Source organism: Hypanus sabinus, unplaced genomic scaffold, assembly GCF_030144855.1.
Source record: "Hypanus sabinus isolate sHypSab1 unplaced genomic scaffold, sHypSab1.hap1 scaffold_302, whole genome shotgun sequence".
NCBI lineage: Eukaryota > Metazoa > Chordata > Chondrichthyes > Myliobatiformes > Dasyatidae > Hypanus > Hypanus sabinus.
Window position 1 is genome coordinate 431,703 of NW_026781175.1, and position 72,089 is coordinate 503,791.

Genomic DNA, 72,089 nt, shown 5'->3' on the forward strand with positions numbered 1-72,089 from the left:
ACGCCACCCTGTGACCCACCGTCTCCCGAGGGAGCGAGGCTGCTTCCCACTCTGATGTCCATCACCAGGTCATCCAGGAAGGATTTCAGCTGCCGTCTGTCATTTCCAACACAGCATTCCTCTTCCTCTTCCCCTTCCCTTTCTGTCCGAGAATGACTCGCAGGGACTTCACCAGCCTCGGTACACCAGGACAGCGAAGTGAGGCTAGTTTAGGCCGATGCTTTGCACCCACAGAGGAGTGAATAAACTCTCGGATCTTCTCCACAGGTATCAAAGGGGATTTCTCAGGAGAGGTGAGGATGTCCATTGTCTCACTATCAAAAGAATCTCCCTCCAACCCCTCACTGCAAACAGATCCCCCATTTTCCTCCTCATGTGGTGTATAAGGTGGCTGCCCCTGTAACCCACACTGCGCAGCGGGTACCTCCCTCATTCCTTTCCGCTCCACCGTCACATCAGTCTTATTCACAGTTACGACAATGGAGGGATGATCCCCAGTGACTCCCTCCAGGCCATTAGTTGATGGGGTTGGCATGCAGAGTATATCACTCTCCCCAGGAGACAGGCATGAAGGGGACCCCAGCAGCTCTGGTCCTAGTGATCCACTGGCAGCCTGATGCTGAGAGTGAGAGAGCTTGGTCTCCTCTCCGCTTACATTATTCAATACACTTGCCTCCAGGGAGGTGGTTACTACTAATTGCTAAGTCCTGGGTGGAGGGCTCCAGGGCTGCCTCGATTGGGCAAACAGGCCTAGCAGTAGCTTTCTGCACAACCACACCACCCACCACAGGACTGGTGGTTACATTTGGGATTCAGGGATAGACCCAACCTCCACCCGGATTCCCACTTCTTCCTAGGAATACCCCGCATCTACATTCTCTGCCCTCTTGAGGAGAACATCGGCTTCTCTTCTTCAAGCCGGAGGAGCACATAGTTGCAGGATTCACCGATGTGTGGGCACACTCTGCTTCCATCACCCTGTCCACCTGTGCACCTCCTCCGCTCCACTTCAGTGCAAATGGGTGTGAGCTCTGCGATGTCGGGGGCCGACATCTTCGGGTGCTTGGATTTCTTCTTCACTCTCTTACAGTGCACAGGCTCCACCCAGTCCTTCGCCTGAACCTCCCTGCACGTAGCCTCAAGATCTCCCATATGAACCACAAGGGCAGAATCAAAGAGTGAAACAGATGTACTGAGAGCCCAGTGCACGAACTCATCATTCTCCAGATAACACACTGCCTTCCCGAACTCTTTTCGGTGGCCAAAATTTCACCTTTCCCAACCAGGTCCTCCATGCCCTCCGCACACTTTTCCAGAGTAATTCCAGGACGTAAAATACATTGCTCTTTCACCGATAAAAACAGGGCGTTGTCCGAGGCTGGAGAGGCAACTGCTTTTGCATAACTCTCCGAAGGCCTGCAACTACCTGGAGACCGTTCCGGCATGCTGGCGCTATGTCCGAATCGAGAAATATACGGCGGTGCTGATTATAAAGTCCTGGAGCGAGTTATTTAACTAGCTTGAAAAGTCTGTACTTGACAGTACCTTGCTGGCTCGATGCCAGAAATCCCAATGCCAGGAAAGGCTCCGTTAGTCCTGAAGAAATCCCAGGCCGTGAGAGGTCAAGACTTCTCAACAGATGGTCTGGCTCCCACACTGAACGAGAATCGCAATGATAGAGGAGGAGGGACGTTGTCCCGATGTCAGTGGAAAACGGCGTTTGCCTCCGGTTTTTGGAGCGAACTGGTTTCTCGGCGAGTTGCCAGCGGTCGCAGCTGGGAACTACGCAGTTAGCAGCCGCCAACAAACACAGTTTAAACTGACAGAAAAACTCCAGACGAAGTGTGATGAGACTGTATGGGAGGAGCTTTCCTCTGTGTCTGACCCCGGAAGTGATTGATGGAATAGTGTGGAGAGAGATTCACTCTGTAACTGATCCCTAGAGTATGTGATAGGACGATGTTGACAGAGATTCACTCTGTGCCTGAGCCGAATTATGTGTGATGGGACAGTGCGGAGGGAGCTTCAGTCTGTGTCTGAACCGGGGAGTTTGAGTTAAGGGGTTGTGGAGGGAGATTCACTCTGTGTCTGACCCCCGGAGTGTGTGATGGGACGGTGTGGAGGGAGATTCACTCTGTGTCTGACTCTGGGAGTGTGTGATGGGACGGTGTGGAGGGAGATTCACTCTGTGTCTGACCCCCGGAGTGTGTGATGGGAAGGTGTGGAGGGAGATTCACTCTGTGTCTGACTCTGGGAGTGTGTGATGGGACGGTGTGGAGGGAGCTTCACTCTGTGTCTGATTCAGGAATATTGTAATTCTACGTCCCGGAGAGAGATTGATGGGACGATGATTACAGAGTTTCAGTCGGTGTCTGACACCCCGTGTTGATTTCTTCTGTTCCATTCTCTTCTTCGCGACTTTTGCCTGACACAGGTCAGATATTATACAGTACAGGAGCTTCCAATCTCTTTTGTCATTTTTGTCTGTGAGAGCAAGAGAGCGGTGTGTCAGCCTGGATGAGGGATGGGGAGTGATGAGTTTCTGATGATCAGTCACCACCAGACTGACATCCCTCAGCCTGGAGCTGAGACGCTGCTGTACCAGTGTGAGGAGCTCAGACCCTTTACTGCAGTTCACCAGGTGCAGGGGACAGCAGTAACCCCAGGTCACTGTTTCCCCACTAATGAGACTCGAGTTCGAGTTCCTGTAACAGTAAGTTACAGCGGTTTATTGATTTTATCATGACAAATTTAAATTAAACAACTTGTGAGCTGCTAACACGGGTATAAATAAGCTGTTCTCGACTCACTTACAGTCACACACAATTAATTGACCGGCAACAACAAGTGACAGATTGAATAATCTCACCATCGCTCTACATCAGGGAACCGATAATCATTAAAATCACATTTCAGGGCCGTGTCTGGGATCGCTGCAGATCCAGGGTCACGTCCAAGGTATTTATCAATTTAACTACATTATATCAGCCAGACCGCCGAATACACCGTCCTCAGCAAAGGGAGCAAAAGGATTCTCTCCTGGACTCTCTCCCGGGCTCTTCCTGTCTGCGGGAATTAAACCTGGCGCATGGTCGCTAAAGGTAAGGGCGGGATTTAAAAGGGAGAGCCGGGAATCGGGCAGAATGTCCCCATCCCGCTGAAGGGGATGTTCACACATACAGATGTTCATAGATTCACTCTCAGTCCGGGTCTGCGTTCCAGCAGAGATTCCAGTTCTTTCTTCCCAGTACAACTGAAATCATTTTTCCACAGTCTGAAACAGATGGAGGAATAATGATGAAATAAACAGATTACACAACAGTGTCAGTAACAGGGGACTGGGGTTGATGTTTCAACAACACTCACAGACAAATATCACCAGAAAACCCATGGATCCGCTGATATTTTATCACATTGAACATCCACACAAACACTCACCCGATCCACTCCAGACTCGGGAGGGTCTGTATGAGGCGGCGGAGAGCGGGGACAGATCGGTCTGTCAGCCAGTTTAATCCCAGGTTCAGCTTTGTTAGTGAGGAGTTTGTACTGAGAGCGGAGGCGAGATCCTCGACACCAGAATCTGAGAGACCGACATCCCTCAGCCTGGAGATGAGAGAGAGTGAGGGTGAAAGACACAGAGAGACAGGACATGGTACAAATCCCCAGTGTTTATCAGTAACACAATTACTGATCACATTAATGTTCAGTGTCAGACACCCAGTAACAGTAACCACAACCTTCCACAGTCTGATACTTACCCCAGTTTCTGTATTTTACATTCCGGGTTCCTCAGAGCTGCAGACACCAGTTTCACTCCTGGATCTCCGAGTTCATTCCGCCCAAGCCTAAACACAAACAGACAAATTGATGAACAAATTGTTTCAAAACGTGGGTCAGTAAATCACTGATCGAAGTTCCCATGACTGTCAATTTCCCTCACAGAGTATTCATGAATGGAGGTAATTTAGTCTGTCGGTGTGACCATATATTCTGTCCCACTCCCCACTGGTTAGGAGAGTTCCTGACGTGAGAGGATGGGAGAAAGTCCCACAGTGAGGAAAATTTGTAAATGAGAAAGTGTCAAAGGGACCCCAAACGAGCAAAAGCACCTGCAGCAGGAAGGTCAATGGGGGATCAGCGGTACACCAAGAGGAAGGGGAATAGTGAAGAGTGAAACCAAAGAAAGGAATGGGGATGGGGATGGGGATGAGAGATTCCTCGGGGGGGTGGGGTGTTCACCGAACCTCCATCCGGATTCCCACCTCTTGCTAGGAATACCCCGCATCTACATTCTCTGCCCTCTTGGGGGGAACATCGGCTTCTCCTCTTCAAGCCGGAGGAGCACATAGTTGCAGGATTCACCGATGTGTGGGCATACTCTGCTTCCATCACTACAGGTCCAGGGGATGCAGAAATAGATTGTACGGGAGGGGTGGGAGATGCGCCCATGGTGTCTAGGTATTTGGTAGTGAGCAAAGTCATATTCTGTCTCATGTCCCGATTGTTAGAAAAATGTTTCTGATGTGACAGGGTCGGATGTGGCACGGGGAAGAAAGAATCCTCAGGAGAAAGGTGGATGGGGAAGAGAGATCCCACAGGAGGAAAGGGGATAAGGATGAGAGATCCCTCAGGAGAAAGGGGGATGGGGAAGAGAGATCCTGCAGATAGATGGGGGATGGGGAAGAGAGATCACACAGGAGAATAGGTAATGTGGAAGAGAGTTCCCACAACATGGAAGATGCAGAAACAGATTTTACAGAGAAGTGTGTCTGAACTGAAGCCCACAATCAGGAGAGGAGATGCGCCCATGGGTGTCTGGTAGTGAGCAGTCAGATCATTGGACCGATGGTGATAGTCACACACGGGGAAGGGCAGGGGAGGACAATCTTACAATGATATTTCTTTCCCTCTCACCGGGACAATGCACCAATGGTCTCGTTTCCCTCACCAGGAAGGGTGTGTGAATCTCTGACCCACCTGCTGCAGTCAGTGTCGGTCTGGGTGTCAGTAACAGTGAGAAGGAACATTGTCAATGGACGTGTCACAGGCAACGAGAAACACGGCCATTCCTGTGATTTACTACCATTAAACTAATGGCCGTTGTTCACTCAGCTGAGGACGTCTCCATCAACCCTTCACAAGGAACCTCAGAGCCACCACCCCCCCCCCCCCCCCCCGCCCACCCGTACTTGCGGAATTACTGACCAATCCCCTGGCCATTTTTCAGAATACCTCACAATTGATTTAGTAGTTTTACTCAAATCCCTTTACATTGAAACATCACAATGGAACAGTTTCACAGTTCAGATTGAGAGATAAATCAAGTTACTTCAACTCCTGGCACTTGTGCAGCCCAGGTCCCAGCCGCTGGATTCCTTCACACTGAATGTAGCATTTCTCCAGGTCGAGGTGTTTTATTGTATCACAGGGTCCGATGACATGAGACAGGACCGCGCAGTCAATCGGGGTCAATGTCATTCCACTGAATGAAAGTGTATCCACAGATTCCAGTGCAGCCTGAGCCAGGCCACTATTCTGAGACTCAAACAGGTAGTGTAATGTGTTCAGGAGGCTCCTTTTACCAGCTTCACTCTCTGTGTTTCCACTCTGGCGTTTAACCTCCTCCTTCACCCAGTCAATCACCCGGCAGGTTGTTTGATGAGGAAATGGGCCCAGAAACTCCTCCAGACCCCGAGCTGTCATTGGGGAGGAGAGACCAGCAACAAAACGGAGAAATATTTCAAATCGCCCATCTGACGTGTTGTGTGCTTCAGTGAGGAATTTCAGGATATCCCCGGGATGTGGATTCAGGAATTGTGCGACTGCAGCTACAAACTCTTGGATGGTGAGGTGTGGGAATGTGTACACCACACTCCTGGCAAAATCCTCTCTCTCCAAAAGCTCCATCAGGAACCCGGACAGGAACTGGGAAGGCTGCAGACTGCAGTTGATCAAATCTCCATCTGTAAACACAATCTTCCTCTCCGACACCCCTCTGAAGGCCATCTGACCAACCCTGAGAAACACATCACGGGGGTTCTCAATCTCACGGCTGTGGTTTTTCAGGATGTTGTAAATGTAGTAGGAGTACAGTTGGGTGATGGTCTTGGGAACTCGCTGTGGGTCCCTGACTCTTTGTGTGAAGAAGGGGCCCAGTGCCAGAGCGAGGATCCAGCAGTAGGAGGGGTTGTAGCTCATGGTGTACAGGATCTCATTCTCCTTCACGTGTTTGAAAACAGCTTCCGCCACCGTCTGATCTTCAAAATGCCTGATGAAATATTCCTTCCGTTCCTCACCAACAAATCCCAGGATTTCAGCCCAGACTCTGATCTCTGCCTTTTCCAATAGATGTAACACAGTGGGGCGGGTGGTCACCAGCACTGAACTCCCTGGGAGCAGCTTGCCCTGGATTAAACTGTACACAATGTCAGACACTTCACACCACCACTCCGGATCTGGACACTGGTGCTTGGGTTCTGTATCTCTCCGACTGTCAGCAAAATCAATTTTGTCTTTGGATTCATCTAAACCGTCGAATATAAACAGCAATCCCTCTGGATTCTTCCAGACCTCTCTGAGGATATTTTCAAAGTAAGGATACTGATCAAGAATTAGTTCCCTCAGGTTTATCCTGCAGTTAATAGAGTTTAAATCCCGGAATTTGAAACTGAAGACAAACTGGAACTGTTGGTATATTTTCCCTGTTGCCCAGTCATAAACAATCTTTTGTACCATCGTTGTTTTCCCGATCCCCGGGACTCCAGCCACTGCTGCTGAACTACTAGATTTGGTTTTACTCCGGGAAAAGCTGCTCTGGAACAATTGATCAGTCCGGATTTTTTCCAGCTCTCCACAGAGATGTTTCTTTCTCCATTTTTCATGGTCTTTGCCTCTTGCCAGCAGCTCATGTTCCACCAGTCTCCGATCTCGAACAGTAGAAATAATCGTGAGCTCAGCATATTGATCAACCAGCTGGAAAATCTTCACCTTCTCCCTCATCAGGATCGTGTTCACTCTCAGTGTTTCCGTTTGTGCCCGCAGGGTCTCCTTGTGTTTCTGCTGAACATCTTAAATGGCAAAAGAAATAAAATGATCACCAGATTACACTTGTCAAAGACAGAACTTGAAAACTGCAACCGGATCACTGTTCTGATTTTGCAAGAATTCAACGTTCCTACAGCTGACGGTGTGGACAATAAAACCTGGTTCATGGACCAAGAAAATGTAAGACATAAAATTCAGCGATCAGTAAAGATGAAAGTTCCCACTGCTGATCGCTATCTCCGGGTATCTCTAACCTACCTCAACACCAAAGCTCACATGTAACCTCTGCTCCTTCAGTTCAGCCATTCTGCCTCTTCACACTTTCCAAACCTGCACTGATAGCTCGAGATCTGAAATATAATATCCACTCCCTTTTATTTTTGTATTTGTTATCCTTGGTATTGTACGCATCAATTGGGACAGAATATGAAAAATATGGCATAGATTCCCTGAGAAAATCAATATTGAATAAGCCAGGCAACTGCGTTCACCGGTTCTCTGGCAAAGGTTCCTGTTGCACTGCAGCTATGGACGGATGTATTGCAAAGTTATAAATAGAAAATGTTAAACAGGAAAAGTAACCATCTTACAGATTGGAAAAATATTTTGCAGGCAGTTGAAACCATGTACAAAGAGGAGATCATAAGCATGTATGTCCCCCTACTATTAGGTCAACGGGACTGTGGCCAACCATGATACAGTTGATAAAGGGATGTAAAAAATGGAGTTGCTGGGAAGTGAATGCACTTTCATGGATACTGGACTCTGAGACTGGCGAATATTGAATCGGATTTCTTCACTTGGAAACTGATTTCATTGGACCATGGCATGTTTTTATTCCCCTTTTGATTTCTGTCTCTGAAACTACGCCTGGATCCATAATATCCGTTTTAACTTATTAACCAATGACAAGTTAGAAACATTGAAAGCCTACAGCACAATACAGGCCTTTCAGCTCACAAAGCTGTGCCGAACATGTCCTTACCTTTGAATTTTCCTAAGCTCCATGTACCTATCCAGCAGTCTCTTAAACATCCTTATCGTATTCAACTCCTACACCGTTGCAGGCAGCCCATTCCATGCACTCGCCACTCTCTGCATAAAAATAATACTACTGACATCTCCACTGTACCTTCTTCCAAGCATCTTAAAACTGTGCCATCACATGTTAGCAATTTCAGCCCTAGGAAAAGCCTCTGACTATCCACACGATCAATGCCTCTCATCATCGTATACACAATCACGTTACCTCTCATCCTCATTTGCTCCAAGGAGAAAAGGCAAAGTTCCCTCAACCTATTCTCATACGGCATGCTCCACAATCCAGACAACATCCTTGTAAATCTCCTCAGCACCCTTTCTATGGTTTCCACGTCCTTCCTGTAGTGAGGCAACCAGGATTGAGCACAGTTCTCCAAGTGGGGTCTGACCAGGTTCCTATATAGCTGCAACATTACCTCTCGGCTCCTAAACACAATACCACTATTGATGAAGGTCAATGCATCATATGCCTTCTTAACCACAGAATCAACCTGCGTAGCAGCTTTGAGTGTCCTATGGACTTGGACCCCAAGATCCCTCTGATCTTCCGCACTGCCAAGAGTCTTACCAATAATACTATATTCTGCCAACATATTTGACCTATGAAAATGAACCACCTCACACTTATCTGGGTTGAACTCCATCTAGCACTTCTCAGCCCAGTTTTGCATTCCATCATTGTCCCGCAGTAGCACTTGACAACCCTCCACACTATCCACAACACCCCCAACCTTTGTGTCATCGGCCAATTTACTGACCCATCCTTCCACTTTCTCATCCAGGTCATTTATAAAAATCTTGAAGAGTACGGGTCACAGAACTGATCTCTGAGGCACACCACTACCGCCGACCTCCATGCAGAATATGACCCATCTACAACCACTCTTTGCCTTCTGCGGGCAAGCCAATTCTGGATCCACAAAGCAATGTCCCCTTGGATCCCATAACTCCTTACTTTCTCAATAAGCCTTGTATGGTGTACGTTATCAAATGCCTTGCTGAAATCCATGTACTCTACATCTACTGCTCTACCTTCATCAATGCGTTTAGTCACATCCTCAAAAGAATCAATCCGGCTCGTATAGCACGATCTGCCTTTCACAAAGCCATGCTGACTATTCCTAATCATATTATGCTTCTCCATATGTTCATAAATGTTGCCTCTCAGAATCTTTTCCACCAACTTATGAACCACTGAAGTACGACTCACTCATCTATAATTTCCTGGGTTATTTCTGCTCTGTTTAATGAATAAGGGAACAACATCCACAACTCTCTAATCCTCCAGAACCTCTGCTGTTCCCCTTTAATGATGCAAAGATCATTGCCAGAGGTTCAGCAATCTCCTCCCTCGTCCAGTCCCGGTGACTTATCCAACTTTTCAAAAGCTCCAGCACATCCTCTTTCTTAATATATAAATGCTCAAGATTTTCAGTCTGCTGTAAATTATCCCTACAGTTGCCAAGATCCTTCTCCGTAATGAATACTGAAGCAGAGGATACCTCTGCTATCCTCTGGTTCAATACACACTTTTCCACTGTTGCTCTTGATTGGTCCTATTATTTGATGTCTTATCCTTTTGCTCTTCACAGACTTGAGAATGCTTTGGGATTTTCCTTAATCCTGTTCACTATGGCCTTCTCATGGCCCCTTCTGACTCTCCTAATTTCCTTAAGGTCCTTCCTGTTAGCCTTATAACCTTCTAGATCTCTATCACTACCTACTTTTTTGAACCTTTGGTAAGCTTTTCTTTTCTTCTTGACTAGACTTATAGCAGCCTTTGTACACCATGGTGTGTACGCTATCTCATTGGAATGTACCTATGCAGAGCTCCAGGCAAATATCCCCTGAACATTTGCCATTTTTCTGCCATACGTTTCCCCGAGAACATCTGTTCCCATTTTATGCTTTCAAGTGCCTGCCTGATTGACTCATATTTCCCCTTACCCCAATTAAACACTTTCCTAATTTGTCTGTTCCTATCCCTCTCTAATGCTATGGTAAAAGAGATAGAGTTGTGATCACTATCTCCAAAATGCTCTCCCAATGAGAGATCAGACACCGGGCCAGGTTCATTTCCCAGTAACAGATCAATTCAGCCTCTCCTGTTGTAGACTTATCTATATATTGTGTCAAGAAAGCTTCCTGAACACACCTAACAAACTCTACCCCATCTGAACTCCTTGCTCTAGGGAGATGCTAATCGATATTTGGGAAATTAAAGTCTCCCATCACGACAACTCTGTTATTAATACACCTTTCAAGTATCTGTCTCCCTAGCTGCTCCTTGATATCCCTGTTACAATTGGATGGTCTATAACAAAACACCCAGTAAAGCTATTGACCCCTTCCTATTCCTAACTTTCACCCACAGAGACTCCGTAGACAATCACTCCACAACTTACTTCTTTCCTGCAGCCGTGACACTATCTCTGATTAACAGTGCCACACCTTCACCTCCTTTGCCTCCCTCCCTGTCCTTTCTGAAACATCTGAGGCCTGGCAGTCAAAGTAACCATTTCTGCCCCTGAGCCGTCCAAGTCTGTGTAATGGCCATAACATCATAGCTCCGAGTAATGATCCATGCTCTAAGCACATCCGCTTTGTTTATAATACTCGTTGAATTAAAATAAACAAATCGCAAGCCATCGGTTGGAGCACATCCCTTCTCTATCACCTGTCTCCTACAGCCTGCTCCAATCCCCCAGCCACGCATTTATCCTCTACCTCATTCTATTCCTCTACTCACTCTCTCGTGGAACAGGCAGTAATCCCGAGATTAATACCTTTGAAGTCCTGCTTCTCAAATTCTTTCCTTGTAGCCTTTTTTTCAGGACCTCCTCCATTTTCCTGCCTATGCTACCAATATGTACCACAACCTCTGGCTGTTCTCCTTCCCACTTCAGAATATCGAGGACACAATTAGAATCATCCCAGACCCAGACACCTGGAAGGCAGACTAAAATCCGCGTTTCTTTCCTGCATCCACAGAATCCTCTGTCTAACCTCGTAACTATAGTGTCCCCTATCACTGCTGCCATCCTCTTCCTTTCCCTTCCCTTCTGAGCCACAGGGGCAGACTCTGCACCAGAGGTGCGACCACTGTTGCCACCCCCAGGTAGGTCCCACCTCCCAGCAGTACTCAAGCAGGAATACTTATTGTTAACAGGGACAGCCACAGGGATGCTCTCTTGCCCTTCCCTCTCCTGACTATTACCAACGTATCTGTCTCCCAAGGCCCCGGTGTGAATACCTGCCTATAGCTCCTATCTATCACCTCCTCAATCTCCCTGACCAGACGAAAGTCATCGAGCTGCATCGAAGTCGGGATTCCCAACCCCTGTCCATTAACGTAATGAACAATAAATCTGTTGAAGTAACAAATCTGAGATAAAATCTCAATCAAAGCACCTATATTTTGAAGAGAATGTTCATCTCTTTAACCGTGAAGTGAAAGCCAATTTATAAACAAACTCAGTCCCTTGCAGAAAAAGTGCAACCACTTCGATTCAGACATACCGCACACCGCTGAACAGTTCTCAGGAGATACAGGAGTAGATAAATCATACAGAGCTGTTATGAATGAAAGTGCCAACGTAGAAGTGGATTCCGACTTCCCTAAAAATGAATCTAGATTGCCTTTATTAAGGGCTTGAAGAGGATGTAAGTTTTAAAGTGTGTTGAGGAGAGATCCTGTTCTTTCGTGTAGTTAAATATGGAAAATGAAACTAAGCTTCATAGCAGTCATGGAAAGGAGAACAGATGGATTGGACATAGATATCCTGAAGTAGGTGAGAAATTGTATACCACAGCACTGATTGAAGGTAATTCTTCATCCAGTTAGCCGGAGTCATTCAAAAGTGAATAGCGGGAGTATGGTGCCAATGTGGGCATGAAGAGCAAATTGTAAGGAACATTGAAAATCAAGGTATATCAATGGTTTTACTGATAGAAGTTGCTGTACTCAGATTAAAGCATATACAAAAAAACAAAGAAAATGTTCGGCGAAGAGTAGAGTAGAAGTTCTTAAAATGTATTATGAGACCAGTCTGGGACATGACATGATGATGTTTAAGAAAAATGCAAAAGTGCTTTGTAAATATATTACAGGCAAGAGAGGTTCAGTGTATTAGGACACTGCCAAATGTACATTGGAGTTCAGTGTATGAGGAAATGTCTGAGGGGGAGCATTTGCTACTGCTGTTCAGGAGCATTTAAACTAATGTGGCAGGGGGATGCGAACAAGTGCAAAGAGACAGCGGTGTACAATGAGGGTAGAAGCAAGAAGTAGTAAGTGAAAAGTAAAAGTGGCAGGCAGGCAAATCCAGTGCATAAATCAAAAAGGGCCACTTTTCAACATAATTGTATAAGGGCTAAGAGTGTTGTAAAAACAAGCCTGAAGGTTTTGTGTGTCAATGCAAGGAGCATTCGTAACAAGGTGGATGAATTGAATGTGCAGATAGTTATTAATGAATATGATATATTTGGGTTCACAGAAACATGGCTCCAGGGTGACCAAGGATGGGAGCTCAACATCCAGCGATATTCAATATTCAGGAGGGATAGACAGGAAAGAAAAGGAGGTGGGGTAGCGTGGCTGGTTAGAGAGGAGATTAACGCAATAGAAAGGAAGGACATTAGCCTGGAGGATGTGGAATCGATATGGGTCGAGCTGTATAACACTAAGGGGCAGAAAATGCTGGTGGGAGTTGTGTACAGGCCACCTAACAGTAGTAGTGAGTTTGGGGATGGCATTAAACATGAAATTAGAAATGCTTGCGATAAAGGAACAGCAGATATAATGGGTGACTTCAATCTACATATAGATTGGTGGAACCAAATTTAAGGGTTCTTGGAATGTCTGCAGGATGGAAAGCGGCCAGTGAGTGAGTGGGCCAGTGAAGGAGTGGAGATTTGAGGCTTCGACGAGAAGAGGCGTAAGCCCAGCTTGTTCCCAGTTAGTCTTTACAATGCCTCCTGAGATCGTGATGTGCCTCTCCTGTGAGATATGACAGTCTTGGGGGAGCTCCCCTCTCCCGCACAGTCACATCTGCCAGAAGTGCTTGCGGCTGGGCGATCTGGAAGACCGTGTGAGGAATCTGGAGCAGCAGCTAGATGAACTTCGACTAATAAGGAAGAATGAGGCAGTTATAGATGACAGCTACAGGGAGGTAGTCACACCTATGCTGCCGGAAGCAGGACGTTAGGTGACAGTCCGAGGGGGGAAAGCGAAGGAGAGTAGACAGGTCATGCAGAGCACCCCTGTAGCCATTCCCCTGAATAATGAGTCTACCGTCCTGGATTCTGTTGGTGAGGACGACTGACCAGGTGTGAGCCACGGTGGCAGGGCCTCTGGCAGTGAGTCTGACCCTGTAGTGCTGAAGGACGGGATGGAGAAGAGGAGAGATGTCGTCATTGGAGACTCTATAGTCAGGGGAGCAGACAGGAGATTTTGTGAATGACAGAAGGAAACCCGTATGGTTTGTTGCCTCCCGGGTGCCAGGGTCCGGGATGTCTCTGACTGGGTGCATGACATCCTGGTACGAGAGGGAAAGCAACCAGAAGTCATGATACATGTTGGGACAAATGACATAGACAGGAAGAGGGATAGGAAGAGTTTCGGGAACTCGGCAGAGGGCTGAAGAACAGGATCTCAAGGGTGGCGTTCTCAGGATTGCTGCCAGTACTACGTGACAGTGATGGTAAGAATTGGAGGAGATGGCAGTTGAATGCGTGGCTAAGGAGTTGGTGCAGGGGGTAGGGTTTTAGATTTTTAGACCATTAGGATAACTTCTGGGGAAGGTGGGACCCGTACAGATTGGATGGGTTGCACCTGAACTGGAGGGGGAACAATATCCTTGCTGGTAGGTTTGCTAGCATGGTTCAGGAGGGTTTAAACTCATTTGCAAGGGGGATGGAACCTGGAACGATAGAGCGGTGAAAGAAATGCATGGAGTAAAGCCAGATCCAATAAATAGAGAGGCTTTCAGGAAAGAGAAGCAAAATAAAGGGTGTAAAGGTAGTAACAGGGGGAAAGTGCGTGTACTTCAATGCAAGAAGCTTCAGGAACAAAGGTGATGAACTGAGAGCTTGGATACATACATGGAATTATGATGTAGTGGCCATTAGGGTGACTTGGCTGGCACCAGGGCAGGAATGGAATCTCAATATTCCTGGATTTCAGTGCTTTAAAAGGGATAGAGAGGGGAGAAAAAGGGGAGGAGGGGTGACATTACTGGTCAAGGATACTATTACAGCTGCAGAAAGGGTGGGTAATGTAGCAGGATCCTCTTTTGAGTAAGTATGGGAGGAAGTCAGGAACAGGAAGGGAACAGTTACTCTACTGGGGGTATTCTATAGGCCCCCTGCTGGCAGCAGAGATACCGAGGAGCAGATTGGGAGGCATATTTTGGAAAGGTGCAAAAATAAAAAGGTTATTATCATGGGTGACTATAACTTCCCTAATATTGATTGGCTCTTGATTAGTTCCAAGGGTTTAGATGGGACAGAGTTTGTTAAGTGAGTCCAGGACGGATTTCTGTCACAGTATGTTGACAGGCCGACTGGGGGGAATGCCATACTAGATCTAGTATTAGGTAACGAACCGGGTCGGGTCACAGACCTGTCAGTGGGTGGCCATCCGGGGGACAGTGATCACTGCTCCCTAACCCTTAGCATTATCATGGAAAAGGACAGAATCAGAGAGGACAAGAAAATTTTTAATTGAGGAAGGGAAAATTATGAGGCTATAAGGCTAGATCTTGCGGGTGTGAATTGGGATGATGTTTTTGCAGGGAAATGTACTATGGACTTGTGGTCGATGTTTAGGGATATCTTGCAGGATGTTAGGGATAAATTTGTCCTGGTAAGGAAGATACAGAATGGTAGTGTGAAGGAATCATGGGTGACTAGTGAAGTGGAAAATCTAGTCAGGTGGAAGAAGGCAGCATACACGAGGTTTCGGAAGCAAGGATCAGATGGGTCTATTGAGGAGAATAGGGTAGCAAGAAAGGAGCTTAATAAAGGGCTGAGAAGAGCAGGAAGGGGGCATGAGAAGGCCTTGGCAAGTAGGGTAAAGGAAAACCCCAAGGCATTTTTCAATTAAGTGAAGAACAAAACGATGAGAGGAGTGAAGGTAGGAACGATTAGAGACAAAAGTGGGACGATGTTCCTGGAGGCTGTGGAAGAGAGCGAGGTCCTCAATGAATACATCTCTTCGTTGTTCACCACTGAGACGGAACTTGATGACGGTGAGGACAATATGAGTGATGTTGATTTTCTGGAGCATGATAATATTAAGGGAGAGGAGGTGTAGGAGTTGTTAAAATACATTAGGATGGATAAGTCCCCGGGGCCTGACGTAATATTCCCCAGGCTGCTCCATGAGGCAAGGGAAGAGATTGCTGAACCTCTGGCAAGGATCTCTATGTCCTCGTTGTCCACGGGAACGGTACCAGAGGATTGGAGGGAGGCAAGTGTTGTCCCCTTGTTCAAGAAGGTAGTAGGGATAGTCTAGCCAATTATAGACCAGTGAGCCTTACGTCTGTGGTGGGAAAGCTGTTGGAAAAGATTCTTAGAGATAGGATCTATGGGCATTTAGAGAATCATAGTCTGATCAGGGATAGTCAGCATGGCTTTGTGAAAGGCAAATCATGCCTAATAAGACTGATAGAGTTCTTTGAGGAGATGACGAGGCATATAGATGAGGGTAGAGCAGTGGATGTGATCTGCATGGATTTTAGTAAGGCATTTGACAAGGTTCCCCATGGTAGGCTTATTCAGAAAATCAGAAGGCATGGGGTCCAGGGAAGTTTGGCCAGGTGGATTCAGAATTGGCTTGCCTGCAGAAGGCAGAGGATCGTGGTGGAGGGAGTACATTCCGATTGGAAGGTTGTGACTAGTGGTGTCCCACAAGGATCTGTTCTGGGACCTCTACGTTTTGTGATTTTTATTAATGACCTGGATGTGGGGTTAGAAGGGTGGGTTGGCAAATTTACAGACGACACAAAGGTTGGTGGTGTTGTAGATAGTGTAGAGGATTGTCGAAGATTGCAGAGAGACATTGATAGGATGCAGAAGTGGGCTGAGAAGTGGCAGATAGAGTATAACCCGGAGAAGTGTGAGGTGGTACACTTTGGTAGGACAAAATCCAAGGCAGAATACAAAGTAAATGGCAGGATACTTGGTAGTGTGGAGGAGCCGAGGGATCTGGGGGTACATGTCCACAGATCCCTGAAAGTTGCGTCACAGGTAGATAGGATAGTTAAGAAAGTTTATGGGGCGTTAGCTTTCATAAGTCGAGGAATAGAGTTTAAGAGTCGCGATGCAATGATGCAGCTGTATAAAACTCTAGTTAGGCCACACTTGGAGTATTGTGTCCAGTTCTGGTCGCTTCACTATAGGAAGGATGTGGAACCATTGGAAAGGGTACCGAGATTTACCAGGATGCTGCCTGGTTTAGATGGTATGGATTATGATCAGAGATTAAGGGAGCCAGGGCTTTACTCTTTGGAGAGAAGGTAGATGAGAGGAGACATGATAGAGGTATACAAAATATTAAGAGGAATAGACAGAGTGGACAGAGAGCGCCTCTTCCCCAGGGCACCACTGCTCAGTACAAGAGGACATGGCTTTAAGATAATGGGAGGGAAGTTCATGGGGGATATTAGAGGAAGGTTTTCCACTCAGAGAGTGGTTGATGCGTGGAATGAGTCAGTCGTGGAGGCAGATACACTAGTGAAGTTTAAGAGACTACTAGACAGGTATATGGAGGAATTTATGGTTGGCGGTTATGTGGGAGGCAGGGTTTGAAGGTCAGCACAACATTGTGGGCCGAAGGGCCTGTAATGTGCTGTCCTATTCTATAGTCTATAATCTATGGTTTTCTGAACCAACATGTCAAGGACCCAAATAGGGAGCAGGCCATTCTAGACTGGGTATTGAGCAATGAGGAAGGATTAGTTACTATTCTTGTCGTGCGAGGCCCCTTGGGTAAGAGTGACCATAATATGGTGGAATTCTTCATTAAGATGGAGAGCGACATAGTTAATTCAGAAACAAAGGTACTGACCTTAAAGAAGGGTAACTTTGAAGGTACGAGACGTGAATTAGCTAAAATAGACTGGCAAATAATACTTAAATTGTTGACAGTGGATATGCAATGGCAAGCATTTAAAGATCGCATGGATGAACTACAACAATTGTTCATCCCAGTTTGGCAAAAGAATAAACCAGGGAAGGTAGCGCACCCATAGGTGACAAGGGAAATTAAGGACAGTATCAAGTCCAAAGAGGAAACATACAAATTAGCCAGAAAACGCGGCACACCTGAGGACTGGGAGAAATTCAAAGTCCAGCAAAGGAGGACAAAAGGCTTAATTCGGAAAGGGATAAAAAAAGATTATGAGAGAAATCTGGCAGGGAACATAAAAAATGACTGTAAAAGTTTTTTATAAATATGTGAAAAGAAAAAAAAAAGATTGGTTAAGACAAATGTAGCTCCCTTACAGTCAGAAACTGGTGAATTGAACATGGGGAACAAGGACATGGCAGACCAATTGAATAACTACTTTGGTTCTTTCTTCACTAAGGAAGACATAAATAATCTTCCGGAAATAGTAGTGGACCGAGGGTCCAGTGAGATGGAGGAACTGAGGCAAATACATGTTAGTAGGGAAGTGGAGTTAGGTAAATTGAAGGGTTTAAAGGCAGACAAATCCCCAGGGCAAGATGGTCTGCATCCCAGAGTGCTTACGGAAGTAGCCCAAGAAATAGTGGATGCAACAGTGATAAATTTTCAAAACACTTTAGATTCTGGATTAGTTCCCGAGGATTGGAGGGTGGCTAATGTAACCCCACTTTTTAAAAATGAAGGGAGAGAGAATCCGGGGAATTATAGACCAGTTAGTCTGACATCGGTGGCGGGGAAAATGCTAGAGTCGGTTATCAAAGATGTGATGACAGCACATTTGGAAAGTGGTGAAATCATCGGAGAAAGTCAGCATGGATTTGTGAAAGGAAAATCATATCTGACGAATCTTATAGAATTTTTTGAGGATTTAACTAGTAGAGTGGGTAGGGGAGAACAAGTGGATGTGGTATATTTGGATTTTCAAAAGGCTTTTGACAAGGTCCCAGACAGCAGATTAGCATGCAAACTTAAAGCACACGGTATTGGGAGCATGGTATTGATGTGGATGGAGAATTGGTTGGCAGACAGGAAGCAAAGAATGGGAATAAACGAGACCTTTTCAGAATGGCAGGCAGTGACTAGTGGGGTAACTCAAGGCTCAGTGCTGGGACCTCAGTTGTTTACAATATATATTAATGATTTAGACGAGGGAATTTAGACGAGCATCTCCAAGGTTGCGGATGACACGAAACTGGGTGGCAGTGTTAGCTGTGAGGAGAATGCTAAGAGGATGCAGGGTGACTTGGATAGGTCAGGTGAGTGGGCAAATTCATGGCAGAAGCAATTTAATGTGGATAAATGCAAGGTTATCCACTTTGGTGGTAAGAACAGGAAAACAGATTATCATCTGAATGGTGGCCGATTTGGAAAAGTTGGTGGGGGGGTGGGGGAGTGCAATGAGACCTGGGTGTCATTGTACACCAGTCATTGAAATTGGGCATGCAGGTACAGCAGGCAGTGAAAAAAGCGAATCATATGTTGGCATTCATAGCAAGAGGATTTGAGTACAGGAGCAGGGAGGTTCTACCGCAGTTGTACAAGGCCTTTGTGAGACCACACCTAGAGTATTGTGAGCAGTTTTGGTCCCCTATTCTGAGGAAAGCGATTCTTACCATAGAGGGGGTACAAAGAATGTTCACTAGATTGATTCCTGGGATGGCAGGACTTTCATAAGAAGAAAGACTGGATCAACTAGGCTTATACTCGCTGGAATTTAGAAGATTGAGGGGGGATCTTACTGAAAGGTATAAAATTCTAAAGGGATTTGACAGGCACGATGCAGAAAGATTGTTCCTGATGTTGAGGGAAGTCCAGAATGAGGGGTCACAGTTTAAGGATAAAGGGGAAGCCTTTTAGGACCGAGATGAGGAAAAAACCTCTTCACACAGAGAGTGGTGAATCTGTGGAATTCTCTGCCTCAGAAAACAGTTGAGAGGCCAGTTCATTTGCTATATTTAAGAGGGAGTTTCATATGGCCCTTGTGGCTAAAGGGATCAAGGGGTATGAAGAGAAAGCAGGTACAGGGTTCTGAGTTGGATGATCCTCCATGATCGTACTGAATGGCAGTGCAGGCTTGAAGGGCTGACTGGCCTACTCCTGCACCTATTTTCTATTTTTCTATGTTTCTATGAAACCTCCAGGGGTGCATTCAGGAATCGACCATGTACCGGGACAGTCTAGGAACAGCATGGTGCTTCACAGTGTGTTAAGTCTAGCCAGGGTTGTCTGCAGTTTTACAGTGCTTCAACACCCTGCCAGACGTCTGTTCAGTCCATGGTCATAATGTGGATTAAATGAAGTATAGCTTAACATTCGTGCAAATTGTGCTGAGTGGGACTTGAGCTGAAGGAACTGCTTCATTAGTTTTAGGGATACAGCACAGTGACAGACCCTTCCAGCTCATGCGCCCAATTACACCGATGTGACCAATTAACAGAGTGACCTCTACATCTGGATATGGACTGATTAAGGATAGTCAGCATGGCTTCGTGTGTGATAGGTCATCTCGAACCAAACTTATAGAGTTCTTCGAGGAATTTACCAGGAAAATTGATGATGAAGGCCAGGCAGTAGATGCTGTCCAGATGGACTTTAATACGGCAAGGACCCGCATGGGTGCTTGGTGAAGAGGTTTCAGTTGCTCGGCATTCAAGATGAGGTATTAAATTGGACTTGACACTGGCTTTGAGGGATAAGCCAGAGAGTTGCCTGTCTGAGTTGAGGCAGGTGACAGGTACTGCAGGAATTGGTGTTGGATCTGTTGTTGTTTGTCATCTATATCAAAGATCTGGATTATAATGTAGCTGACTGGATCAGCACATTTCCAATGACATCAATATTTGGGGTGTAGTGGAGAACAACGAAGTCTAACATGACTCGCAGCGGGATCTGAAACGTTAGGAAAAATGACTGAACATAGCAGATACAAATTAAAGCAGACAACTGTGTGATGTTGTACTTTGATAGGGCCAACCACGGTCTACACAGTGAATGTTGGGGCACTAAGGAATGTGATAGAGCAAAAAGATCTGGGAATACTAGTACATAATTAATTGAAAGTGGCGTCCTGGGTAGACAGGGTCATTAAGAAAACTTCTGGCGTATTGGCCTTCATAAACCAAAGTATTGAGTACAGGAGGTGGGATGTTATGTTGAAGTTGTGCAAGACATTGGTGAGGCCTAGTTTGGAGTATTGTGTGAAGTTTTGGTGACCTGCAGAAAAGATGGAAATACCTGTCAAAGAGTTCAGTGAACATATTGCACAGACGGTGCCAGGTCTGGAAGACCTGAGTTATAACACAAATTTGAATAGATTAGGTCTGTAAACCTTGGAACGCAGAAAATCAAGAGGAGAATTGATAGAGGTATACAAAATTATGGGGGATATAAATAAGGAAAATGTAAGCAAGCTTTTTCCACTGACAATATCTGGGTCTACAACTAGAATCCACGGTGAATGTTTAAGGGGAATACATGGGGAAACACCTTCACTCAGATTTTTCACTCAGAGTGTGAAACACATTGCCAGCCCAAAGTAGTGCAAAAAATGTCAATTTCAACATTTAAGAAGTTTGGATAGGTACATGGATGGAGGTCAGTGGGAGTAGGCAGTTTAAGTGGTTCGGCAAGGAATAGATCAGCCGATGGGCCTGTTTCTGTGTTGTACTTCTCTGTGACTCCATCTTCAGAATGTGGGAAAAAACCTGAAAATCCAGAAGAAACCCGCACGGTCACGGAGAGACAGTACAAGCTCCTTAGTCTGCCTCGGGAATTGAACCGAGATCACTGATGCTGAAAGCAGTAGTCTAACAGCAACTCCACAATGTCACCCTAACCGTGGAAGAACTTCCTGATTCTCCCACTCTCAGACAATCTGGGATATGCTGCTGTGTTACCAGCCAGCATTGTTGGGATTCACAACACCTCAGCCGACTGCCAGCAACGTCTAGGGCTTTCTTGGGCAGGAGGACCTTGCTGGGTGTAGATGCCTGAGTGACTTATGGCCAAACAGTCAAAATACTGAACTGAGTTATTTTACAAAATATCAGAAAAGGTCTGAAGTGTTCCAACTCAGATACCAATTCACTGATAGAGATTTCCAGTCAAGACCATCCCTTTCCACAAACACTGACAGTTGGATTCCTAGTTTCAGTAATCTATGAACAATCGCTGTTCAACATCATTTCTGTCAAGTAATCAGTTTGAATCATTTATTTCATCACTCACCCTTGAGTTGCGAAGATAACTCACAAAAGCCTCGGCTGACATTCATATGTTCATATGGATCAGGACCTGTTGACATCGAAAAACTTTCATGAAATTGAATCCAACATGCATTGTTAAATCTGGAAAGTTTCAAACTGATTTAGGTCAGAGTGCGTTATTTCATGGTACCAAATTCCTGGATTTCCTTCAGTATCCTTTCCAACTTTGGTAACTCCTTCCTCACTTCCACAAAGGATTCCCACATCATTCTCTGGGCCTTGGCGCCTTTCTCCGTCACCAGACTGAGGAAGAGTTTGGAACTCTCTGTCCGGTTTCCCCACTCCGCAAGCTCCTTGACTTCCTGTGAAGAACAACAGTGAAGATCGGACGGACAGACACAGAACGATGAGGAAAATATGCTCATTGATGGGACATTCAACTAGTCGTCTCATTGCCCAAGAGCACCGGGACAATCACTGGTCTGTCTCCTGGTCCATTCTGAAAATCTATGGGTTCAGGCAATGGAACCGAAACACGAACTGAACACAATTACAAGTCGGTATTATTATTGCAGAGTGAAGTAATCACTTTTGCCACATTTCTTCATAATGCTTGTAGAGCTGTTACATGTTTTTGTTGGTGACGGCAATGTGAGGTAGGCATTGGCCATTAACTAGTGGATTATGGCTCGTTACAACTCTAAAACTGGTGAAAAACAGTGAAGCTTTATTGGCAGCAAAGAAAACTCTAAATACTCATTCAATAACACTTTTCTGTTCTACCAATTATTGAAACATTTTTCATTTGCAAGTTGTTATTTTTGAACCGACCTGGTGTATGTGTGGTGCTGTGGGGAAATTCGGCAAGCTGGCGTCTTGAGTGTACACTTCCACCACTGTCATTGGTAATGAGAACTTGTGGCCAGATCAAAGTGGCAGGGAACGGGCCCGAAAGCGAGTAATCAGCCAATGTTTGGTCGATATCAGTGCTAGACCAAATCAAAAAGGTTCCAATGCCACGGCTGTGAGTGAGGGTGTTTAGTTCACTGATTCGTGAAGTTTACTCACATCTGCGGCTCTGGTCTGGACTCAAGGACCGGCTGCTGCAGTGAATGTGGCTCGGTGGCCGTGGACTCACTTTCCACGTTGGTGGTCTCTGCGGTTAATATTCTCGGTGTTAATTACTTACTTTTAGTGTTCGGACGATCTGTTCCGTTTTTCAAACATTGGGTGTTTGGCGGCCTTTGTTATGTGAGTTTTTTAAATGGGTTCTATTATGTTTCTTCGATTTCTGTAAGAAAGTGAATCTCAGGATTGTATACTGTATACATATTTTGGTAGTAAGTGTTGTTTGAAACTATGAAATGCCGAAGATAATTCGAGAAACAGCTGATAGGAAAGATTTAGGGTGATATGGCCCATTTTCCTGTTGTGTGATTCTAATTCTAGAGTCACGACACATTGGCAAAATTCCAGGCACCTGGCTGTGTATGGGAGTAATGTGACCACATCGATGTGGTAGCCAGGTGTCCTTTCACACACGGCAGCAGAGAACTGGACATTTGCATTGTCCATGAGGAGAAATGAGATTAATCCCAATGTGACCAAAGGCCTTGATGGGTATTCTTATCAGGTTTTCATTTCTAATGCTGATTCATTGAATCATATTTCTCTCACCACTGTGCTGAGCTCAGCCTATTTGGACTGATGAATTAAGTTTGAATCTGCAGTTCGGATTTTTCTATTTCGCTGATTTTAACCCTGGTGCGAAGGTTTTGGTCACAAATTGTTCAGTGATCAATATCATCACTGCAGTGTACAGAAGCAAGAGGATGAGCCAGCCTGACCGTAGTCTCTCATCCCTCCTTTCACTAAAATGAATGGTATCCCAACTGTTACTCCCAATCACCTCGTGTTCCTGTTCACTGAATTGTCCCTCCTGTCTCATCGTCCAGCTGAGTCCTTCTACCCGTGCTTCAATTGCAGGTTTCAGTCTCTCTCGGTAGAAAATAGTCAGGTGGAGCAGCTGATAATCTTCGCACTGTGTCAGGAGATCTGAGATCGTACATTTGGAATCTGGGAATAGAAATATAAAAATACAGTACTGTGCAAGGTTGAGTGGAGAGCAAGTTGGTAAACCTGATGGGGAGAAAATTATGTTGGAAAAGGTGATTAAGGCGCATGCGCCACATGAAGAGCATGAGGCCCGTGGCAAAGATGGTGTGAGGAGTGTGGGACAGATTGCACAGGAGGTGGGAGGGGAGTGGGACAGGTAGCAGGAAAGGAGTGCCTGGGGTGGGGTGTAGTGAGAGCATGGACACATCCAGCCCTGAGACAAGGTCATCTGATTCCAAATAACTGGCTTATTGATCATTAAGGAATATCTCTCTGGTGTTCTTTCCCTACTGGTTTCCAAACAATGATTCCCCTCGCTCTGCCCCCTTCCAACTTTCAGTACAATAAAGACCCTTATCAGAGTCAGATTTATTATCACTCACACATGTCACTTTTCTTTGTTTTGCAACTGCAGTTACATAAAATTACTACTGTGTTGCGCAAAAGTGTTGGGGACATATATGCTGCTAGGGTGCCAAAGAGGCAGCCAGTTAGAATGCCTTGCATTGTACGTCTAGAAATTTGCACAATACTTATTTTGGTGACATACAAAATCTCCTCAAACTCCTGATTAAATATAGCCTTCTTAATAGCTGCATCGATATTTTGGGTCCAGTTTAGGCCCACAGACATAGTGACACCAGGAACTTGAAATTGCTCACTCTCCCCACTTCTGATCTCTCTTTGAGGACGTGTGTGTTCCCTCATCATACCCTTTCTGAAGTTCTTTGGTTTTATTTGAAGGTTGCAGCTCCATCACTAGGTGATGTATCTTGCACCCGTTCACCCCTCGTCACCATCTGAAATTCTGGCAACAATGGTTTTATTGTTGGCAAATTTATAGATGGCATTTCAGCTGTGCTGGCTACAACGTCTAATTATCCATAAATCTGAACCCTCCCCCCGCATCAGTTCCTTAGCTATGCATTCATCTGCCAAGTCATCCTATATTTACCCCCATGCTGGGCGGCATGACAGTAATCCTGAAATTACTACCTTGGTTGTCCCGTTTTCTACCTAGCTCCCTCAGATCTCTTACCAGTACCACCTCACCCTTTACTATCTGTACTGCTCACTCCCCCCCCCTCCTTTTTAAACACCGTGGACCCGAATCGAGTCATCCTTGGCACCTGGGAGGCAATGTAACATATGGGACCCTCTATCGTGCCCACAGAATCGCGTCTCAGTTCCTCCGACGAAGGAATCTTCCATCATCACTACATCTCTGTTCTCTTCTGAGCCACAGCAGCAGAAACTGTTCAAGATATTCCTGTATTCTCCAGCTAACCGATTTTTTTATTGCATATGTAGAAGTGCCAGCAATGCTTTTTTAGGAATTCATTGATTCTGGCAAGGCTTGCGAGGAACGGCTAATTGCAAATTTCGCTACACTCTTCAATAACGGACTGAGTCAGAAGAAATTAAATTATAGGCTTGTTAGTCTGAACTCACTGGTTGCAAAGTTATATATGGCGATTGTTAAGGGTACTTAATACCTTTAAGGGTACCAAGCGTAGTTGATTTCGGGTGTTTGGAGGCACATGATAAAAATACGCCTTGGTCAGCATGGATTCCTCAAGGAAAAATTGTGACTGACAAATCTGTTGGAATTCTTTGTAGAAATAACAAACAGGATAGACAAAGGAGTATTCGTGGATATTGTGTGCTTAGATTTTCAGAAGGCCTTTGACAAGTTGCCACTCAAGAGGCTGCTGAACATGTTAAGTGCCCACGGCATTACAGGAAAAGTTCTCGCATGGATTAAGGATTGGCTGATTGGCGGTAGGCAAAGAGTGGGAAAAAGGGTTTCCTTTTTTTGGTTGGCTACTGGTGACTAGTCGTGTTTCATAGACATCTGTGTTGGGAACGTTATACGTCAATGCTTTGGATAACAGAATTGAAGGCTTAGTGGCCAGATTTCCGGATGATATGAGGAGGAGAAGGTAGTTTTGAGAAAGTAGAGAGGCTATCCTCGGAATGCGGAAGTACTTGGACTGATTGGGAGAATGGGCGAAGATATGGCATGTTTAATACAGCGTCGGGAAACGTCTGATCATTCACTTTGTTAGAAGGAATAAAAGGGTTGTCATTTTACTGAATGGAATGAAAATTCAATAACCTGAGTTGCAAAGGGACTTGGGAGTGCTTGTGCAGGATGTCTTCAACGTTCATTTGCAGTTTGAGTTGGTGGTGAGAAAGGCAAATGCAATACTGGCATTTATTTCGAGTGGACTAAAATATAAATATAATGCCCTCCAGTACCAGAGGGCATGGATTGAGACTAAGAGGTCAGTTATTTAAAACAGAGTTGAGGAAGAGCTTCTTCTCCCAGAGAGTTGTGGAGGTGTGGAATGCACTGCCTCGGAAGACGGTGGAGGCCAATTCTCTGGATGCTTTCAAGAAGGAGCTGGATAAATACCTGATGGATAGTGGAATCAAGGGATATGGGGACAAGGCAGGGACTGGGTATTGATAGTGAATGATCAGCCATGATCTCAGAATGGCGGTGCAGACTTGAGGGGCCGAATGGTCTACTTCTGCACCTATTGTCTATAAAAGCAAGTATGTAATGTTGAGGCTTTATAAAGCACTGGTGAGGCCCTACCTTGAGTGATGTGAGGTTTTGGATTCCTTATCGAAAATAATGGTGTGCTGACATTGGAGAGGTTTCAAAGGAAGATCATGAGAAAGTCTATGGGAATGAGTTTCCATATGAGGGGCATATGAGGAGCGTCTGATGGCTCTGGCCCTCTACACAGGAATTCAGGAGAATGAGGGTGGCCTCATAGAAACCAGTCGAATTTTGAAAGGCCTCGATATAATGGATGTGGAGAGGATAATTTGTATGGTGGAGGAGTCTAAGAACAGAGAACCCTCTGTTAAAGGGTTATTGAAAAGCACAAGCCAGGATATTGATACAGGATAATTTCCAAGTTACTGAATATCCCTTGAAGTACAGTTAAGTCAATGATCAATGAATGGAAATAATATTGCACAGCTGTAAATCTGCCTAGACGAGCTGTTCTCAAAAACTGAGAGACAATGCAAGAAGAGGACTGAATTGAATTGAATGATCTTTATTGTCCTTATACATAGGTACAATGAAACTCTGTTAGGCTTCCTCTCAGGCAATCAAAAAAAGCAGTAGGTAAAAATAAGACAGTAATAGAATAAAAAACAGTATATAATAGATAAGTCGCTGAAAATAAGTTGCAGCCGCACCAGAATATCACAGTAATGCATAAAGTGCCGTTAGTGCAAGTATTTGATTCCTTGTGCGTGCTCACAGTTTCAGTCAATGCTCTGTGGGAATGGTGGGATGGAGGCCACAGCTCTGGGGTAGAAGCTGTTCCTCAGTCTATTTGTCTTGGCTTTTATTATCCTGAACCTTTTACTGGACGGCAACGTGTCAAACAGGGAGTGGCCGGGGTAATAAGGCGGTTACTGTCTGCCAATGCTTCAGATGTTGTATATCAGGTGTATATATTAGGAAGTTCTATTAGCCATGAGTGAGGGACAGAATCAAATGGTTTTTGATAGACAATATAACATTGGAAGATTTCTGTTTTCCCCCGGCCTTAAAAGAATTGCGTAATCTATCATCAGTTGTTCCTTAAATCCGTTCATACCCAACGGCATTCTTTCTGCTATTCTGTAAGTATATTGAGGTTGCCTAAGTGAGTGGTTATTAATTATCACATGTACAACGTTGTAACTTTAAACATAAAATTTTCATTATTATGAAGAGCGAATAATAACAGAGATGGTGGCCAATCAATAGTCTTATAAATGCAGTATTAAATCTGTCCTTTTGGCTGGCGGTACTTACATTCAGCCTTTTATATCTTCTACCCCATGGGAGTATCAGAAGAGAGAATGTTTGAGAGACCCTGTTAACTTGATTATGTTCTTCCAGGTGTTGACAAATGTGATGGATGAAGTTACACATGGATATTTTCTACTTGAGTTTTAGCCGAGTGTTTGCCAAGGTCCCACATGGGAGGCTCATACAGAAACTTAACATGCTTGGAAAGTGTGGTGAATTGCCTTTTGGATTCATAGACAGTTGAATTCCCATAGCAGACAGATGGTAATGTGATTTAACCTGTAGCTGGGTTCTTTGACCAGTGATGTACAATAGGGAAACACACTGGCATCAGCCATGTATACACTTATGTTCCTTTCCGCAGGAGTGGCCTCAAAAACTACCCAACAATGCTCTTGAAATTACTTTACCAGTAAGCAACCACGCCCACCCCACTGACACACCTTTTCCAATATAGGATGGGAATAAATATTGGGACTGTCAATAAGAGGCACTTCCGAGAGATGCTCTCTCCATCCTGAGGAATACATTTCCCTTATTTCTTATCCTAGAACTTCTTATCTGGACAGCTGCATTTCCTCCAATACACATCCTGGAAATAATTAGAGCAGGTAGTACATTTCCTGTAGTTGGGTAACGGGTGCCCCAATACACCATGTACCAAACCCACATATTTTCCCTCTCTGTGCAACCCTCCAACAAGGAATCACCTTTACCCTCCTCCCTGCCGCATTCTGTGAACACATCACCCTCATATTTCACTTACCAACTCCTTGTTGGGGACTTGGCAGTTCAGTTTTAAATGAGCTTCCGAGCTGACATGCAGTCGCCTCACTTGTGCTGGTTCCAGGGTCCTGATCAGTGTCTGTGACGTCACTGTCTCTGGGCTGACTTTGCTCCTCCTCCTCTGCAGCCGGACTGCATTCAACTAGGATATTGCCCTCAATCTGACCCTGCTTTGGTGCGTTGTTTCCGGGGTGCCGATTATCTTCCCTCGGTGAGTTACCTGCTGAAAACCTCTTGAGTAATTCCCGGACCCGATTTAATTTTCCACCTGAAATAATTAACGAATTACAAGTTGTACTAGAGTGATTTAATGCTCATCAAAATAAGGATTCACAATGGGTGGCTACAATAAGATCATAAGGCATAGGTACAGAAGCAAGCCATTTGGCTCATTGAATATGCTCCGCCATTCATTCATGGCTGATCCTTTCTTTCCCCTCCTCAACCCTAATTCTCGGCCTTCTTCCCGTAACATTTGATACCTTCTCCAATCAATAACCTACGGATCTTTGCCTTAAATACTCTCAATGACCCGGTCTCTACAGCTTCCTGTGGTAACAAATTCCACAAATTCGCCACCTTCTGCCTAAAGAACTTTCTGTTTAAATGGATGATCCTCTATCTTGAGGCTGAGCCCTCTTACACTAGACTACCCCACTATTGGAAACATCTTTCAAAATCTACTCTGTCTAGGCAACTCAACATTCGAAAGGGTTCAATGATATCTCCCCTCCCTCATCTTTCGAAATTCTAGCGAGAACAGACACAGAGTCATCTAGCAATGGAGCCTGGACTCTCGCTGACCCGATTTGGAGTGGGACAGTGCTGGTGAATGTGATCTACACTTCCTGCCAGGGGACCATCGCAATAAGCCGGTGACCAAACACATCCACTCCCAGATACAGAACAGGATGGACACAATAATACTGATCACTGGCTATGCAGTAGTTGAACACACTGATAACCCGGGGTCTTAATGCAATGGTGTCAGTTGATACCGGGAAATATCACTGGAATTATTTTCCACAAGCAAATTCTCCCTAGATCACAAACTGTTCAGTCACCAGCGTCACTCACAGATCAGCCTCCGGATTACACACTGCCAGATCCCCTAAATCACATACTCTCCGACTGCTGTGTCAAAGTGTCCTGTCCCCTGGTTCACAGACTAATCATTGCCTCGAGGCGAACGCTGTCCTGTCGCCTGGGTCACAGACTGACCATTGCCTCGAGGCGAACGCTGTCCTGTCGCCTGGGTCACAGACTGACCATTACCTCGAGGCGAACGCTGTCCTGTCGCCTGGGTCACAGACTGACCATTACCTCGAGGCGAACGCTGTCCTGTCGCCTGGGTCACAGACTGACCATTACCTCGAGGCGCACGGTGTCCTGTCCCCTTGGTCACGGACTGACCATTACCAAGCTACGCACACTGTCCCTTCCACAGGGTCACACACAGATCAGCCACAGGATTGCAGGCGACAATGTGCCAAGTGGACATCTGGCAAGCTTGCCATCATTAGCTGCGGAGCAGAATGCAGGCACAGAGATCTCTTGTGACAAGGTAATAAACTGTTGGTTGGACCAGTTCTGGTACCAATACTACAGAAAGGATGTATTAGTACTTGACAGATTGCAGATTGAATATTCCATTTACAAAAGATTGAAACGGATGAGAACATTTTCTGCCTCAGAGAAAATCATTTCAGCATATCAGCATTGAAGCTCCTTAAACGTCTTTTGAGAAAATGACGTTCACCATTTGTCCACAGCCTAGACATTCACTGGGGTGTTAAAACTCTGAAACACACCACAAATTTACCTACAATGAGCTGTTTGCTGATCGTCAGAAATTCTGACCGTTGGCAATGTTCTCGGTTGGGCTACAGAAAACAGATATCGGAAACTCCTTTCATCTCCTTGGCGCAGCCGTCAACAAAACCAAGGGGAAGTTGACAGCTATCCTATCAAAACCTGAAATGCTGTGTTATCACACAATTCCTGAAATCCCGGAAATGCTCCAATCATCTGGCTCTGAATTTTATGAATGAAAGTTGGAGATGTCTTTCACCTCTGAACAGGCCCTGATGTGCAACAATCCGTGAACCTGGACTTTAACGTAACAAACAACATATTTTTGTGGGTGTTTTACACTCAGCCACCTGATTCAGGATACCCTGCTGCTTCCACTCAGGTGAAGATTTGCACGGTGACCTGAGAAATTCCACCATTACCGGTGACAGGCCCCTGCACTGGAACTGTTAAATCGATCGATTATTCAAGACCACTTTTCCATGGGGTTCGATGACCCTGTTCGATGAAACTTTTCTGTGCCCGTTAGCATCTGTGTCAGTTACTTCATCTGAACTATTGTGCACAAACACGACGGAAGTTTAATTATAAAGATCCCTGTTATCATACCTGTAGCCATTTTGATTCCGACTGACGAATCCTGGTTGTTGTTTCCTTGTTTACTCTTTGTTCCCGGTGTAGAAAAGCTCCACCTGCGGGTGATGGTCTAAATGACACACAAACAGATAGTGAGTCAGAGACACGATTACTTTATAAATATGACAGAGCCTACATCCCCTGTATCAGAACAGGAGTTGGCTTAAGGACCAACCATTCCCCTTTTCCATCAACTTCCACACCATGTCTGTATGTCTGTCCAGTGATATCTGGTGCATCCTTCTGACAGAGTCACACAGCAACAGAGCACAGATACAGACCCTTCAGCCCAATGAGAAAGTGCTAACCATATTGCCCACAGACATGGTCCTAATTTCCTGTTTTGAGCCCATTTCCCTACTGGCCTCCTCACTCCATCTTCATATCCCAACTGCTTCTGGAATTATACAATTGTGTTGCCTCTTCCACTTCCTTTGACAGGTCCCTCCACATCATCACAAAACTCTGCGTGAAACCCATGCTGCTCATGTTGAAATTTGCAATCTGTTTACCACTGCTTTACCCATTCAGATCCCGTATAAGCTACAATAATCTTCATCATGAACACCATCTATTAATTTTGTGTCATCAGTGAACTTACTGGTCAAGGCTTGTGCATTTGTATTCAAATCATTGCTTTCAAATAACGAATATCAAATATCCCAACTTGTAGCCTTGCGGTCCCTCTTCAAGGAAAATCCTTCAAACACCCCTCTTTGCTTACTACCTTCAAGGCAATCCTGAATCCATCTAACTTTATCTCCCTGGCCCAGATGTGAACTTATCTTCCAGACCGAGCTTTCATGTGGCACCTTGTCAAAGGCTTTACTGTAGTTCAATGTACAACATCCATTCCCGCACCCCCATTGACACTTATCTTCAAAAAACTTAAGAAGTCTTGTTAAACACAATTTTACATGCACAATGCCATGGCGTCTCCTGATCAGAATCTGTCGATCCAAATGTCATTGCATGACTGTCACATATTGTGGAAAGCTATTTCTGGCACCTCCCCTACCTTTTTCGCCACTCACCATCAAAACGCCGAAGTGGCAACCCGTAGTAAGATAATATTTCTCCAAATGCTCAAAATTCCTCTTCCCAAGTAACCATTCCAAGAGTTTGCCCAGCACTGATGTGATGCTCACTGGTCTATAATCCCCAGGATTATATATATATAACGTTTATTGAATTACAGAACAAGATATGCCATCCTCTAATGATTACTACGCCTGTGGCCAGAGAGGACACAAATATCATTGCCAATGTCCTTGTAAACTCCTCCCTCACTTCCTGTCGTAAAGTGGTATATACTGGATGCTTCAACAACTCCTCTTTCTGAACACTGCCATGCTACTATGCTACGTCACAATCACTGTCCATCTCATTGGTAACTCTGAAACAAAGCATTCATTAAGCACCTCGCCTATCACCGCATCCTCCTGGTACATTTCCTCCTTTGCTACCCTCGATCTATTCACCCTCCTCTTCTTCACCCACATGTATAACGCCTTGCACTTTCCTTCATCCTACTTCCCAAGGACTTCCCAAGTTCACTTTGACCACAAATCAGTTCTTAAGCTACTTCAAGGCTGCCTTATAATTCTCTAGAGCCTTGCTTGAATGTTGCTTCTTTTTTCCATTTGCCTAAATGTTCTAATCTCTTGTGAACCACGTTTTTTTTCTCTGAACATTCTTCCCCTTTCTGAAGCGACCTTCGCAGTTCCATTGTACATTAGTCTGTGAAAATGTTTTCCCAATTTGGAGTGATTGCAACTGGGTCTGACAGAAGTATAACTGGTACTTCTGGGCACATTCAGTCACACCCAAACTAATTCCGACCTTCCTTAGTACAGACATGTAATGTCTAAAGGACGAGTATTTGAGTGAATGAGACTCACCAAACTTTCTCCTGACTGACTGAAGGGTAACTCTGAGCCAGTGGGGTTTCTCCAGTTGGTGCTCTCAGTCTTCGGCTTGTTCAATTATTGCTGTTCCCTCGTCTTCAGTTCTTCTTTGTTTCCAGTTGTGGGCTTTTCATCCAATAAATCCCTTAGCACAGGTCTAACTTTAATCAGAGAGATAACGAAGCACGTTAACAATACAAAGAAGAACAAAACATTTCAGTCTAATGTTCTTGAAAACAAAACTCTTTGGAATTTAAATCTTGAACACAAATATAATAATCCGTTTGACGAAATCTGTAACTGTCCTGCACATTTTACAAAACCTGACACGGCATATAAAAGAACACACACAAAAAGCTGGAGGAACTCAGCAGGCCAGGCAGCATCTATGGAAAAGAGTACAGTCGAATTTTCATTTCTAATCCAGCCAGTATCTTCAGCAATTTGTCCTGCTCTCTCTCCAGCTGGAATGTATGCATGACAAGTTTTTTCACTGTCCCTCTGCACATGAGAATAATAAACGAGTCTCCACTTTAATTGTGTGGCAATATTAGACAGACTGAGCTTCTGCTCTGGAACTTCTAGGGGAAGAATTCGCTGAAGTGTACAAATGTTTGAGAAGCCGGTAAAAATGGAAAGGCTTCCTTCTTGCATTATTAGGGTTATATACCCGGAGACATTTGCTCTCTTCGGCAATCCGTAGCAATGGAATGGAGTCAAGGAAAAAAGAAAGCCCACCCACAATGCGAGGACGTGACATCTACGGTTCTCACTCCCTGATCTGAACGGAAGAAAGATTAAACTGCACAACCACGAGAAACAAACCCTCAGATGCAAGGAACTGCGCACGCGATGTCAGATGGGGCAAATGGCCAAATTCTACTCTAATATTTTATGGCTTTGTCTGGGGGCACCAGAGTGACGTCACGTGTGGGTGAGAGCTTCTATTCAAAAGTTGTTTAGTGGAGGTTTTAATGATTTCAGGGGAAGAACGAAAGAAACGTAACGGGTTCCATCACTGAATCCGATGTTGTGTGATGTAAGGTCCCTTGCCAGGTGCCCTGCTCTGCCATGTTGTCCGTTGAGTGGGCGGTGTGGCGCCTGTCTCGAGTTGGGTCACAAAGCCCAGAATGTTTCTGGGGAAGAGTTTCCAGGGTGATCTGATTTGAGGTGGTTCGGTCAGTGCAGTGTTTCGTTGTTTAGTATTTTCATAAACAACAGTTTTACGACTGTAAACAGGAATTGCCAGCAGGGGAAACACAGATTAATATCAGTTAACAGAAGACCTCTCGTCCCTGCTGTCCTTGTCTCCCGGTAATCTAAACCACCACGACAGTGAGCGAATCATTCAGACAGCTGATCGCTGACAGGGATTTACTTCTTGCTCGTTGAAGTTCGCCCAGAGTCGGCTGGATGGAGTTAATGTGAAGTTTGGAGGATGTCACAGTAAAAGAACCGACACCCGAACGCTCTGTGTTGTCCGTCCGACATCCTGTCACAGGTGGCGCGGTGGGGACCTCCTGCAGATCAGAGCACAGTGCCGAACCCAGCGGATGACGTCGGTTCTCCTGATCGGGCGGCGGTGAGGAAGGGGCTTATCTCGGGTTTGTGTAAATCGAAGGTCGGTTGCAGTGGTTAAGGGCCGGAACTGAACCAGTCATCTGGGGTGTCCGGGGTCGCCAGTGCTGCAGGCCTGGTTTCAGTTTTGCGCCCGAGCCGGGAATGTATGATCAGTTAGTTATGATACCCAAGTTGAGAGTGTGGATGTGGGTGAAGGGAATCTGTCCACGGGTTTGATTGTGGGGTGAACGATGGGAAGGATGTGGGGCTATTGGCGGGGTGGGGGGAGGTTGGGGGATTACGGATTATCGGACGCAGCGTACCGGGAAGGATGGATCCCGAGGCAAATCAAGTTGTAAATGACGGAGGATTTTCTCTTTGGATCGGACATGATACGCGTCCTCACAGGAAGCAGCAAGTTCCTCTTTGTATTAGTTACTGTCTAATCTTGCTGTTAACATTGAGTTTGTTACAGGGCCCCAGAGTCTGCAAACAGATGATTGTTAGGAAGCAGAAGTTGACGGTGAGAAGCTGTTACTTGGACTTGAGTTCCGCGCTTAGTGAAGTTCCCGGGGTTACACCTATTCCTACTTGTCGTGTATATCGATAATTTGGTTGCGAAGGTACAGGGTATGGTTAGTAAGTCGGCACAAATTAAATTCCAGCAATTACATTTCTGAAAGACAGTAAGTATAAACAAACCGCAGACATTCCCTCTCCCCACTCAGAACTGACCAAAAACTACTTCAAAACACGCAAAAGCTTGAAATGAGCAAACACTGAGGGAATGTGAGTGGCTTTAAAGAGCTGGGCTGCTGACAACACTTTACCAGACTTGGAGTGATTGCAGCTGGGTCTGACAGAGGAATACCTGGCACACTCAGTCTCATTCCAACTATTTCCTACCTTCCATTGTATAGATATGTAATGTCTAAATGATCAGTGTTTAACTAAATGAGACTCACCAGATTTTATGCTGACCGAATCAATGGAAACTCTGAGTCAGGAGGGTTCTGTCCAGTTGATGCTCTCAGTCTTCGGACTGGTTCACTTCTTGCTGTTCCCTCGTTTTCAGTCGTGGTTCCCTTCCAGTTGCGGTTTTTCTTCCAATAAGTCTCTCACCACATGTCTAACTTTAACTAGACAGATAATAAAGCACATTAACAATACAAAGGAGAAAAAAGCTATTTCCGTTTATCGAAGTTAAATGTTGAAGATCACAAAGAAGAAATCTGAAATTTCCCCTCGCACTTCCCAATGCCTGATATGGGATACGAAGGGGTCATCATTCAGTTATGGTCCGACACAAGATGTAGGAGGAGAATTAGGTGATTCTGTCCACCGAGTCTGCTCCACCATTCAAACATGATTTTTATTCCAACACCATATTCCTGCCTTCATCCTGCTACTGAGGAATCACGAACATATTTAAATCTGCCATAAATATGCGCAAAGGGCAGTCTCCACCACCCTCTGTGGCAACAGTTTCCACACAGCAGCCATCCTTTGGCTGAAGAGATTTTCCTCAAGCAAGGCTGCAGGCCCGGATGGTGTCAGCCCCAGGGTGCTCAAAGCCTGTGCCCCCCCCCCAGCTATGTGGGGTACTTCAACATGTCTTCAACCTGAGCCTGAGTCTCCAGAGGGATCCTGGGCTGTGGGAGACGTCTTGTCTCGTCCCTGTACCGAAGACGCCGCGCTCCAGTGGCTGCAATGACTGCGGACCGGTGGCATTGACCTCCCGCATCACGAAGACGCTGGACTGCCTTGTTCTGGAGCAGCTCCGGCCTGTGGTTAGGCCACACCTAGACCCCCTCCAGTTCGCCTACCAGCCCCGACTAGGAGTTGAGGATGCCATTGTCTACCTGCTGAATCGTGTCTATGCCCACCTGGACAAGCCGGAAAGCATTGTGAGGGTCATGTTTTTTGACTTCTCCAGTGCGTTCAACTCCATCCGCCCTGCTCTGCTGGGTGAGAAGCTGACAGTGATGCAGTCTGATGCTTCCCTGGTGTCATGGATTATTGATTACCTGACTGGCAGACCACAGTACGTGCATTTGCAACACTGTGTGTCAGACAGAGTGGTCAGCAGCACTGGGGCTCCACAGGTGACTGTCCTGCCCCCCTTTCCCTTCACCATCTACACATCAGACTTCAACTACTGCACAGAGTCTTGCAATCTTCAGAAGTTTTCTGATCACTCTGCCATAGTTGGATGCATCAGCAAGAGAGATGAGGCTGAGTACAAGGCTACGGTGGGAAACTTTGACACATGGTGCGAGCAGAATCATCTGCAGCTTAATGTGAAAAAAAAACTAAGGAGCTGGTGGTGGACCTGAGGAGCGTCAAGGCACCAATGAACCCTGTTACCATCCAAAGGGTCAGTGTGGAGATGGTGGAAGATTACAAGTACCCGGGGATACGAATTGATAATAAACTGGACTGGTGAAAGAACACTGAGGCTGTCTACAAGAACGGTCAGAGCCGTCTCTATTTCCTGAGGAGACTGAGGTCCTTTAAAATCTGCCGGACGCTGCTGAGGTTGTTCTACGAGTCTGTGGTGGCCAGTGCTATCGTGTTTGCTGTTGTTTGCTGGGGCAGAAGGTTGAGGGTAGCAGACACCAACAGAATCAACAAACACATTCGTAAGGCCAGTGATGTTGTGGGGGTGGAACAGGACTCTCTGACGGTGGTGTCTGAAAAGAGGATGCTGTCCAAGTTGCATGCCATCTTGGACAATGACTCCCATCCACTCCATAATGTACCAGTTAGGCACAGGAGTACATTCAGCCAGAGACTCATTCCACCGAGATGTAACACTGAGCGTCATAGGAAGTCATTCCTACTTGTGGCCATCAAACATTACAACGCCTCCCACGGAGTGTCAGACTCCCTGAGCCAATAGGCTGGTCCTGGATTTATTTCCACTGGCATAATTTACTTCTTATTATTTAATTATTTCTGGTTTTATTTTGCTATATTTCTACTCTGTTCTTGGTTAGTGCGGCTGTAACGAAATCCAGTTTCCCTCAGGATCAATAAAGTCTGTCAGTCTGAATGTAAGTCTGTCTGTCATCACAATTTTAAAGGTAGGCGTCTTTATTCTGAGACGGTGCTGTCAGATCACAGACTCTCTGTCCAATGGAAACATCCTCTCCATAGCCACTGTAACCAAGCTTTTCAGCATTCGGTAGGTTTACTTTAACATACATCCCCCCACCACCACCACCGCCCCTCTGAACTCCATTGAGCAAGGATCCAGAAACATCAAATGCTCCTCATACATAAAGCCGATCATTCCTGAGATTATTCATGTGAACCTTGTTAGCAACATCTACACTGAACAGATTCCCAGGAACAACAGACAAATTGATACCAGAACAATTTAGTGCGAGAAGCTATGGTTTGTTTACTGTACGATTATCACAGCACGAGCTATTTACATTGCCAGTTTAAACCAGGTCCAATTCAGGAAATATAAACCAGTCCAGGGTGAATGTAATAAAAGGAAACTGGAATTACCAGGAACACTCAGCGGGTCAGGAACAGCTGTGGGGAGAGGAACAAATTTGACGATTCAGGTTTACACGTTTCGTCACAATTACTTCAAACTTTTTCAGTTTTTACTGCAGATCTCCAGCATCTTGAGTTTCTGTTAGATTTCCACTGTCTGGCAGGCGTGTGACAGTGAGGGGGAATTTACAAACACGGTTTGAACAATGATCACCCAGATCAGAAATACTCGCTCAACACCTCATTAACCTGGGCAAATTGACCCTCCGGTCCATTTTACTTGAATCTAAAACTATGATATCCCATGACCCAACCTCACAGGGTCACACAGCTGAACCTGTCACTTACAGACGCCAGAAACCTCGCAAATCGTCCACACATCTCACAGCAAGTGGTGTATTCAGGGATATACCCACAACCAATGTCCAGATGCCCGAGACTTCTGATTCATTTGGAAGGAGGAACATCGTGTCCCATCTGTATAAGTACTAAGGATTAGAGCCCAGACCTCAACACTAGGACTCCTTGTTACCGGTATAATGATGCAGTGGTTCTGCCAATCAGAGTTCAGAAACTAACACTCCATCAACCTATGGCCGACGGGAACCTGATGGTCATCTGAATGGACCAATGATTGGGCTGGATAACCTGGGCGAGAGTCACAAGACACTAGGGATACGTTTCACATTGTGTCCTGCAGCTGAACTGAACTCAATTTATTATTTTCTTATTTGTTAACTGAGGTCTTGTCCAGCACAATTGGCCATCACATTTCCTGTAGGCTAACAGGAATAAAATATTTTTAGTATAAAATTGAAATAGTAGGGCAGGAAACACTTTTCACCAGATTAGCTTTGTGGAAAGAGAAACTGTGGAAGACCCAGTATCTGAACTGGGACTGTCTAAAATGCTGCCCGAACTGCTGAATGTGTCCAATAATCTCTCTTTTTACTTTAAATTATGCACAGCTATTGACTGATTACAAGACGTTTCTGACGGCCTGAACAAAGTTGTAGAAATGTAATGCCCATATTCATTAGTTTTCTCTTCATTCCAACACAGGGATAGATCCGTCGATAGGGTCAATGCTCATAACATCCTCCCCACCCCAGTATCAGTCTGTTACATCTGTCTCTCACTGAGTGACCGTGACCAGAGAGCGATAAAAATGAGCACCACTCCCTGCAATTCACATGGGCTGTTACCCTGGTAACGGAGAAAGTGGCTCTCCAAAAATGACAAAAAAATAAAGTACCTGACTCAAATTTAAATGCTGTCAAGATTAACATTTCGAATTTGCAATGTTGCAAATAAGATTGTAATTACTGATTACAGACTGGTCAGAAATTGACAAGAATTTTGAGATATATCATTGAGGTGCTGAAATACAGAATGGACAGGGGTTGAACAAGGTGGTTGATACATATTATTGAGCTGGTGGGATACAGGCTGGACAGGGTTTAAACAAGTTGCATGGGGAATGAGCAGATGGAACCAGATGGGACAAGGGATCATCATTAGTTTTCCCTGCATTCCAACACAGGAATTATTCAGTACACACAGTCAATGCTCACAGATCCTCCCCACCACTTAATCAGTCCGTTACATGTGGTCATGGTCCACTAACTCTCACTGAGCAACGGTGAACAGAGAACGATATAAATGTTTACCACTCCCTACTGGTCACATGCGCTGTTATTCTGACATGCAGAATGAGGCCCTCCAAAAATGACCGAAAAAGTAAGAAACGGGTTCAATTTTAAACGCTCTGAGTCTCGTTATGACAAGATTAACATGATTCAATTTTACATGTACTTGTTCAAAATAAGTCTGTGAACCTTGGTTTTCAATAATTGGTGCGACCACACCCACCCCCACACCCTGTACAGCAATAACTTCAACCAAGTGCTTCTGGTAAATGTTGATCTTAAAGCACATCGACTTGGAGGAATTTTAGGCCATTTCGCGTTACAAAACTGCTTCAACTCTGGGATATTGGTGGGATTCCTTGCCTGAACTGTTGCTTCAGCTATACAACAACATCCCTATGGGATTAACGATAGGATTTTGACGCGGACATTCCAAAAACGAAATTTTCTTTTGAAATCACTCTCCTATCGATTTACTCTTGTCTTTCGGATCATTGTCCTGTTGCATTATCCAACTTGAATTAAAACAGTTGACAGACTGCTACCCTGACAGCCTCTTGTAAAGTGTCTTAATATAACATTAAAACAATGGCTATTTTATAACGTTGAAACTAAAATTGTAATGTTTGTCTTTACCTTACCTTATCCTGCATTAAACAAATCCTCTGCTATTTCTATGTAACAAACACCGTTCGTGCGGCAAAATACTTGAGAATGAGAACACGGTAGTAGTTTCCAAAGATTACAGCCTGAACAGCAACTCTCCCAGGACCCCTTGCTCCGGTAATATGATGCAGTGTTTCGGCCAATCAGAGTTCAAAAACTAACACGCCATCAACCCATGGAAGAACAGGAGCCTCATGATAATCTGACTGGACCAATGATCGGGCTGTAAAACCAGGGCGTGAGTCAACAGACACCGGGGATACGTTTTATATTGTCTCCAGCAGCTAAACTGAACTCAATTTATCATTATCTTATTGTTAATTGAGGTCTTGCCCAGCACAATTGGCTATCACATTTCCTGTAGGCCAACAGGAATAAAACGCTTTTAATATAAAATTGAAATAATAGTGCTGGACTCTTGTTTCATCAGATTAGATTTGTGGAAAGAGACCCTGTATCAGAATAAGACTGTCCAAGTTGCTCTCCGATCTGATGAACACAACATCCTTCCTGCCCCACTATCAGTCAGTTACATCTGCTCCCAAGGCCACTAACTCTCAGTGAGGGGCAGGGACCAGAGAGAGAAAAATGTGCACCACTCCCTGCAGATCCTGTGGCTGTTCCTGGGAACAGGGGAATTGCCTCTCCAAACATCACCAAAACAGGAAATATCAGACTCAACTGTAAATACTGGGAGTTCCGTCTGGCAAAGATCAACTCAGCGGCCATTTGGTAACATTGAAACTAAAATTGTAGTGGCTGTCTTTACCCTAGCTCATGCTGTATTCAATAAATCCTCTGGTACTTCCAGGTAACAAACACCGATTTCAGAAATAAATAAATGAGATAAAATACGTCACAATGAAGACTGGACAGAGGTTGAACAAGATGGTTGATACATATCGTTGAGGTGGTGGGATACAGACTGGGCAGAGGATGAACAAGATGGTTGATATATATCATTGAGGTGATGGGATACAGTTTGGACAGAGGTTGAACAAGCTGGTTGATATATATCATTGAGATCGTGGGATACAGACTGGACAGTGGTTGAACAAGATGGTTGATATATATCATTGAGGTGGGGGATACAGGCTGGACAGAGGTTGAACAAGATGTTTCATATATATCATTGAAGTGGTGGGATACAGACTGGACAGACGTTGAGCAAGACGGTTGATATATATCATTGAGGTAGTGAGATACAGTCTGGACAGAGGTTGAACAACACGGTTCATATATATCATTGAAGTGGTGGGATACAGACTGGACAGACGTTGAACAAGACGGTTGATATATATCATTGAAGTGGTGGGATACAGACTGGACAGAGGTTGAACAAGATGGTTGATATATATCATTGAGTTGGAGGATACAGGCTGGACAGAGGTTGAACAAGGTTGATATATATATCATTGAGGAGGAGGATACAGGCGGGACAGTGGTTGAACAAAAATGGTTCATATATATCATTGAAGTGACGGGATACAGGCTGGGCAGAGGTTGAAAAAGATCGTTGATCAAGGGCAATCTCTGATGGTCCTCCAGCAATACACAGATCCTGAAATAATAGTATTCACTAGTAGATAACAGAATCCAATTTAACAAAGCCAGAACAAACAATAGGAACTTTGGTGTATGTCCTTTTCTACTCTACACACTTTATCAATGCACCACACAACGTATCCCACCCCGGCATTTCACATCTTCATACGGCTACCGCTCTTCCTTTAACTGAATGAAATAGCGGAGAACTGTGGACACAGCTGAGCACATCATAGAAACCAACCTCTCCTCCATTGACTCTCTCTACCCTTCCCACTGCCTCAGTAAAGCAGCCAACATAAGGAAAGCTCCCTACAACCCTGAACACTTCTCACTTCTAATGCTTCACAGGGTCGAAGATAAAATAAAACAGAAACATGCCACCGGGCTCAAGGACGGTGTCCATTCTGCTGTTAGAAGCAAACAGCGTGATGAGTGGACTTCTGACCTCACAGTCTAAATCGATGTGACCTTGCACCACACATCTACCAGCACTGAACTTTCTCTGTAACCAGAATGATTTGTTTTACCTCAATGTACTGCTGCAATGTATTGATCTGTGTGGACAATACCGAAGACAAGATTTTCACTCAACCTCTGTACATGGAAAACAAAATAAATATCCCCCATTACAACGGTGAGGAAATATTAGACAGCCTGAGTTGCTTCTTTGGAAATTCTGAAGGGAGTTCTAGTGGAAAGCGGCCAGTGAGTGAGTGGGCCATTGAAGGAGCGGAGCTTTGAGGGTTTGACTCGGGAGGCTTCAACGAGAAGAGGTGGAGGGCGAGCTTGTTCCCAGGTAGTCTTTTCAATGCCTCCTGAGACGGTGATGTGCCTCTCTTGTGAGATGTGGCAGTCTTGGGGAAACTCCACTCTCCCGCAGAGTGACATCTGCCAGAAGTGCTCGCTGCTGGTCCATCTGGAAGACCATGTGAGGAATCTGGAGCAGCAGTTGGATTACCTTCAACTCATATGGGAGAATGAGGCAGTCATAGATGAGAGCTACAGGAAGGTTGTCACACCTAGGCTGCCTGAAGCAGGTTGTTTGGGTGACAGTCCGAGGGGGGAAAGCGAAGGAGAGTAGACAGGTAGTGCAGAGCACCCCTGTAGCCACTCCCCTGAATAATATGTTTACCGTCCTGGATACTGTTGGCGGGGACGACCGACCAGGTGTGAGCCACTGTAACAGGGCCTCTGGCACTGAGTCTGACCCTGTGGTGCAGAAGGATGGGATGGAGGAGAGCTGACATCATTGGAGACTCAGGGGAGCAGACAGGAGATTTTCTGGATGTGAGAATGACACGCGCAAGGTTTGTTGCCTCCCGGGTGCCAGGGTCCGGGATGTCTCTGACCGGGTGCATGACATCCTGGGACGAGAGGGAAAGTAACCAGAAGTCGTGACACATGTTGGTACCAACAACATAGGCAGGAAGAGGGATGAGGTCCTGAAGTGTGAGATTCTGGAACTAGGCAGAAGGCTGAAGAACAGGACCTTAAGGGTGGCGTTCTCAGGATGGCTGCTATTGCTCCGTGATAGTGAGGTTAAGAATTGGAGGAGATGGCAGTTGAAGGCGTGGCTGAGGGTGCAAGGGGCAGGGTTTTATATTTTTGGATAATTGGGCTCTCTTCTGGGGAATTTGGGACCGGTAGAGATTGTATGTGTTGCTCCTGAACCCGAGGGGGAGCAACATCCTTGGAGGTAGGTTTGCCAGCAGGGTTCGGGAGGGTTTAAATTAATTTGCAAGGCGGATGGGACCCGGACCGTTAGAACAGTGGAAGAAGTGCATGGAGTAAAGCCAGATCTAACATATCTCTGAGGAAGGAGAAGCAGAAAAAAAGGGTGTAAACTTAGTAAGGTAGAAGGGCTAAAGTACGTGTACGTCAATACAATATGCCTCAGGAACAAAGGTGATGAACTGAGAGCTTGGTTACGTACATGGAATTATGATATAGTGGCCGATACAGAGACTTGGCTGGCACCAGGGCAGGAATGGATTCTCAATATTCTTGGATTTCAGTGCTTTAAAAGGGATAGAGGTGGGATGTCATTACTGGTACAGGATACTATTATAACTACAGAAAGGGTGTGTAATATCGCAGTGTCCTCTTTTGAGTAAGTCTGGGTGGAAGTCAGGAACAGGGAGGGAGCAGTTACTCTATTGGTGGTATTCTATTGCCCCCTGGTAACAGCAGAGATACTGAGCAGCAGTTTGGGATGCAGATTTTGGAAAGGTGCAAAAATAACAGGATTATCATGGGTGACTTTATCTTCCCTAATATTGATTGGCACCTGTTTAGTTCTAAGGGTTTAGATGGGGAAGAATTTGTTAAGTGTGTCCAGGACGGATTCCGGTCACAGTCTGTTGACAGGCTGACTAGGGGGAATGCCATATTAGATCCAGTATTAGGTAACGAAATGGGTCAGGTCACAAATCTCTCAGTGGGTGAGCATCTGGGGGACAGTGATCACCGCTCCCTGGCATTTAGCATTATCATGGAAATGGATAGAATCGGAAAGGACAGGAAAATTTTTAATTGGGGAAGGGCAAATTATGAGGTTATAAGGCTAGAACTTGCGGGTGTAGATTGGGTTGATGCTTTCGCAGGGAAATGTACAATGGACATGTGGTCGATGTTTAAGGATCTCTTGCAGGTTGTTAGGGATAAATTTGTTCTGTTAAGGAAAATAAATAATGGTAGGGTGAAGGAACCATGGGTGACAAGTGAGGTGGAAAATCTAGTCATGTGGAAGAAGGCAGCATACATGAGGTTTGGGAAGCAAGAATCAGATGGGTCCTTTGGGGAATATAGGGCAGCAAGAAAGGAGCTTAAGGAGGGGTTGAGAAGAGCAAGACGGGGGCATGAGAAGGCCTTGGCGAGTAGGTTAAGGGAAAACTGCAAGGCATTCTTCAATTATGTGAAGAACAAAAGGATGACAGGAATGAAGGTAGGAACGATTAGAGATAATTGTGGGAAGATGTGCCTGGAGGCTGTGGAAGTGAGCGAACGCTTCAGTGAATACTTCTCTTCGGTATTCACCAATGAGAGGGAACTTGATGACGGTGAGGACAATATGAGTGAGATTGATGTTCTGGAGCATGTTGATATTAAGTGAGAGGAGGTGTTGAGGTTGTTAAAATACATTGGGGAGGTAAAGTCCCCGGGCTTGACGCTGCTCCTCTTCTACTTCCCCAGGGTGCTCCACGAGGCGAGGGAAGAGATTGTTGATCCTCTGGCTAGGATCGTTATGTCCCCGTTGTCCACGGGAATGGTACCGGAGTATTGGAGGGAGGCAAATATTGTCCCCTTGTTCTATAAAGGGAGTAGGGATAGTCCGGGTAATTATAGTCCTGTGGGCCTTACGTTACGTCTGTGGTGGGAAAGCTGTTGGAAAATATTCTTAGAGATAGGATGACTGGGCATTTAGAGAATCACGGTCTGATCCGGAACAATCAGCATGGCTTTGTGAAGGGCAGATCGTGACTAACAAGCCTGATTGAGTTCTTTGAGGAGGTGACCAGGCATATAGATGAGTGTAGTGCAGTGGATGTGATCTATATTTAACCAGATAACCATATAACAATTACAGCACGGAAGCAGGCCGTCTTGGCCCTTCTAGTCTGTGCCAACGCTTACACTCACCTAGTCCCAGTGGCCCGCACTCTGCCCATAACCCTCCATTCCTTTCCTGTCCATATACCTATCCAATTTTATTTTAATTGACAATACCAAACTTGACTTTACCACTTCTACTGGAAGCTCGTTCCACACAAATACCACGCACTGAGTAAAGAAATTGCACCTCGTGCTGCCCTTAACCTTTTGCCCCTAAACTCTCAAATCATTTCCTCTTGTTTGAATCTCCCCTCCCCTCAATGGAAAAAGCCTATCCACGTCAACTCGATCTATCCCTCTCATCATTTTAAATATCTCTATCAAGTCACCTCTCAACCTTTCATGCTCCAAAGAATAAAGACCTAACTTGTTCAGCCTTTCCCTGTAACTAAGGTGCTGAAACCCAGGTAACATTCCAATAAATCTTCTCTGTACTCTCTCTATTTCTTTGATATCTTTCCTATAATTCGGTGACCAGAACTGTACCAATGCCTTGTACAATTTTAACATTACATCACAACTCTTGTACAATATGCTTTGATTTATAAAGGCCAGCATACCAAAAGCTTTCTTCACCACCCTATCCACATGAGATTCCACCTTCTGGGAACCTTGCACCATTATTCCTAGATCACTCTGTTCTACTGCATTCTTCAACGCCCTACCTTTTATGATGTATGCCCTATTTGGATTATTCTTACTAAAATGTAGTACCTCACACTTATCAGCATTAAACTCCATCTGCCATCATTCTGTCCATTCTTCTAACTGGCCTAAATCTCTCTGCAAGCTTTGAAAACCTACTTCATTATCCACAACGCCACCTACTTTAGTATCATCTGCATACTTATTAATCCAATTTACAACCCCATCATCCGGATCATTAATGTATATGACAAATAACATTGGACCCAATGCAGATCCCTGAGGCACACCACTAGTCACCGGCCTCCAACCTGACAAGTGGTTATCCATCGTTACTCTCTGGCATCTCCCATCCAGCTACTGTTGAATCCATTTTACTTTGTCAATATTAATACCTAACGATTGAACCTTCCTAACTAACCTTCCATGCGGAACCTTGTTAAAGGCCTTACTGAAGTCCATATAGAGAACATATGCTGATTTACCCTCATCAACTTTCCTCGTAATCTCTTCAAAAAATTCAATAAGATTTGTCAAACATGACCTTCCACGCACAAATCCATGTTGACTCTTCCTAATTAGACCCTGTCTATCCAGATAATTATATATACCATATCTAAGAATACTTTCCATTAATTTACCAACCACTGACGTTAAACCTACAGGCCTATATTTGCTAGGTTCACTGTTAGAACCCTTTTTAAACAATGGAACACGTGCAATACGCCAATCCTCCGGCACCATCCCCGTTTCTAATGACATTTGAAATATTTCTGTCAGAGCCCCTGCTATTTCTACACCAACCTGTCTCAAGGTCCTAGGGAATATCCTGAGCAGGACTCGGAGATTGATCCACTTTTATATTCCTTAATTCCTCCTCTTTAATGGTCATAGTTTCCATAACTTCCCTACGTGATTCACTTACCTTACACAATTCAATATACTTCTCCTTAGTGAATAGCAAAGAATTGTTCAAAATCACTCCCATCTCTTTCGGCTCCACACATAGCTGTCCACTCTGATTCTCTAAGAGACCAATTTTATCCCTCACTATCCTTTTGCTATTAATATAACTGTAGAAACCCTTCGGATTTATTTTCACCTTACTTGCCAAAGCAACCTCATACTTTCTTTTAGCTTTTCTAATTTCTTTCTTAAGATTCTTCTTACATTCTTTATATTCCTCAAGCACCCCATCTCCTCCATGCTGCCTATATTTATTGTAGTTATCTCTCTTGAACCTAACAAAGTTTCCAATATCCCTTGAAAACCATGTCTCTCTCAAACTTTTAACCTTTCCTTTCAACCTAACCGAGACATGAAGATTCTGTACCCTCAAAATTTCACCTTTAAATGACCTCCATTTCGCTATTACATCCTTCGCAAAAAACAGATTGTCCCAATCCACTCCTTCTAAGTCATTTCGCATCTCCTCAAAGTTAGCCTTTCTCCAATCACAAATCTCAAACCTGGGTCTAGACCTATCCTTCTTCATAATTATATTGAAACTAGTGGTATTGTGATCACTGGACCCGAAGTGCTCCCCAACACATACGTTCGTCACCTGACCTATCTCATTCCCTAACAGGAGATCCAACACTGCCCCTTCTCTAGTCCGTACCTCTATGTATTGCTGCAAAAAACTATCCTGCACATATTTTACAAATTCCAAACCATCCAGTCCTTCTACAGAATGGGCTTCCCAGTCTATGTGTATAAAATTAAAATCTCCCACAATCACAACCTTGTGCTTACTACAAATATCTGCTATCTCCTTACAAATTTGTTTCTCCAATTCTCGCTCCCCAGTAGGTGGTCTATAATACACCCCTATAAGTGTTACTACACATTTTCCCATTCCTCAATTCCACCCAAATAGTCTCCCTAGATGAGCCCTCTAATCTATCCTGCCAAAGCACCGCTGTAATATTTTCTCTAACAAGCAATGCAACACCTCCTCCTCTTGCCCCTCTGATTCTATCACACCTGAAGCAACGAAATCCAGGAATACTTAGTTGCCAATCACAACCCTCCTGCAACCATGTTTCACTAACAGCTACAACATCATATTTCCAGATATCAATCCATGCTCTAAGCTCATACACCTTTCTTACAATGTTCCTAGCATTAAAATAGATCAATTTGAGAAACTCTCCACCTCTTCCTCTCCGTTTATCCCTAACAATGCAATCAACTTCATTATCTTTTCCTTCCTTCTCCCCTACATCTTCAGTCAGAGCGCTCCCCTTCACTATCACCTTCCTATCCTCCCTCACACACTGTCTACTAGCTTTCTCTATTTGTGAATTAACCTCCTCTCCCCTAGTCTCTTCAAATTGATCCCCACCCCCCAACCATTCCAGTTTAAATTCTCCCTAGTAGCCTTAGCAAATCTCCCCGCAAGGATATTAGTCCCCCTATGATTCAAGTGTAACCCGTCCTGTTTTTACAGGTCACACCTGCCCCAAAAGAGGTCCGAATGATCCAGAAATCTGAATTCCTGTCCCCTGCTCCAATCCCTGAGCCACGCATTTATCCTCCACCTCGTTCCATTTCTACTGTCACTGCCGCGTGGCACAGGCAGTAATCCCGAGATTACTACCTTGGCAGTTCTTCCTCTCAACTGCCTTGCTAACTCCCTATATTCTCCTTTCAGGACCTCTTCCCTTTTCCTACCTATGTCATTGGTACCTACATGTAACACGACCTCTGGCTGTTCTCCCTCCCACTGCACGATATCTTGGACGCGATCAGAAACATAGGCACAAGGCACCAGGGAGGCAAATTACCATCCGGGTCTCCTGATCGCGTCCACAGAATCGCCTATCTGACCCCCTAACTATCAAGTCTCCTATTACTAATGCATTCCTCTTACTTTCCCTACACTTCTGAGCTTCGGACTCTGTGCCGGACGTACGGCCACTGTTGCTTCCCCCAGGTAGGCTGTCCCCACACCCACAACAGTTCTCAAACAGGAGTACTTATTGTCAAAGGGTACAGCCACTGCGGTACTCTCCAGTACATTCCTCCTCCCATCTGAGTTTCTTTCCAGTGTCCACAGAATCGTCTGTCTGACCCCTAACTATAGTCCCCTATCTCTGCTGCCTTCCTCTTCATTTCCTTGCCCTTCTGAACCACAGGGCCAGACTCTGTGCCAGAGGTGTAGCTGTTGTTGCCCCCTCCAGCAGTACTTGAACAGGAGAACTTATTGTCAATGGGGACAGCCACAGGGGTATTCACTAGTACCTGCTTCTTGCCCTTCCCTCTCATAACAGTGATCCACCTGTCCGCCTCCTGTGTTCCCGGTGTGACCACCCGCCTGTAACTCCTCTCTATCACCTCCTCACTCTCCCTGACCAGAGGAATGCAATCGAGCTGCAACTCCAGTTCCCTAACACGGTCCCTTCGGAACTGCAGCTCGGCGCACTTGGCCCAAATATGGACGTCCGGGAGGCTATGAGACTCCAGGACTTCTCACATCCGACACAGAGAACAACAAGCTGCCCTCACACTCATACTTCCCCTTTCCTCAAATAACAGGAAATACGGAAACCTAAACCTACCTTGCCTCGCCCGCTTCCGCCTAAGCCCATTGAACCCAAGCCCTTTAGCCTTCTCTCTGCTCCCGCCTCACTCCGCTACCCACAAAACGACGCTGCCCACTGCATAAGGCTGTGTACTTTTTAAATCTTCCCCGCTTCACAGCCCGACGTCACACGCCTGCGCAGTCCCACCTCTCTTAACTCCGATGAGAATGAGAAAAATTCAAGATGGCTCCCGCCGCAATCCCGTTCGGATCCTCCTCCTTCCTTCTCCAAACATCGATTTTAGTAAGACATTTGACAAGGTTTCACACGGTAGGCTTATTCAGAAAGTCAGTAGGCATGGGATCCAGGGAATTCAGAATTGGCTTGCCTACAGAAGGCAGAGAGTCGTGGTGGAGGGAGTACATTCAGATTGGAGGGTTGTGACTTGTGGTGTCCCACAAAGATCTGTCCTGGGACCTTTACTTTTTGTGATTTGTATTAACGACCTAGATGAGGGGGTAGAAGGGTGGGTTGGCAAGTTTGCAGACGACACTAAGGTTGGTGGTGTTGTAGATAGTGTAGAGGATTGTCGAAAATCACGGAGAGACATTGATAGGATGCAGAAATGGGCTGAGAAGTAGCACTTCTCAGAGTTCAAACCGGAGAAGTGTGAGGTTTTACACTTTGGAAGGACACACTTCAAGGCAGAGTACAAAGTAAATGGCAGGATACTCGGTAGTGTGGAGAAGCAGAGGGATCTGGGAGTACATGTGCACAGATCCCTGAGAGTTGCCTCACAGGTAGATAGGGTAGTTAAGAAAGTTTATGGTGTGTTAACTTTCATAAGTCGAGGTACAGAGTTTAAGAGTCGCGATGTAATGATGCAGCTCTATAAAACTCTGGTTAGGCCCCGCTTGGCGTATGTGTCCAGTTCTGGTCGCCTCACTATAGGAAGGCTGTGGAAGCATTGGAAAGGGTAAAGAGGAGATTTACCAGGATGCTAGGACTTCACTCTTTGGAGAGAAGGAGGATGAGAGGAGACATGATCGAGTTGTACAAGATATTAAGAGGAATAGATAGAGTAGATAGCCAGCGCCTCTTCCCCGGGGCACCACTGCTCAGCACAAGAGGACATGGCTTTAAGGTAAGGGGATTTCAAGGGGGATATTATAGGAAGTTATTTCCACTCAGAGAGTGTTTGGTGTGTGGACTGCACTGCCTGAGTCAGTGGTGGAGGCTGATACACACAGTAGCAATCATATGACATTATGATCATATCCCGATGGGGAATTTGCCTGGCAACCCATTTACTTCAGACATACATCAACCAACATCGCATTTATTCTACAAGTACTTGTACCGTTCCTCGTCAGAGAACGATGGGGAAAAACATTAATTTCACTACGTTTCTTATTTGTTAGAGTGCGCTGTTGGTATGTGTAATTAGTAACAGGACATTCACCCCCTCAGTCCTGTTCCGCCATTCTCTATGATCACAGCTGGACAGTTATCTCAGAGACTCATGCCTGCGACCGCCTGGACCAATTCACTTCCTTGTCTGTCAAGGATCTCTCCGCTGCGGAATTAAACTCACTGAAAATAATCCCTACTTCTTGTTTCATTTGAGGAAGAGAAATCCAAGCACACACTACTACCACCCCAAATAGCGTGTGGAATTAGTAACCGGACATTCGCCCCGTCAGTCCTGTTCCGACATTCCCAATGATCACAACCGGTCTGTGATCGCAGTGGGACATCCGTGCGACCGCCTGGAACACCTCACTCCCTTGTCTGTCCAGAAACTGTGCCCTGCGGAATCTAAAACATTGAAAAAAACCTCTGCTTCTCATTTCCTTTGAAAACAGTTCCAACTCATAAAAATAACATCATCTACCTTCACCTGTTTCAGCTTCCCCTGGAATAGCAAATGATAGTATTGATACGGTAGAAAAACGAGAAATAATTACAGTGACGTTGGGTTATTGAAACACCATAACACAGCCCAGTCCAGACCCTGTGCTAACCTGGTGCTGGACTCCTGAGTCTGGTTTGAGTGAATCCGAGCATCTGAGACCCTAACAGTAAGTGAGCACAACCTGAGCAATGTTCAGTTGGTAACATGCTCATAAACCTGAACTTCAGGCTATTCAGCATGTTAAGCCACACCTTGTTCTGCAACGCTTGTAGTGAAAAACGCAAAAACTCGTTTCTAACATGTGGTTAGAGCCAAAAGTACCACTTCATTGCGCGACCTTTCTGTGGAAAATTTGATCTACTCCAGGGAGGGAGAACAACCTGCATCCTGCTTCAGTTCTGTTGGTGTCGTCCGTTTGATTTATTGGTCACCTTGTGACCAGTTTATTGTCGGATTATAAACTCCAGCTGCAGCTCAGGGCAAAGATCGCTGTGGGTTTATTGCACAGAGACAGCAGAAGGAAGGGCGCTGTCAACTCTTGTAAAATATTCTGCATTTGGAGTCATTTATACTTTGTTTCGTTTTGAACATTGACATTCCCTAAGTGTGTCCCAGATGCCTGGAGCTGACTTGAAGGTCAACCTGTTTAGAAAGAACCATTTTTAACAGATGTCCGCAGTTGGTCCATTACAGTAATGGGCCAATTGTGCAGCAACTATGCCGAGATAACAACCGGTCAAAGTCGACAGCGAGATAAGAACGCCCTTCCCCTTCACTTTATTGCTCACTTACTGGAAACAAGTCACCATGTCAACATAGAATCAAATGAAACTATGATCATTTCCTGCTGGCCAATTTGGCAGGCATTGCCCTTATTTTACAAATACATCTACTGTTCCACGTCTGAGATTGATGGAGAAACACCAGAAACTAAATTCACTTTGTCTCTGATCTCTGAGTGTGCGGCTTGTATGTTGAATTAGTAACAGGACTTTCAGCCCCTCACTCCTGTTCCGCCATTCTCAGCAGGACATAGCAGGACTGTGATCTCAGTGACACATCCCTGCGACCGTCTGCAACACTTCACTCCCTTGTCTGTCCAGAATCTGTGTTCGGCGGAATTAAACACATTGAAAGAAAGCTCTGCTTCTCTTTTCCTTTGTGGAAGAGAATCTCAAAGAGACACTAGTTCCAGCTCAGAAAAATAACCTCATCTATCTTCATCTGTTTCAGCTCCCCCCTACAGTAGCAAACGTGTTCTCCACATTCCTGTCTAGACTCCGTGTGATATTCAATGTCCCCAGCAAGGGCTCAACTCAATGGATCTAACCACAAGTGGAAAAAATCTCCTCACCTCCTAAATAACAGCGAATGCAATCAACTCCCCGTCTTAGTCGAATGCCAGCGAATACAGCGCAGTGGTCAGCGTTGAAGTGGACGGGCAATCGCAGCGGAAGCGCCCCGGACATGCACTCAGCGGTCACATTATTAGGTGCAGGGCGTTCATAGTAAAGTGCCCAATGAGTGTAGAATTTGCTAATTTTATCTACAGCCAGTGAAAATTACCACAATATCTGTTAATATAAATATCACTGCCGGATCTACCTCGTCTTTCCGTAAAGCCGTGCAATTTCAATGATAATATTGATATGGTAGAATTATTAGTAATACTGCCGTTACAAATGGGCTTATTAAAACACGGTATACAACATATACAGAATAATCGAACACCCACATCCGTAAAGCCGCGCGATTTCAATGATAATATTGATAGAACCAAAGAACACCACCACCACTTCAGCACAGTACAGGACCTTCAGCCCTCCATGTTGTGCCGACTCATGTAATCTTTAAAAAAGTACTAAACCCACACTACCCCATAACCCTCCATTTTTTAATATGGTAGAAACATTAGAAATATTGCCTTTACAAGTGCACTTATTAAAGCTCTATAACACCGCCGAATACAGTCCACGTTCCTACCTGATGTAGAACACCTGGGTCTGGTTTCTGGGAATCCGAGCATCTGAATTTTATGGACTCTAACAGTAAGTGAACACACCCTGAGCAATGTTCAGTTGATAACACACTCATAAACCTGAACGTCACCCTATTCAGCATGTAACGCCACATCCTGTTCCACAACGCTTGTGTTAAACCACACAAAGACTCACCTTGCTTCAATGAGTCTTTCTAACTTGTGGTCCGAATCAGAATTAATACTTCAGTGCGCGATATTTTACCACCTCCAGAGAGGAATCATAACCCGCATCCTGGGTCCGTTCTGTTGTTGCTGTCGCTTGGATTTATTATTCACCTCGGGACCAGTTTATTGTCAGATTATAAACTCCAGCGACAGCCCAGGGCAAATATCGCTGTAGGTTTATTGCACAGAGACAGCAGAAGGAAGGGCGCTCTCCACTCTGATGGAATATTATGTATTTGGAATAATGTCCTCTTTTGATCAGCGGACATTCCCTTTCTCCAGATTTAACTGTGCCCCCGTAACCTGGACCTGCTCTGATTTTAAGTTGGCTAATTTAAAAGCCATCTTTAACAGCTGTGCGCTGTTGTACCATTAGGGTAATGGGCAAGTGGGGAGCGGCTGTGCCGAGATTGCTATCTCCCAGAGATAACTACCGTTCAAAGCCGACAGCAAGATATGGATGCCCTTCTCCTTCAGTTTATTGTTCACTCACTGGAAACAAATTGCAGGATCACAGCACCATCATATGAAATTTAGACTATTTCCCGCTGGTGATTTTGACTGACATCGCAATTACTTTATACATATATCAACCGCTTTTCATCAGTGAGTGATGGAAGAACTCGAAACATTAAAATCACGGGGTCTCTTATTTGTCGGATGTTGTTGCTGGCATATTGAATTAGTAGCAGGATATTCGGATATTGAGGAAATAACAGGCGGGTTAGAGAGAGGTGAATATGTTGATGTTGGGTACTTGGATTTTCGAAAGGCCTGTGACAAGGTGCCACACTCGAGGCTGCTTAGCAGGCTAAGAGCCCGTGGTGTTACAGGAAAGATTCCAGCATTGATAAATCAGTGCCTGATTGGAAGGAGGTCTTTTGGTCTTATGGAAATGCAGCTTCCCTGGAGGTGGAGGAAAGAGGACACACGAACAGGTGGAACCAGCTGCGGGAAGACATGGTTTGTCAGCTCTGAGAACGAGTTGAATGTACCATAACCTTCAGACTGAATCAGAAAACCATTCTGAGGGTATTTGAAATGTCAGACGCAGGGGAGATGTGATCACATGTGCAGAGGGCAGGGGTTGTGTCTCCTTTAGACCCTCAGTGAGATGGTTCAAGTTACAATGTGCAGGGATGAAAGCACAATGTTTTTTGGGCTGGATTTAATCACTGATTCTGACACAGTGAGAGGGTTAGTTTTGCTGGAAGGCAGCAACATTAATGGAAGAAGACACAGAAACTTCATCGGTTGCCAGTTGTTTAGCTGACGTGTCCAATCTCTTTGCTACCTTGACTGAAACAGATACTCACAGTGGTGACAAAGGGGTGCAGTCTGGTTTATTTCAGGTTGGAGAGGGGTGTGGAGATTTGAAATCAATTCCTTGTGGTGCCACCATCGTTAATTTAGCATGTCCGGAGTGGTGGATCACACAGCACGGGAACAGGCCTTTGGCCGACCATACCTGTTCTGACCATCCACTCACTGCCTACACTGGTCCCATTTATCAGCCCTTGGTTCATAGCCGACTGTATCTCGGCAGTTTAATGCTCATCATGATTATTCCCTCGATCACGTCTTGAATGATGGATCAACATAAGGTACTCGCCAGTTCTCTAGGAGCCTGCTGGTGGCTAGGCAGGACACAAGGATATTGATCAATGCCACAGCAATCTCTCCACTGGCCTTTCCGTGTAACTTGGGGTATATCCCGTCAGGCCCTAGAGTCTTATATGCCTTAATGCACTTTAAGAAACCAAACACTGTCTCCTTCTTTGTTTCAAAATGCCCGAGCATACTGGTACTCTCCTGCCTGATCTCCCTATCCTCCGTGTCTTTATCCTTGGTAAATACTGATGTAATTTACTCATTAAGGTCCTCACACACATCCCCAGGGGCTCTGTTTGATTCGACCTTCCTGAGCTTTGCATACTTTTCCTTTTCTTGATTGACTAAATTCATCACTTCTCTCCACATTTAAGGTTCTCTGACGCTGCCAATCTCTTCATCTCTTCATACAGGAATATACCCATCATATACTCCATGCAGATGGACTTTAAACACCCTCCACATGTCAGATGTGGACTTGTCAGAAACAGATGTCTCCCATTAACTCTCTATAGTTCGTGCTTAGTTCATTTGTAATTTACCCTCATCCAATTCTTTACTCTCCCGCAAAGTCTACACTTTAATTCTCTATAGCTGACTTAAACTTAAGGAGTTCTGCCCTAACCATTCACCCACCAAATGGTTGGGTATCTAGTTGGCATAATTACCCAACATCAGTTTCAGTGCAGCTCCTGCTTTGTTGGTCTATTTACATCCTGATTTAAGATGTCATCCTAGATAGAAAATAGTTCAAGCTGGAGAATCGGGGAGTTTTTAATAATCAAAAGAAGGAAATTAAAAAAAGAAGAAGCAGATATAAGGTGAAATATAAAGGCAAGGTAGCTAATGATATAAAATATCAAATAAAGTATTATAATGAAGCACAGTAATGTATCATATTCAATCGTGATTAATATGCATAAAATCTAACATGGCCCGGTCTCCAATGTTCCCACTAATTGCTATTTTTGCCGCTGCGTGAATCAACCATTGCTCTGAGCCGGATATTTTCACACGGCCTGAAAAAGCGCAACATCTTAGATGTGTGTGTTTTTGCAATGCACATCTATCAACATTTAGAATGGACTGACAGAAAATATATACTTTTGTATTTATCCATTAATGGAAGGATATGATAAATCGTAGTGCAACAAAGAAAAACTCAGATTTCATGATTTTTTTCCAGCTGCATTTTAATCCATCTTCACTGCAACAGAGGCTCCGTGACGAGAGCATTTTAATTACAGTGCTGCCGCACACCGGCGCAGCTCAGAAGGATCTCTCTCTCTCTCTCTCTCCCCCTCTCTCCCCCTCTCTCCCTCCCTCTCCCTCTCCCTCCCACCCACCCCCCACACCCTACACCCCACCCCCTCCCACCCAAACTGACTTGTCAGCGCCAACCTGTTGTTGGAAACAGAAAAATCAGCACTAAATCTCACCAATATTCACTTTTGAGATAGGTGACGGCCCGTCTAAATGGTAAATGCACTAAATGGCCGTGTTATTATGTACAACTGTACAGCCGCTCATCAAAGGGAATCTGTTAATCGCGTGGCAACAACTCAAAGGATAAAATATGCAGATATGGTCAAGGGGTTCATTTGTTGTTCAGGCAAAGCATCCGAATCTGGAATAAATGTGGTCTAAGTGACCTTGACTGTGGAATGATCGCTGGTGCCAGACAGGGTAGCATGAGCATTACGGAAACTGATCATCTCCTCGGTTTACAGCGAATGGTGTGAAAACAAAATGAAAGAAAATCCAGTGAGCAGCAGTTCTGAGGGTGAAATGCCTTGTTAATGGGAGGGATCAAGGAGATTGACCAGACTGATTAAATCCGACAGGAAGCGGACAGTAACTTAAATAGCCATGCGCTCCAAAAGCCGGGGTGCAGAAGAGCATCACTGAACGCCGAACATCAGATTTGGATGGGGTACAGCCGCGGTAAACTCCGAACACACACTCAGAGGCCACATTATTAGGTACAGGAAGTAGATAAGAATTGTCCGCTAAGTGTAGACGTCCATAATTTCAAAAACTGCCAGTGAGATTTACTACAGGATTTTATTATTTTAAATATCACTGCCAGATGTACACCGTCTTTGCTCACAAAATTACACAGAATTTAAAAAAAAAACACGCATCCGTAAATACAAGCAATCTTGTAGATAATATTGAACTGGTGGAAACTCTAGAAATGCTGTCGTGATAAGTGGGGTAATAAAAGACCATAACAACCCAAATTTACCATGTTAAAATATCTCAGGACTATCGTAACATTGCCCCTCTGACACACATTTTCTATCTACCGTTGGAATTTTTAGAGAATGTCTTTACTACTGTGTGGGAGTCTGTATATAATCCCCATCTGGGTCTTTGTCCCCTTGCAGTTTCCTAGCTCTACCCACAATGATTCAAAACCTTGCTACCCTATATCACCTCTTTCTAATGATTTGATTTCATTTTCATCAAGAGTCACGCCACCCTTTCTGCCGACCTCTCTGTCCTTTCGATACAGTGTGTCTCATTGGATGTTAAACTCCCAGCTGTAATGTTCTTTCAGCCACGATTCAGTGACACCCACAATATAATACATGCCAATCTGTAACTTTGCTGCATTCATCTCTTATTCCGTATACTGCTCGCCTTCAACTGTAACACCGTCAGTCTTGTACTCTCCCTTGCCCACTTTGTCTGCGTTGTACGTTGCAGCTCATCCCATTGACTGTAGTTTTGCCCTATCATCAGCCTCGCCTTTCTAGCAGTATCACTGTACACTGCCTCTGTTTGTGAACTAACTACCCAGGTTCTGGAAAACCTGTCCACAAGGATATTGGTTCCCCTGGGATTCTGGTGTAACTCTTCCCTTTTGTACAGGTCATAACTTGCCCAGACGAGATCCCAATTGTCCATATATCTGAACCTCTGCCTCCTGCACCAGTTCCCCAGCCACTGCCAAATCATTTTAATCTTGTCCTCTCTGGCACGTGGCACAGCAGGCAATTCAGAGATTACTACATTGTAGGTCCTGTTTCTCAGCTTTCTACACAGAGCTTCCTGTATTATCTCCCAGGAACCCCTTCATTTCTCCTGCCCATGTCATACACCAAGGCATCTGGCTGCTCACCCGGCAATGGACCCGATCTGAGACATCCCTGACCCTGTCACCTGGGAGGCAACATACATCCAGAATCTCCTCTCTGTTCCTCTGACTATGGAATCTTTTATACCCACTGTTGACCTCTTCACTTCTGTTCTCTTCTGAGCCAGAGACCCAGAGGTTGCGCTTCCAGCTGATAGGTCGTCCCTCTCGCTCGGTGTATACTCTAAGTATTATTGGGGGCACGTCCACGGGGCCCACGGGGCTGCTCATTTCGCTACCTTCCGCCGACAGTCACCAAGTTACTCTCCTCCTGCAACCTAGGGGTGACAAACTCCTTGTGTCTCCGAACAGAAACATAAAACATACCGGTACCCAAGAAGAGTGTGGTTAAATTCCTCAATGACTATCGCCCAGTGGCACTTACATCCACAGTTGAAGTGTTTTGAGGGGCTGGTGTTGAAGCATATCAGCTCCTGTCTGAACAGTGACCTGGATCCACTCCAATTTGTCTACTGAAACAACAGATCTACAGCACATCTTCTACGTCTTCAGTGATCAACTTTAATTCTGAATTGTAAAGCATTTGAGCCTGATCGCCTCACAGTACAATTCCCCTGACGAGGTGAATTAAGTTTCTGTGTGCTGCACATTACCATTTCCATGATGCCCATGTGTCACCGATAAAATAGTTTTTGCTGTTCTTTTCAGCCTCAATATCCCGTCTCTGACAGGGAAGTGCGATACTGCCCCAAGTTCAAATGTGTTTGCACTTCGCGATTAGTATGCATAGATTTCAGGATGATACGTTCCCTTAAGATTAACCCACCCTTGTCATCACGACAATGTTCTGCTCACGGTCTTGTCTATGCCATCCAGTTGTGGGAAACAGGGGAATGAATAAATAGATCCAGATCTCATTCTTGATAATACCCGGGATGAGGGTGAGTGGGTTGACTAATTCGGAAATAAACTCTGTGGTAATTTTTTGGTGCACCTGTACACCAGCTCGTTAATGCTGATCAACAAATCACGTGGCACCAGCTCAGTTACTTTAATGAAAACATGCAGAGATGGTCAAGATGTCAAGATGTTGTTCAGAACAAACATCAGATTCGAGAAAAATGTGATCTCAGTGACTTTGACAGTGGAATGATTGTTGTTTCCAGCCGGAGTAGTAGGAATCTCTCTTGGATTGTCACGCACAACTGTCTAGATTTACAGACAATGGTGCGAAATACAAACAAACAAACATCCAATGAGTGGCAGTACTATACGGGAAAACACCTTGTTAATGAGAGAGTCCAGAGGAGAATGGCCAGACTGATTCAAGCTACCGGGGGGTGGGGGGCACAGTAACTATAATCAGCACAGGCTGCAACAGCAGTGTGCAGAAAAGCATCACTGATCACTGAACATTTTGAACTTGGCAGCGAACGGGTTACAGCAGCTGAAGACCATAAGAGCTTAAGACATAGGATCATAATAAGGACATCTGGCCAATCACGTCTGCTCCACCTTTCAATTATAGCTGATCCTTTCTGTTCAATCTGTGTCTGAATCCCAGTTCCTGGCCTTCTCCCCGTAAACTTTGATGCCATGTCCAAGACCACAAACATACACTCAGCAGCTACTTTATTAAGTACAGGAGGTACATACTAAACTGCCCACGGAATGCAGACTTTGATATTTGTATCAACACCCACTGAAACTTAGTACAGGAAACTTTATTTTAAGTATCACTGCCAGATGCATGTCTGTTTTCCTTAAAAACACACACACAGTAAAAAAAAGCTTCCATGTCCCTAATGCCACACAGTTTTGAAGACGATATCGAACAGGAAAAACATGGAAATCCTCTCCTGACGAGGGACGTATTGAAACACCACAACGTTCCCCACCCAGTACGGTCTCTGTGTGTACTTGGTGCTGAGCTTCTCTTTCTGTTCCAGCGAATCCGAGTCCCTGAACTTAGTGGGTGCAAACAGTAAGTGAACACACCGTGAGCAAGATTCAGTTGATAACAGACACGTAAACCTGGGCTTCACATCATTCAGCATGTAATTCCACACCCTGATCCACAGCGCATTATATGACACAAAAGCTGATTCAAGCAAATAATTATATTGTGCTGTTCGGTCCAGGCCTCAGTGCACGGTGACACAGATTACATCCAGTATCTGTCCACAACTCGATCTGCGTCAGGGAGCAACCGCGACCCGCATCCCGGCTCCGTTCAGTTGGTGTCAACACACTGATTCATTGCATCACGCTCAGAATGCTGGAGGAACTCAGCGGGCCAGGCAGCATCTATGGAGAACAGTCGACATTTTGGGCCGAGACCTTTTGGCAGCACTGCTTTCTAGAACACCTACACTCCATCCGCCAGAAAAAACGGTATCTCCCAGTGGCCGGCCATTTTAATTCTACTTCCCATGCACATTCTGACATGTCAATATGGACTCCACAGTTGCCATGATGAGGAAACACTCAGACTGGAGAACAAACACCTTATATTCCGTCTGGGTAGCCTCTAAACTGATAGCATGAATATCGATTTCTCAAACTTCAGGTAATAGCACCCCTCCCCTCACCATTCCCCATCCCCCTTTCCTTCTCTGGCTTTATCTCCTTGCCTGTCCATCGCCTCCATTGGGTGCTTCTCCCCACTGTTCCTTTTCCATGGCCTTCCGTCCTCTCCTATCAGATTCCCACTTCTCCAGCCCTGCATCTCTCACCAATCAATTTCCCAGCACTTTACTTCATCCCTCAGCCTTCCAGTTTCACCTATCATTTTCTGCCTCTTCCTCCACTCCCCTCCCCCTCCTTCTAGCTCTGACCTATCATCTCTTTTTTTGTCCGGTCTTGCTGAAACATCGTCTGTACTCTTTTCTGTACAATTTGGCCTACTGAGTTCCTCCAGCATTTTGTGTTTGTTGCTTGAATTTCCAGCATCTGCAGATTTTCTCTTGGCATTAATTTGTTGTATATTTGGGGAGCAATTATTTTTCAGACTATAAACGTAGCGATAGGCGAGGGCAAAGGTCCCCGTGATCTTATAGGAAAAGCATAGCTGCAGGACGGGCACTGTCAACTCTGGTGAAAAGTTATGATTTTGAACAGTCCCTTTCGCCAGATTTAACTGTGCCCCAAATGTCCGGAGCTCCACTGATCTCAGAGTCAGCCCTTTGATAAAGCAAACTTCAATATTTGTCCACAATGGGGCCATTACAATAACGTGCAAGGCAGCAACTGTGTCGAGATTACAAACTGGAGATAACCACACCCTAATGAGTACAGCAAGATAAGAATATATTTCACCTTGAAATTAGTGTTCACTTATTAGGAATAAGTAACGATCGATCAGATAAAATTATGATTAATGTGTCTGTTACTTTCCTCCTGTCACTGTGTTTCCTCGCTGTTACTCATACTTTACAAATAGCTGAGCTGTTTCCCTTTACTGAATGATGATGAATCCCTTTAGCATTAAATTTACTAGATGTGTTTTGTCAGCCAAAGGATGTTGATGGGAGATTTAATAAAATTCACATGCTGAATTTACTGTGACCGATCTGGTCTGTGATTTCAGCACCTTAATCCTGCTTCTCACCTGTAGCATCTCACTCACTTGTCCTTCAAAGACCATTACAGTGCACAGATTACAGAATTAATCGTAATAATCTGCTTCTGCTGAATATTACGGAGGTCATTCCAATGAGATACCAGACCCAGAGAGAGACAGAGAGAGACAGAAAGAGAGAGAGAGAGAGAGAGAGAGAGAGAGAGAGAGAGAGAGAGAGAGAGAGAGAGAGAGAGAGAGAGAGAGAGAGAGAGAGAGAGAGAGAACATCTCAATTGCCAACTGGCGGTGCCTGCTTTCAGTACAATCTGATATATTTTGTTTTAATTTCCCCTCCCTTTTCTCTTTCTCTCTCTCTCTCTCTCTCTCTCTCTCTCTCTCTCTCTCTCTCTCTCTCTCTCTCTCTCTCTCTCTCTCTCTCTCTCTCTGACCATTACTCTGCCTGTTCTCCATCTCCCTCTGGTGCTCCCCTTTCTTTCTCCTTTGGCCTCCCGTCCCATGATCCTTTTCCTTCTCTAGCTCTGTATCCCTTTAGCTAAGCACCTTTCCGGCTCTCAGCTTCACCCCACGCCCTCTGGTCTTCTCCTATCATTTCGCGTTTTCCCCTCCCCCTCCTACTTTCAAATCTCTTACTATCTTTCCTTTCAGTTAGTCCTGACGAAAGGTCTTGGCCCAAAACGTCGACAGTGCTTCTCACTACAGATGCTGCCTGGCCTGCTGCGTTCCACCACCATTTTGTGTGTGTCTCTCTGTCAAGCCCTCTTTTGATCTCCCACCTACTGACACACTTCTGAAAGAAGGGAAACAACACTGCAGGTGTTGATCCACAACAGGTCTCACCAACCGACTATATAATGGACCTTCACATCTTTACACCCCTCCCAGCCCCCACCACCTGCTATAAACTGCAGAGTGGGTAGTTCTCATAATTTCGCCCTCTCCCTGCAGCTACCTACCGAAATATCGTAAATGGTAGACAGATAGTGCCGATCCCGCCTGCGATGGAATAAGCAAAGCGAATCCTCAGTTCCCTCGGTCGGGGATCGGTAAAGCCCCGAGTGTGGACGGATCGGCTTCCTGCTGTTGCAAGCAGTAGCCCGGGGACAGTTCCGAGATGCGGGAAGCTCGCACCTCCCGAGCCTTTGCTGATGATTCGGAGCTCGGTTGAAAGTGCGACGTTTCCGATAACACCTCCAACTACCCCGGTTTCCCGCGCGACATGCACAGGAAGTCGGTGCATTCAATTAGACGAAAGGAATTATTAATTCATTTAAAAGCAATTCGGTACAGTTCTAATATCGATCAACACAATACGTTATCAACCCCATTCGTGTTCATAAAAGTGGCTAACAGTCTTTGTGATGTTTATATTTCAATATATAGAGCTTCTTACCTTGTACAGCGGCTCCAGGTTCGGTTACCACCCTGTCCCAGTGAGGCTGTGTTACGGGTTCTGTAAGTAATGAACACACCCTGGTTAATGTTCAGTCAGCTCCTGATGATAATCATTAACTAAACACACAGCCTTATCAGCGGTTCTCTCCCTATCCTGTTCTTTTGTACAAGGTACGTTCTGTCTCCAACAAACATCTCCATGGAGATGAAATGTGATCTCATTGATTTTGAGAGTGGAATGTTTGTGGGTGCCAGAGGGAGCAGTTTTATAGACAATGGACAATAGAAAATAGGTGCAGGTGTAGGCCGTTCGGCCCTTCGAGCCAGCACCGCCATTCAATGTGATCATGGCTGATCACCTGCAATCAGTAACCCGTTCCTGCCCTCTCCCCATATCCCTCGACTCCGCTGTCTTTAAGAGCTCTATCTAACTCTTTCTTGAAAGCACCCAGAGAATTGGCCTCTATTGGCTTCTGAGGCAGAGCATTCCGTAGATCCATAACTCTCTGGGTGAAAAAGTTTTTCCTCAACCCTGTTCTAAATACCCTACCCCTTATTCTTAAACTGTGGCCTCTTGTGGCCTCAGGAACATGTTTCCTGCCTCCAGCGTGTCCAATCCCTTAATCACATACGTTTCAATCAGATCCCCTCTCATCCTCCTAAATTCCAGTGTTCCAGTGAAAACACTGTCATTCAAGCGTGAAGAAAGTTTAACTCTTTGTGGTACAGGGAAGAGTGATAGAACCAATGACGTGATGTAAAGTACATTAGCTGGGGTCTCGAAGATCGACTGTTCTTTTCTCCATAGACGCTGCCTGGCCTGTAGAGTTCCTCCAGCATTTTGTGTGTGTTGCTCGGATTTCCAACATCTGCTGATTTCTCTTGTTTGAGAGAGATCGGTGATGGGTCACTGCCCCGTGGGATATTTCACATGTCACTACCGGGGTGAAAAATGCTTTCTGCTCACACTCAGTAAAAATCACCCAGCAGAGTATTTCTGGTTGACGGCAAAGACATTGTTTCTCTTAATCCATTTGGACAGTAATTGACTCGTTAACATGAACATGTCAGGAGTCCCTTCAACCACTAAATTCACTCCCGATCTCGACCAAAGCCGAGTCTCGCTGTAAACGCTGAATAGTTGTGCAGAATCATAGACAACACTTCCCTCTGATGTTTAACCGGCCGGCGTTCAGTGTTGTCCCGGGAAATCACAGTCCGACTTCCCCGGTGACCAACAATGTTCCTGCCCGAGTGTGCTCACTCTGTACGGAGAGTTGAGTCTGAGCTGCTGCTCCCGGGGCCGCTGGGCTGTGATGTGTCCGCCGCTCATTACAGATGGACAGGGCCGGGTGAGCCGGGGTAGAGCGGGACTGCCGCAGTCCGGGTCACACTAACTCTCACCGGCTCAGGACGGGTCTGACAGCGGGAGGAGGCGGGAGTGGTCACTCATTACAGATGGACAGGGCCGGGTGAGCCGGGGTGGAGCGGGACTGCCGCAGTCCGGGTCACACTAACTCTCACCGGCTCAGGACGGGTCTGACAGCGGGAGGGGGCGGGAGTGGTCACTCATTACAGATGGACAGGGCCGGGTGAGCCGGGGTAGAGCGGGACTGCCGCAGTCCGGGTCACAACTAACTCTCACCGGCTCAGGACGGGTCTGACAGCGGGAGGAGGCGGGAGTGGTCACTCATTACAGATGGACAGGGCCGGGTGTGCCGGGGTGGAGCGGGACTGCCGCAGTCCGGGTCACACTAACTCTCACCGGCTCAGGACGCGTCTGACAGTGGGAGGAGGCGGAGTGGGGTCAATGTAGCAACCCTAAAGAGGAAAACAAACAGGCTGCGTTCACCATTCTTATTTCCTTGTGGATCTCCCCTTTTTTTCTTTCATCGTAACCAGTGGGCAGAGTTATTCTATTTAACACAGCGAGTCCCAGGCTGAGAATTGATCCAGTCCGGGTTCTGGGAGGTCTGAGCTCCGCCCTCTGTGTAAGAAAGACTGCCCGGCGTGGATAGAGTTTCAGCTCAAATGTCCCCTCGCCTGTTCAGGTCCAGGGAGCCGCATTTCTGCTGAAATTAAACAAAACACGTTCGACTATATATTTCCACTAACTGGAAAAAAAACTGGGAGAGATGTTTGCATTTCCATCTGGACAACCATTGTCACAAGAACCCTCCTCACCCACGGTTTCATTCCACACCCCGCCGGAAATACTTGTTGAATTTATTTCTCTTAAAAGTCGTTTATTCCAAATGGCCAGAGGTTTTACCGAGGGAGGGAATGATGTACTCACTGAAAATCGTCACATACATTAAAATAATCAACGGGAGGGAAGGACGCACTGATTGAAATGAGCATGGGGGAGGGCGGAGTTGGTCGTCGATTAAAATGGTACCCTCACTTCCCTCCATCCCCTGACCTAACCCTCACTATCCCATCTACCCTGTGTATACCCCTCATAATTTTGTAGATCTCTATCAAATCTCCCCAAATTCTTCTGCGTTCCAAGGAACAAAGTCATAACATATTCAATTTTTCCCTATAACTGAGGTCCATCAATCGCAGCGACATCCTTGGAAATTTTCGTTGTACACTGTCAACCTTGGGTAGGTGCCGTAAACTGCAAAAATCCTCCAAGTTAGGCCTCATAACTGCCTTATACCATGCAGTCTCCTGTACTGAATACATTAATTTATGAAGGCCAATGTGCCAAAGATTTCTTTAATACTGTTACGTATTCAGGCAACAATAAATATGTGAGTTCGGCAAGGGTTTCTTTTTTTTTAAACTTTTTTTTATTGCATTTAAAATGGTTACAAAGTATGAAAAAACAATGTATATAACCCTTACCCCCTCCCCTTAACCCCTCCCCCCTAACTGCCCTATAGAAAAAAAAAGAAAGAAAGAAAGAAAGAAAGAAATAAAGAAAGAAAGAAAGAAAGAAAGAAAGAAAGAAAGAAAGAAAGAAAGAAGAAAGAAAGAAAGAAGAAAGAAAGAAAGAAAGAAAGAAAGAAAGAAAGAAAGAAAGAAAGAAAGAAGAAAGAAAGAAAGAAAGAATGCCTGGTTGTTGGAAGATCTCCCACATGCTCCATGGAATTCGTAATAACTTTAATATGTATTTCGGCAATGTTATTGCCGAAATCTAATGAAATAGAAATTTTAATTCAAAAAGGAAGTATCAAAAGATTTATATCTTGCATGTATAACTTGATACAAAGACAGGTAATTAAACAAGGAGTCCATAAGTCAAGACAAAAATGGGAAAGTGATTTGAATATTAAAATTGAAGAAACAAATTGGTCAAGACTGTGTCTTGATAGTATGACAAATACAATAAATGTTCGGCAAGGGTTTCTTATAACAAACAACACTTTTATTAAACACAGAAAACAAACCCCCCAAAAGTAAACAAACACTGCCGTAACCGAAACAGCTGCTGAGCGGCTGTTCAAACAGTTCGTAAAGTGATATTCCAAAACAGTTCTTAAAGTGGTATTGCTAAAAGTTCGATATGCTCACAGTCCATTTAAAAGGAGAGACTTTACAGGACGATTTGAATTCTCTTTCACGTCGCTTGCTTCGATCCCCGACGTCGAACTTCCCACGAAGAATTCACGAGACAGAACGGCTTAAAGCACTGACCTTTCCTTCTCCACTACCTCCAATCCTTTCTAGGTAAACCTAGGGATTAACACGAAGATAGTCAACGAAATCCTTCCAAATAAGGATCAAACAAAGGTCGCCCCCGTTTCACCGTAGAAAGCGATTCTCCTCGATCTTTAACTTCCAACTTCGAATCTTCACTCTCCTCTAATTTCCTCGAACTAACAGAATCATAAAGAACCCGCTGGCAATAACCTTTTAAACTTTAGGCATTAAATAAAAACTTCATCCTTCAACTAAACTGCGTCATCTCTTAAAACACGCAGTGGCCTGAAGTCAACCTGGCAAATCCAGCACGAACTGCCCCTCCTCACAGGGTGGGGTCTACCTTTTATAACCTGTAAAAAAAAAACCGTCACATGATCTCTACTGGCGGGAAAATGACATCATTCCACCATCACAAGACCATCACCTCAAGTCCAGTACAGCTTCAACCCCAGTCACATGACAAGGGCTCCACTGTCATGTGTCACGAGTACGTAACACCTCCCTCCAAAAAAACATTTTTGGTCTGACAAGAACAAAAATTTTTAACAATTGCTTACAAGAAAAACAAAGGTATAAATTTTATAACATATACAATACAGAACACCAGCATATAACAGCTTATAAGTCACAATACAGTAGGAGTGTTACAATTGAAAAAAAACACTCCATAAAAAAAATTACAGTGTACATTCAACATCAAGATAGACAATCAGCAACTACATTATCTTTACCTTTAATATGAGTCATCACAATATTGTACTCTTGTAAAATCAAACTCCAATTTAATAATCTGTTTTTGTTTTTCATCTTACTCAGAAAAATAACGGATTATGATCAGTGTAAACAATAAGTGGTTTCTGAGTTGTACTAACATATACCTCAAAATATTCCAAAGCTAAAACAAGAGATAACAATTCTTTCTCTATTGTCGAATAATTTCTTTGATGCTTATAAATTTCTTAGAAAAGTAAGCTACTGGATGATCAACCTCATCACCCTCATTCCTTTGCATTAATACTGCTCCTGCAGCCTCATCACTAGCATCCACAGCCAATGAAAAAGGTTTTCCAAAGTCAGGTGCCTTAAGCACAGGTTGTTGACATATCATTGTTTTCAATTTTTCAAATGCTTCTTGACAAGGCACCGTCCATACAAACTTCTCATTCTTCCGCAGAAGGTTAGTTAATGGAAGGGCAACATTAGCAAAATTCTTACAAAATTTCCGATAATATCCTACCATTCCCAAAAACCTTCTGAGAGTTTTTTTTTTCCCCGTTGGAGTGGGAATCTCTAAAATTGCCTGAACTTTTGCCTGAACAGGAGCTACCTTACCTTGACCCACAACATAACCAAGGTAAGTCACAGTGGCATGTCCAAATTCACTCTTAGCTAAATTAATAGTTAAGTTAGCTTTTGAAAGCCTTTCAAACAATTTCTCCATTGCAATAATGTGTGCTTCCCAAGTATCATTTCCTGTCACTAAATCATCAATATAAGCATCAGTATCTTTCAATCCCTGAATCACAAAGTTAATCATCCTCTGGAAAGTACCTGGGGCATTCTTCATCCCAAATGGAAGAACATTATACTCATATAACCCAGATGGAGTTACAAATGCAGAAATCTCTCTACCTCTGTCCGTTAATGGAACACATCAATACCCTTTCAATAAATCAATCTTTGTAAGGAACTTTGCCTTTCCAACTTTATCTACACAATCATCTACTCTAGGAATTGGATATGCATCTGTTTTCGTTACAGCATTCACCTTCCTATAATCCGTACAAAACCTAATACTACCATCTGGCTTCGGCACCATAACACATGGCGAACTCCAATTCGAGTAAGAATGTCTAATGATATTATTCTCTAACATATATTCAATTTCTTTCTCAGCAAGTTCACATTTTTCCATGTTCATCCTATATGGATGTTGTTTAATAGGTTTGGCATCCCCAACATCTACATCATGTGAAGCTATAGTAGTCCTTCTCGGAACATCTGGAAACAACTCCCTATATTTAAAAATCAACTCCTTCATCTGTTGTCTCTGATCTAACTGTAAATGTGCTAATTTTTCATCAATATTTTCCAGTATGGTTGAATTTGGTAACCTAACAGAAACAATGTTGGATTTAGAATGAAAGTCAGATGAGTCATCTATCATGTTCCTAGTTAAATCAAACTCATTCTCACTAACCACAACAGTCACAGTATCAGATTGTTTCTCAAAATATGGTTTCAACATATTTATATGGCAAAGTTGTGTTGACCTTCTACGATCTGGAGTTTTTACCACGTAATCCACATCATTGATTTTAGACACAATTTCATAAGGACCATGAAATCTAGCTTGTAAAGGATCTGTCTGCACTGGGAAAAGAACCAACACCTTATCTCCAGGCTTAAACGTCCTCATCCTAGCGACTTTATCATACCAAGTCTTCATTTTCTCCTGAGCCAACTTTAAATTTTCCTTAGCTAAGCTACAAGCTTTATGTAACCTGCCCTTAAATTTCAACACATAGTCCAACAAATTAGTGTGTACTTCCTTATTAATCCACTGTTCTTTCAACAAAGCTAAAGGTCCTCTAACTCTATGCCCAAACACAAGTTCAAATGGACTAAAACCTAAAGATTCCTGTACCGATTCCCTCACTGCAAATAAAAGTAAGTTTATACCCTCATTCCAGTCACTTTCATTTTCCACACAAAATGTTCTAATCATATTCTTGAGGGTAGAATGAAACCTCTCCAAGGCACCCTGCGACTCTGGATGGTATGCAGACGAAGTGATTTGCTTAGCTCCCAATTTATAAACTATCTGTTGAAACAATCCAGACATAAAATTACTGCCTTGATCAGTTTGTATCTCCTTAGGTAATCCAAAATAAGTAAAAAAAATTATAAGGGCCTTTGTCACAGTCTTAGCTTTTATATTCCTAAGTGGTACTGCCTCTGGAAACCTAGAAGAAGTACACATGATAGTCAACAAATACTGATAACCAGTTTTTGTCTTTGGTAATGGACCAACACAATCTACAATAACTTTAGAAAATGGTTCACCAAATGCTGGGATAGGCTGTAATGGAGCTACTGGTGTAACCTGATTTGGTTTATCCACAATTTGACAAGTATGGCACGTTTTACAAAACATCGCCACATCTTTTCTTAGACCAGGCCAGTAAAAATATTCTAAAATCTTGTCCACAGTTTTCCTTACCCCTTTATGTCCACGGAAAGGCACACTATGAGCTAAAGTTAAAATCTCATTTCGATAAGCTTTTGGAACAACTACCTGGTAAACAACATTCCAATCCTCACTTGCAGGAATTGTAGGTGATCTCCACGTCCTCATCAACACTCCTTTTTCCAAGTAATATCCTACTGGCACCTTATCAATTTCACTATCTAGTAAAACCTGTTCTCTTAATTTTAAAATCTCAGAGTCTCTATTCTGCTCTGCTATCATCTCCTTCCGAGACAAAGATAAATCTTTATAGTCCGACTTACTCCCAGAATCTTGTTCAAACAACGAAGATAAGAAAGTCTCTGACACATCCTCAAAACTCGAATCCTGAGTCGAACAGTCCTGAATAACAACCTCATTCTGCGCATCAATCTTTTTAGCCATAGCTCTAGTCACAACACAGGAATAATATGTGTTAGAATTCAACTCTGGTTCCTCTGACTCCATTGTCAAATGCACTTCGGGAAAAACTTGTCCACCTGCCAAGTCATTACCTAACAATAAAGAAATACCCTTCACAGGTAAGCTATGCTGTAATCCTACTTTAACAAATCCTGTTTAACAAACCCCGACTTTAAATTTACTTTATGTAAATGTACAGGCATAAAATCACTTCCAACACCCCTTATGTAATTTACCTCACCAGTATCAAACTCTTCATCAAACTTCAACACACTGTCTAACATCAATGATTGAGAAGCACCAGTATCCCTAAGGATTTTTATTGGCACCAGAGTAGATCCTTCCTTCAAGGATACAAACCCTTCAGTTACAAAATGATCATATCCCTTTCTAACTTGGTCAGACTCTAACAAAGCCTCATTTATGTTTATCAAACCCTGTAAATTTACAGGTGCTGCAGTATGTTGCACACAAGCATCTGGAACTGCTTCCTTCTCTTTCTTTTTCAATTTGAAACAGTTAGCTATTACATGGCCAGGCTTCTTACAATAGTTACAAGTAAGACCAAACTGTCTTTCCTTCACAGGCTTTCCTTTCTCATCAACTTTCTCATTAACCTCCGATTTAATTTCAAATTTACCTGGAGTCTCCGTGTTATTTTTCCTCTTAAAAATTCTGCCCTGAGGAAATCTGTTCTTATCGATCAAAACATACTCATCAGCTAATCTAGCACAGTCCTGCAATTTATCAGTATCCTTCTCATTTAAGTAGGTCCTTACTTCAACAGGAATGCTTCTTTTAAATTCCTCCATTAAAATCAGCTCTCTCAATGTATCATAGACCCCATTTACATTTTCAGAAGAAACCCATCTCTCAAAACACATAGCTTTATCATAGGCAAATTCCACATAAGTTTTTTTCCACAGACTTTTTCAAACTTCTGAATCTTTCCCTATATGCTTCTGGGACTAACTCATATGCGTTTAAGATATGCCTCTTTACAATATCATAATCAAGTGCTTGCGCAGCTGTTAAAGCTGTGTAAACTTGTCGTGATTTGCCTTTAATTACACTCTGTAACAACACTGACCATTTATCTTTCGGCCACTCTGACATCCGAGCAATAGTTTCAAAATGTTGAAAATACCTTTCCACGTCTGTTTCACTAAATAGAGGGACCAATTTAATTTCTTGACTAGCAACAAACGTTTTTTTTAGAACCAGAAGACTGATTTCCAGACCTTAATTCCTCCATTGCATTTGCAAATTCTCTCTGCTTTTGTTCCGCCTCCAATTTACACCTCTCCAATTTAATTTGTTCGATTTGCAACTGCATCTCCAGATTACTTATTGGAAACGATTCTAAAATCGATTCATCAAAAACACCCGAGACCACATAGTGTGACGCGATTTTTCTCTGTATTGCAGCCTTAGATGTAGTCTGCAAAATACCTTTAAGTTGCAATCTACTAGCTATCTCAAACACCTCAGTCTTTTTCGCCTACGCCAACACCTCCGCAGCTGGCGAAGCCAGAAACTTATCAATATTCATTGCTGCCGAATACCACAACAAGCCAAACACAAGAACCGAGTAACCCCGTTTCCAAAACACCGATTTAAAAGTTAGCAAGCATTTAAACTCAAACGATTCAATCCCGGACGAGCCCCCATATTTAATGTTGCGTATTCAGG

General features: G+C 44.5%; 1 protein-coding gene across 1 annotated transcript; it reads right to left on the reverse strand.

Annotated features, from left to right (window-relative positions):
• Positions 1-2,708: 2,708 nt before the first annotated feature.
• On the reverse strand, positions 2,709-40,747 carry LOC132388352 (NACHT, LRR and PYD domains-containing protein 3-like). Its single transcript, XM_059960694.1, has 12 exons — positions 39,926-40,747; positions 35,091-35,264; positions 32,560-32,726; positions 30,632-30,728; positions 28,191-28,478; positions 23,393-23,559; positions 21,674-21,845; positions 21,506-21,571; positions 5,333-7,070; positions 3,762-3,848; positions 3,439-3,606; positions 2,709-3,274 (listed from the first exon to the last, which is right to left on the reverse strand). Exons 4-12 carry the CDS (start codon positions 30,639-30,641, stop codon positions 3,187-3,189), a joined length of 2,784 nt encoding a protein of 927 aa, XP_059816677.1. The 5' UTR covers positions 30,642-30,728; positions 32,560-32,726; positions 35,091-35,264; positions 39,926-40,747; the 3' UTR covers positions 2,709-3,186.
• Positions 40,748-72,089: the final 31,342 nt, after the last annotated feature.

Coding starts and splice junctions, on each gene's coding strand:
- LOC132388352 (XM_059960694.1), bottom strand. Junction 23,560..28,190: donor AAGTCCCCAACAAGGAGTTG/GTAAGTGAAATA, acceptor TTCTATTCCCAG/ATTCCAAATGTACGATCTCA. Junction 21,572..21,673: donor GAAGGAAATCCAGGAATTTG/GTACCATGAAAT, acceptor CGATGTCAACAG/GTCCTGATCCATATGAACAT.